The sequence below is a fragment of the Cupressus sempervirens genome, chromosome 11 (genome assembly GCF_028749045.1).
Source record: "Cupressus sempervirens isolate cs-2001-9-10 chromosome 11, ASM2874904v1, whole genome shotgun sequence".
NCBI lineage: Eukaryota > Viridiplantae > Streptophyta > Pinopsida > Cupressales > Cupressaceae > Cupressus > Cupressus sempervirens.
In genome coordinates, this window is record NC_143128.1 from 556,981,379 (window position 1) to 557,053,467 (window position 72,089).

Here is a 72,089-nt window from a genome sequence, read left to right on the forward strand (position 1 = left end):
ATAAAGGTTCCAACTCTCACGGTTCCACTATCAGTGTGCTAGTAAATCCTGAAAAAATAGGAGTATGTAATTGGGCCATCATTTTGGTAAACTAGAAGGTGTGAATTGGTCAGATGAATGTAATCGTGATTTAGAGCATTCCAGAAAAAGAATCAGGTCAAAAGGCCCCACGGTTTGGTTTGAAAGTTATTATAGTTTTTCGAGTTTTGGAGACCTCCTAAGAATGCTTCAAAGTCAGGTTAGGGGCATCAAATGACCTCAAAAAGGGCCAAAAAATGGGGGACGAGTGAAGCTGGTCTATAGGGCTATAGAGCACTTTGAGAGCTTTTTGGAAATGTAAACAGTTCATCAATCGGAGCTACGGTTCAAAAGTTATGCCTCCCTGAAGTTCAGTTACCATTTCTAGATTCTTCTAGATTTGCGTTGACTTCTAACGCAACTTCTGGAGCCTTCTATTTGGTCGGTGGATACCTACTAGCACTTTCTAGAATGTATTCCTAGTCCTTAACCATCTGGGGTCTATTTAAGGAGATTCCTGGCATTGTAGAAGGCAGTTTGGAGTGGATTTTGAGAGGAGGTACTGAAAGGAGAAATTATCTCCACATTTATGCTATTGTAAGCCCTTAGGGCATGTTTTGAAGTTTATTTTCTCTGTACTGAATGTACTAGCTTATTTTCAGTTAATACAATTTCCCTTTTTCTGTTGTGTCCATTCTGTTCTTGGGTTGTGTCCCCATCACCGATGATGCCTAGTGATATTGTGGCTAGGGGCAGTCTGTTGGTGATTAATTCCAACTGGCAGTTTAGTTTAGTTTCAGAGGTTATTCCCTTCATGCATAACTAAGGCATTCAATTGGTATAAACAGATCAATATCCTTCAGTTAGCCGATAACCCCAATCTTTCATCATAAATTACTCTTATTCAGTGGGGTTAACTATGTATAAATTGTGCATTTTATATATTGATTATATAGATAAATGAATAACAAATTTATTATTATTTGGTTTCTCTATTTTTTCTTTGTTTTACTTCTACAAAACTTTCTTCTTTCTTTTAGCAAAGATCTTTAATATATTTCAAAATATCTATGAAATTCTACATGGTATCAGAGCCTACGAGAGCTGAAAGAAGAGACATTGATTTTATTTGCAAGTATTGCAGATCAGAACTTGTTCAGAGTGGATATTTTTCATTAGTTTGGGGGTTGTTAGTGTGTTTCATGTTGTAATCACAAACTGAAATAAATTTCTATTTTTGGGAAAGATTAATGATGTCTAGCATTTATTTTCATCCTTCTATTGTCAAGATAACCTCAATTTTTTTTAGTCTTTGAAAAAGGGGATAGAGAATCACTACATTGAGTAAGATCTATTGCCCTATCTCCTTGGACACATTTATTAGCCAAGTGACTATGAAAAAAAAATCACATGGTTGAATAGTAATGCCATTGTCTATGGACTAACATGTCTTACTATTTCTTAGGATATTTAATATCATATAAAGCACAAAGACTGCCCTTTCTTTGCTTGGACAAGCATTCAACATTTATACGGAGAAATTGATTCTTCATCTGAAAGTGATGATTCCTTGGATAACCAAGCTTCTATGGGTGATGCTAAGATTTAAATCATTTGCCTCATCTTGTGCGAATACATCCTTTGTGGATGATAAGTTCATTGATAACCTTGGTGCTCTTGTTGTTTCTTCAGGGATTAGAGTTGCTTCATTGAAAGTTTCCAATGATAGTTTGCAGTAGGATCAATTGTGTCTTTTGGATTCAATTCATTCATATCAATTTCTATTAGGGGTTTCTTTTTTGTTTGTAGAATCTCTCATTTTGGATCTAGATGACAATATTGATTTCGTACATCTTGCCTTTGATGAAAGTGATTCTTCTTTAGTTGTTGTGTGGGAACCTTCTGACCCTCTTCTTCCTTCTCTACATGTTCATTCTTTAGATATTGATACGACTTTGGATACATTTGCATAATCATTTGAGGAGATCCATTTTCCTTCTAAGATGATAAATATGTCTTTTGATTATGTTCTTCATTAGTTTTTAGAAAATTCTAGCTATTTCAAGATCTATACGGAGACCACGAAGTAGTTTCCAGAGGCATCATACATCTTGAGATTTATTCCTACATATTTGTTTTAGGATTGGGGATACTTCATTCATACATCTTCAATTTTATTTCTTCCTAATGGGAACAACGTTGTTCAAAGATAATGGCCCACTTTTTGCACATAGTTTTGAACATCTACCATTGACTACAGATTGTGGAGGGTTCTATCTTCTATTCCATTTCACTTTCTCAGAGATCTTCTTGGGGAGAAGAAAATTACATTATGCTAATTCTATAGCTTTATTAACATTTATTTTGAGGGGGGGTTTTATTCCCACTGGGTTTTCCCTCTTTCCTCTTTCCTTTTTCCCCTCCTTAGATTTCTCTTTTCTCCTTGTCAGAATTAATGGGTTGGGGGGGGGGAGGGGGGGTGTGGGGGTGTTGGTGATTAATTCCAACTAGCAGTTTTGTTTAGTTTCGACGGCGATTCCCTTTATGCATAATTGAGGAATTCAATTGTTATAAACAAATCAATATCCTTTAATTAATCGATAACCCCAATCTTTCACTATAAATTACTCTTATTCGGTGGAGTCAATTGTGTATAAATTATACATTTATATATTGATTATACAAATCAATAAATAATAGTTTTGTATTCTTTGGTAGATCTATTTTTATCTATTTTATTTTTGCGAAGTATTCTTCTTTCTTTTAGCAAAGATCTTTAATATATTTCACAATATCTGTGAAATTCTACCTGGTCGGGTCTCTAAGAGTATTTTAAATGGTGCTACCTCATATTTCTAAGGATTTTGCAACCTCTTCTCATGTGGGTTCTCGAGGTGCCTTTGCTAATGGACCTCAAGTCGAGGCTAGGGTCTTCCAACCGTCCATTGATGGTGGATTCTTTGAGGTCAATGTGCTTCCTTGGGGATCTTATGTTGCTCACCTGGCCAGTGGAAGGGGATTGGGGCCTAAGAGGAGAGATGTCGAGTCTAATTTGTTCCTATTTATTAATTAATTTCTATTAATGTTGATAAGGAGATGATTGATGAGATTGATCAACGCATGCTTCTCATCCATTTTTGGTCCAATCTTACAAGATCAAGGATTTTTGGTCCAATATTTTTGAGTTTTGTGCTTGGATTTCTAAGAATTAAGAAGTATAATATATTATTTTGGATTTAGTTTAGATTTCTCATATGGAAAGAAATTTCTTCATTACCAAATTGGAAAATGTGGTAGATAGAAAGATCATTTTATGCAAGCATATTTTCACTTTGGAAAATAACATTTCACTTTTATGGTTAAACCTTGGCATAAAGACTGTTAAGATGAATGTTGCTGGTATTCCATTGGGGGAGTATCCTAAGCATTGCCAACATAGGTGAAGATTGTTAACATGATTGACATGTTGCATTCATGACTATGTTTGTCATTGATGTCCTCATAGTAGCAATTCTATGAAGACTGGCAGATTAGTAGATAGAGAACGAGGTCATACAAAAACTGTAGGGAAGATCAAATCAAGCGCATTTAAGGACATGTTCTACACTGTGTCTTGATGATATGGTTAAGTGCAGATACAAAGAGTCAACGATATGCAAAAGATATGCTTGATTTATAGAGAGTAGTATGCAGATAGAGTACCTGATAAACAAATTTTGATGGTTAGATTATATCTCTGAACATAGATAGAATTTGGATGTGCAAAGATGTACAGTGACAATAGACATCCTGATGATGATGGCAACAAGTGTACAAGTTCTGGAGTCACACATGTGAGAAATTGTAAAGATTGTGAGTTGACAATGTTTTGTAATTGTAACAATATTAACTATCTTAATGTGGTCCTATTATAATTAATTGGGAAAGCCTCAAGATTGACTCAAGGAATTGTTTTGAGAGCATGATATAAAGGAAGGTTATTTTTCTTTTGATAAAGTGAGTATTGAGAGTGAAGTGCATGAACAAGAGTAGAGTATTTGGTATATGCAAGTAAGTGACCCAAGGGATTATTGGATGCAAAGTTTTTGATCTGGTATTGAGATTAGAAGGAATAGAAGTGCAGTTGACAAAAAAAAGGAAGAGGAAGTGCAAGTACAATTCATTTATATTATTATGCAAGGAATAATACAGAGATCAGTTCGACATTGAGATCTTGCCCCTGAAGCTGTTTGGATAGTGGGTCCATCTACCTTCTACAACTCCTAACAGGGTTGGTACAACTCCTAATAGGGTTTGAATCTCCTAAAACAGATTTAAAGTATCCTAATACCTAGATTGATATGTACTAAATGTATTTCATTGAATCCTAACAAGGTCCATCCTCTACCAAGGAATATTTATATCAGTACATCATTTTGTGGGTACCCACCCCACCGGGGTTTTCCCTCTAATCAAGGTTTTCCCTAGTTAACATATCTAGTGTTATTGTGTATGTGTATCTTGTTATGGTCACTGATTATATTAATCATATGGTTAAGGATTAATAAGGTTGATAATTATTATAATAGTTGGATAAATGATTCACCCCCCTCTCAGTTATATTGGTGAAATTTACTTTCTAACAATTGGTATTAGAGCATTAGGTCCTTGAAAAGAAAGCTTAACAACTTTGAGAGATCAATTGAAAGTCACTTCAGAAAATAAAGTCCTAAGTCAAATGGAGGTAATTTTGATATTTAGAAGATGGAGCTTGTTGGTGAGATATCATGATTGTGTACAAAATAGAGCATTGAGCTTCCAGATCCATAATTTTTTTGTTGCATAGAAAAGAATAGAAGCACAAGTAAAGAGAAATCTAGATCCGAAGAAACCAAGAAGATCAAAGAAGGTGTTGATCTTCTTATGAAAAGAGAGCCAAAAGGTATGAAAATTTTCATTTGTTGGACATGTAAAGAAATTGGTCATTTTTCATCTAGATGTCCTAAGGGAGTAAGAAAAACTAGAAATAATTCACTTTCTAATGATGATGAAGAATTTAAAGCAAGTATGGAAATATTTTTGAATGATAATGACGATAAAGATAATAAGCTTGAATTGGTTAAGAAAGAGAAAGTAATAGAAGAGATAGCTTTGGTGACCATTGTTGATCCAAAGGCTAACCATGAGAATGTAGAAGCTTTCTTTGAGACTAATAATGACTTACATAATGATGTACAAATTATTGAGCTAAGAGGAGAACAAAGATTTGAACCAAGAGAAGAGATAAGAGTTGAGATAACATCTGCCACACCTAACAAGAACTTGGAAAAGAATCATGTTGCATAATAGATCATTGGAAGAAAAGACAAAGAAGTAATGACAATAAAATGAGTACATGAGGAACTATGTTTGATTTCTCAAGTTGAACCTAAGAGTGCAAATGGTGAATGCAAGGATGATCATTGGATTCAACTAGTGAAAGAAGAATTAGACTAGATTATAAAGAATGAGACATGGAAATTGGTTCCTAGGGCTAAAGAAAAGAATGTTATAGGAACAAAATGGGTATTCAGAAACAAGATGAATGAATAAGGTGAAGTTGTGAGGAATAAGGCCAGATTGGTATGTGAAGGATATTCACAAAAAGAAGGCATAAACTATGAAGAAACTTATGCCGTAGTAGCTAGAATGGAAGCAATAAGAATGTTGTTGGCTTATGCAGCAAAAATAAGAAGTTCAAAGTGCATTAGATGGATGTCAAGTCAACCTTTCTAAATGGATAACTTGAAGAAGAAGTCTACATTGAGAATCCTAAAGGATTTCCTTTGATAGAAGAAAAAGACATGATATGGAGATTGAAGAAAGAACTATATGGTCTAAAGAAAGCACCTAGAAATTGATATGCAAGATTGGAAAAGTATTTGACAAACTTGATTTTTCTACAGGTATGACAAATAGTAATTTGTATTTGAAAGAAATTGAGAACGACTTGTCGATCATTGTGATATTTGTTGATGACATAATATTTGGAGGTAATTATGAAGCAAGTGGTACGTTTTCTAAAGAGATGAAGAGCGAATTTGAAATCAGTATGATTGATGAGATGAAGTTTTTTCTAGGGTTACACATTGTGAAAAAAAAAGATGGTATTTTCATATCACAAGCTAAGTATTTGAAAGACTTGTTAAAAATATTTTTCTTGAAAATTTGTAAGCCTATTGGTACACCTATGGTAACTGGTCACAAGTTATCTAGCAAAGATGAGACACCTACATTAGAGTAGAAGAAGTACATATCAATTATTGGAGGTTTGAAATATCTAACTCACACCAAACTAGATATAGAAAATATAGTTGGGATAACAGCAAGATTTCAAGATGATCCAAAGGAATCTCATTATGCAGTAGTAAAGATGATATTTAGATATTTGAAGGGTACACTTGATTATGGATTATGGTATGATAGATCAAGTGATTTCACTTTATGTGCTTATATTGATGTGGAATGGGAAGGCAGTATGGATGAAAAAAGGAACACTAGTGGTGGAGCATTTTTCCTTGGAGGAAGGTTGGTTTCTTGGCTAAGAAAGTAACAAGATTGTATTTCATAGAGTACAATAGGAGAAAAGCATGTAGAAGCAACAAATAATTGTAATCAGATCATGTGGATGAAGCAAATACTGAAGGATATTGGGAGAGAGTTTTTAGAACCTGTTATCATACATTGTGACAACACAAGTACAATGAGTATGTCTAAGAATCCTGTATTGCATTCCAAGACTAAGCATATATCTATTAAGTATCATATTTTGAGAGAGAAATTCATAGAGAAAGAGATTAGATTGGAGTATGTCAGTACCAAAAATTAGATTGCAGGTATGTTTACAAAGTGTTTGCCTAAAGATACAATTTAGTACTTCCGAGGTATGTTTGGGGTTATACCCCTACCTACTTTTGAGTAGATGATGCAGAGATTGAATTAATCCAGTGGTAGAAAGCACTATTGTTTGAATAGATTGAATCCTGATGCTTCCTTTATAGGGGATTATCCTAGATGAGCAAAGTCATCTAGGACTCTTGCTAGTTGGTATTGAGTAGTGTCTTTGGAGACTTGAGCTGATTGAAGACTTGGAACAGATGATTGACATAATGAAGCCTTTGTCATTGATGTCAATGGGGAAGAGTATGCATGAAAATCATCTCCTTAGCACTATGGGGGAGAGATTTCATAGAGTAGTACCATGTATGGGAGAATATCCCTCAATGGGGGAAAGATTGATTAATAGGGGAGAGATTGAGATCTCATATGTACAAGGTTTCAATAGAGAGATACATTGAATGGGAAAGAAGTTGGGAGTTGTTGAGTGTGTGAACAAATGTTGTTGATCCCAAAGAAAGAGATGCAGAATAGAGCAATGTTCCAGAGGATTTTAGATTTGATTGATGAAGAAGATTGGATAAGATAAGAACAACAACAACAATAGTAGTAGAGTGTTGTTTTTTAATTCTTGGAACATATATATTTTCATCTGTGTTGCCATCAATGCTAAAGGGGGAGATTTTTAGCATGAATTCTGATGGTACTCCTTTGGGGGAGAATCCTAAGCATTGGAAAAGTATGTGAAGATTGTTATCATGATTGACATGTTGCATTCATGATTGTGTTTGTCCTTGATATCAACATAGCAATAATTATGCGAAGACTAGAATATTAGTAGACAAAGAATGAAGTACATAAGATTAGCTCATGGTTAAGGACATTTTTTAAATTGTGTCTTGATGACATGGTTAAGTGCGCATACAGAGAGTCAAAGATATGTAGAAGATATACTTGATTTACAGAGAGTAGTATGCAAACATAGCACCTGACAAAAAATATTTGATTTTTAGATTATATCTCATAACAGAGTTAGAATCTAGATGTACAAAGATGTACAGTGGTAGTAGATAGTCTGATGATGATGCCATCAAGTGTACAAGTTTTGGAGTCACATGTGTGAGGAATTGTAAAGACTATGAGCCAATAGTGTTGTTTAATTGTAATATTATTTATTATCTTAATGTGGTCCAATTATAATTAACTAGGAAAACGTCAAGGCCAACTTAAGGAATTGTTTTGAGGACATCATATAAAGGAAGGTTATTTTCCTTTTGGTAAAGTGTGTTAAGTGTGCGAACAAGAGTAGAGTTTTTGTTAAATGTGATTAAGTGATCCAAGGGATTATTGGTTGCAAAATTCATGATTTGGTATCGAGATTAGAAGGAACAAAAGTCCAGTTGACATGAAAAAGGAAGAGGAAGTGCAAGTACAATTCATTTCTATTATTCTACAAGGAATAATACAAAGATCAGTTGGATAGTGAGTACCATTGCCACCCGGGTTTTCCCTCTGATCAAGGGTTTCCCTAGTTAACATATCTGGTGTTATTGTGTATGAGTATCTTGTTATGGTTGCTGATTATATTGCTTATATGGTTAAGGATTAATAATGTTGATAAGTTTTATAATAGTTGGATAATTTATTTAACCCCCCCTCTCAGTTATATTGGTGGACTTTACTTTCTAACAAAGACTTCTACCCTTTTCTTGAATCTGTTTGTAAGATGCCAATTTGGGCTAGACTCCCTTATCTCTCACTTCATTTATGGGTGGATTCTCTCTTAGAGGAAGTGGGTGAAGTTCTTGATGACTTTCTCATGGTGGATTCTGAGTCTTCATATATTCTTGACTCTACCTATGCCCATATTTTGGTAGATATCGACGATTCTAAGGGATGCTAGATGTGATTAAACTTAGTGAATCATAAGGGTGATTATATCCAAACTCTACACTATACAAGGATCCCCTCTAGATATAGATGATGCTTCAAAAATGGACATGTCACGACTAAATGTGAGCTACAAAAAGAAAAAGTGAAGAATCCTTCTTCATGGTAGCAAGAGGCCTTTTCTCATCATTATATGGTATTAAAGTTCTCTTCCAAGGGGGTTTAGAAGGATCCTCTTGTTAATTTTTGTTAGATGGTGGTGGGGATGAGGATGGACCACTCTTGTGGCTTCTAGGACATATTCTTAGAGAGATATCAATTTTGGTATTGTTGCTGGTGATTCACAATTAGAGGATTTTCTTGCTATTGATTCTGCTCTTGTGGTTTTTGGGAAATGTTTTCAAGTGAATGTGCTTGCTAGAGTTTCTATCAGAGTAATGCATTATTTTGATATGGTTTCTATAAATTTCTTTAGTGTTGATGGAGTTGGGGATTTGTAGGTGATTTTGCTAGTGCTGTCCCTAGAGCTATTCCTATCTCTTTGGATGCAGATGGATCTGGTTTGCTGGTTCTTCGCATAGAGATGAACTCTCTTTGGGTAATGGAACTTATGTGTTGAATTCGTTGGCATGACAGATGTTGATGCTAAGGTGGAAGATGGTTAGATTTCGATTAAGGGGAAACAATCCAATAGGTTTATCCTCTTTTGACATGACTCTTCATTCCCATAAGAAGGGTGCTAACATTAAATATTAAGGCTTGTAGTAGTATCTTCTAGGTTGAGGAAGTTTGGTATTTAAAACCCACAGGGGTAGTGGGGGCTTATTTTGTTTATTTTTCCTTGCTTTCCAATGTTTTGTGGGTTGTGAAGTTGGTTTTGACCTTCTATTTTGTGGAGTGCATGGTTTTGTTTGTGGCTTATTGATGTTATTTAGGGGATTGATAACACTTAATCATTTGTTCTAAGCTTTGTACAAGGTTTCAGGGTCCCTTCAAAATGTTCTTTTTCTTTAATAAAAACTATTAATTAAATATAAAAATTATTTATTAGCTATAATTTATACGATATAATAAATATAATTGTAAAATATAAGATGATAATATAATTATATACATTTTTAAAAAATAATTTAATAATTTATTATTAAAAAGTATTTAATTATTTTTGAAAATTACATGTATCAAAGATTAAACGTATTGCCCCACTAGGCAACCTAAATGGATAAGACAAACTGATATGAAGTTTGGTGAATAAATTTTCAAGTTTTGATTGCTAAGTTCACTTAATCATAGATGCAAAGTCCTAATAGGTTCTCTAATGTCACCGTTAAAAAATATTACTTAGTTTCCTTTCTAACATTTCATCCTTACTACTTAAGTTAATCCATCTATTAGTGTTACATCTACTCATGATTTAATGCATTATCCATCCTAATATCCCTTTCCAAATTAGGAACTAGTGTTCTAGTCCTTACAATCAAATGTATCTACTTAACATGCAATAAAGATACATGGAATATATTTAAACCATCAACCATACATGTAAAACAAATCATATTTTATTCAATAATAACATTATGAAGAGTACATAGTTCTTTATTTCATCATACATTCATCTAAATGCAAAATATACAATGTTATGACATCATCATAACTTCATTCATCTTTTGAAATAATACAATATGTTCACATTTCTCTTTATTTCTCCTTGAGATAACCTTTACCCTTATTACATATCTTTTTATTTCATGCTACATATACAAATGACCTATTCTTTCTTAAAGATTTTATATTACAATATTACATAGGTTTCTTCTAATGCAACAAATAGACTTCAAGAATTAATCTTCAACAACTGCTCAACAAGGATCCATATAAAGCCATCCATGAAAACTCAATTAGTACCTGAAAAATATTTTACCACCCAACCACATGGAGCCATAAATGGTCCACTCCCCGAAGATAAGAGATAAGATCGTGATCTACATAGGTTCTAAGATAATTTAAGGATTATACCCCAAAAAATCAAAGTACAAAGATATCATAAGGCCACACAAAGCATAATGCCCAAAATGAAATCACAAGGCAAATGGACAAGGATAGGCAAAAGTAGAGATAGGGGTTCAACCACATCTAGGTGAGTGTCATTGCATACCCCTCAAATGTTGGGATTAACCCGTTGAATCAATGTTATTTTTTTGCATCCAGACCTTATACAAGAATGACATATAGTCCTAGTACTCCAATAGGGCAAATGCAGTTGATGTAGTACAAGGTAGGATAATCACCAAAGGAGATGTCCTAGCCCCCAACAAATAACCATACAACGAAATAATAATAAAAATATAGAGATTTAGATCCAAAATAGTGCTAATTCTCATAATATCATCATAAGATTTATATCCAACATGCCCAACTATAACATCTTCTGAGTTGTAACCAAATACAAAGAAATTACAATAAAAGTTCTTGAAGACCTTACAAGATCCAAACTCCCACCTAGCCTAGATCCATAATCTGGTAGGGAACTTTAAGAAGAATCTAAACTTGTGCTCGCAAGCCACCAATCAACCTTCTTGTTTCCTAAGCTCACACTTAGTTATTAGCTCTCCTAAACTTTGCTCCTCTTAGCTACTCCATGCTGAACTCCTTGAATGAATGACTCAAGATATCACAAGAAACTCAAATTTTACTAAACCAAGCCACAAGTCAGCCTAGAAAGTGTAACGCCCCGCCAAGGGATCCAAAAGAATTAACCTAAAGTTTCACTAAGTTTGCTAAACATTTTTTTTTTTTTTAAAAGTAAGAAAGTATGACATACACATCAAACACATAGTAGCTGAAGCAATAACATGTAATCATCGACAAACATACATTGCAAGTTACATTTCTTAAAGATCCCAAGACGTTGAGTCACGTTTAAATTTAATTAATTCTAAGTCTAACAACTATCACATACATATAAAAGAATAATTAGAAACTCCAATGTCCATAATATATATTTGTTCCGAATGCTCCTTGGCAAATTAATTTGGAATGCTCAATCATCCACTGTACATGTCACAGGGTATGAAAGGCTTAAAAGAATATACATATGTAAAGATCAAGATACAACATCCTTAAATCCATGATACAAAGTACAGTAAAAATATATGAAACTATTCACCATACATGATACATCCATACATCCATAATGATAAAACATCTATCATAAAATCTAACCATCCATCATAATAATCCAAGAACATAGTGAAGGTAAATGCCAATCACGAAAACTCCAGCCATGGTGACCACGGAACGGATCTCAATGGTAAGAGTAAAAGCACTACCACCCGACCGCGTGGAACCTAAATGGTCCACTCCCACCGCGCTGAGGAGATAGTCTCAAGTCCCAAATAGGATAACAAAACCTATAATCAAAATTACTCTCTAAGTCCAGGAAATCCTATAAGTATGCTAACTCAAGGGTTCCTAAAAAGATCGACATCTAAAACCCAGAGGTACCACAAGACACGTAGGAAACCTAATATGCAAGCGAGAAAGTGTCATCGCAAAAGTCACGTAGAAGTTACCCGAGCAATCCCTTAGGAATCTCGGGTCCCTACTGATCTTGCGACCACTAGTATCCTCTCGTACTGACGAGGCATACTATGGAATGCAAGGTCGTAACCAAGCGTCCTCTCTACCCCATCCTAGTCTGTACTAGCACTCATGGCATGGGAGCGAACATACAATTATCTTTTTAGGTTCATTTTCTCTCATTTAGTGTAAATGTTTTCACTTATTAAAAACGACTTACAATGGGTTTCTCAAGGCAGCCTCTTAGGGCTTCGACCCCCATTGCAAGCCACTTCCCAACTCTACACATAGATAACCTACCCTAGCTCATGAACTTATAAATCAAAGAATCATAATAAAACCACCTCAGTCCTATACAAGCAACTGAAAACATCATAAAAAGATAATCCACAAAATTATATCAGTTCTTCATGAGCAACAGATAATATCAAATAGTAATCATGTAACCACGACAGTTCTCTATCAGCAACTGAAGGCATCAATGATAAGTCACAAAATCCAATGGTTCTCTAATGAGCAACCAGAAAGTAATACAAGTATAACTGATCGAGACTCAGAAATGGTTATCAAATATAACTGATCGAGACTCAAAAATGGTTAAGTTAGGTATTCTCAAATACATACACCTCAGCTTCACACAAGGAAACTGGAAAGCAACAACAAACAGTAACACAAACATGTCATAGAGAACTTCATCACATTACCATGGTCAGGTTAAGAAAGATCGAGACCAAATCATCATGACATCACATTCACAACCCCGAGCCTCTGGTAACAACCTGAACTGGTCAATGCTAAACCAACCCCAAAACATTCAAAGTATAAAGACAACATCAAAGTCTCAGAGATTGGATATGAAAGTATATTGCTTGAGTTAAGGTAAGGTTTATGTTTCAGTTTAATGTCAAATTCAAGTAACTAGATTTTCTCAACTACCCTTTACGATTATCCCTTTCTATAATAACTTTCTTTAAATCAATATCCAAATTTATAATTTAGTCAAATAAAATTCATTATTAATTAACTTAATTAAAGTAATTTTAATTAAATTAATAAATAATCATTTGATCTAATTACTTATTTTAATCTAACCATTAATTGTTAATTTATTAATAATTAAGCAAAATTATTAATAAATTAAAATTTACAAACTATGTCTATGCATTTAATATTTATTTATTAAATATTAATAAAGTTTAAACTATTATTAAATTAAATATATTATAATTTTATTATTTAAAAATTTTAAATAATATAAAATTTGTTTTAATAAATTAAAAAAAAAAAAAAAAAAAAACAAAAGCGAAATCAAAGTTTTTTTATATTTTATTTTTATTCACACAACGTTTATAGCTTGTCGGCTTGGCCGCAGGCCTGCGATCGCAGGGCTTGCGGCGGCAGGTACTCTGTACCTGCCATCGCAGTACCTACGACGTAGGTACTGTCGGCCTCCGACAGTGGGGGGCGAGTACAGGGTGATTCCCTCCCCCCCCACTATATATTATTATATATATATTTTTATATATATATTTTTTTATTTTATTTTATTTTAATATAAATAAAATAAATCAAGTTTTATTTTAAAAATTAATTTTGTTTAATTTTTAATAAAAAAAATTTCTTCCAAAGGATATATATATATATATATATATATATATATATATATATATATATATATATATATATATATATATATATATATATATATATATATATATATATATATATTTATTTATTTTTTTATCTAGAACTTTTCAATTTAAAAAAAATCAAAACCCCTACTAAATTAAATGTTAATTTCTAAATCAAGAAACCAAGGGTGCTAATAATTCATCCAGTCTCCATGGATACAGAAATTATTGAAGAGCAATTAATAAATTCACAATATTGAACAGTTAAAACTTTCATCACAGAGAATTTAGATCTACAAACCCCAGACACGAAGAAGACAGGAAGGGATAATTGCATATTTAATGGATAGTCAAAACACAAGACCCTACTTGATCCTGATGCTATTATGCAATCTCTAGGAACTGTATGCGAATTCACTCCTCTCAATAACCTTCCCCTCGAAGACTTTCTTTGTATCAGCCTTCTGAAATTTGCTTCCAAAAATTGTCTCCCAAAAATTCCCGTCCAAATTCCTCTATCTCAAAAATGAACCCCCAAAGTTGTGATAAGCAATTTCTCCTCAATTCGGGGCACTAATTGTGCGTTTACCTGAGAAGACTCTTTGCACAACTCAGTTAACTCCAATTTAACTTTTATTATCTTTTCTTATTCTTTTGCATTCAACTTTCATGCACATTAAGTTGAATTATTAAATAACTTTATTTAAAATTTCACTTGACTTCAATTCTTAATTAATTTATTACTTTAAATCTTATGTGCACTTTTAAGAAATTAAAATAACATTATAATTTTTATAATTTAATCTTTTAATTTAATTCTTAAATTTAACTCATGTTTAGATCATGCGATCTAGAATTCTTAATAAATTAATATCTTTCAACTTTTAATTTATTTTAGAACTTAATTGATAACATATTTAATTAATTTAAATAACAATAATATTTAGCATTTATTTAAAAATGAACTCCAAATATATTATTATTAAATTAAATAAATATTATCCTGTTCTAAATATATCTTGAACTTTAATCTCCAACTTTAATTCTTTTAATTAATTAATTAATTAATTAAATATAAAGATATCATAATAATTCTTTATTAAATTAAATCATTAATTAGTCTTTTTAATTAGACTTAATTAATAGAAAAATACACCAAGGACTCATAAAGCAACATACGAAAACCCATCATAGGAAAATACATACCAAATCAAACAAAAGGGTTATAATCACAAAATTACATCATTTGATGCATTCGGAGGGTACTTAACTTAGATACTTGTCCTAATTATCAATTAGGACAATTGGCTAAAGGGTTTAGGATTTGGACTTAAAAGTTTATCTCCCCTCTCTTACCATTGAGACAGTGCGATAGGGTACGCTCATCCTGACAATTCAGGGAAGTCGATACCCGGTACCTGCAACCTGCATAAAATCCATGCATGTACAAACACAATATTCTAAGCTAAACAGACAATGACAGGAAGGGGTGCATCGTGTAGATCCCGACTAGCAGGTGACTACGACTCCCTTCCTTAACCATATTAGAAACACCATACATAAATAAAACAACACGCACACCATACACATGCAGTATGGGGTAAGTATCCATAAGAAGCACATGGAATAATAAACCATCTAACTAATCATCATCGATAACTGAAACCATTGAATAATCATCATACATGCATGAAATATAGAGTACCAAGTAATCTCTTCATATAATAAACTGAGTGTAAACATCATCTGATAATATCTAAAATAATAATACTAATCATCAAACATAAATTGGCCTAAAAGAGTTTGGCAATCATATCATAAATGTAGCTCGAAAATGTAAACTAGGGGCAGGCACTACAGAAAGTTACATTAAATAAAACCTTACATTAAATAAACCTTCAAGCCATAAGTCAGCTTGGCAATAGACATTAAATACATGAAATAACCACATACTTAGGATAAGCTCCAAGTTTACAATGCATAACTAATTCATATGACCAAATAAGAATACAAACACTTATACATAGATCCACATGCCATCCAATGATCCAAATCCAAGAGCGCATGTGCCAACTACCCGAGATTGAAGCTTGTGGAAACAATCTCGTTTGTCAGTAAATTGGGAACATGTTACCAACAACCACCAAAAAGGCTTTAACTTCAAGAAAATTACTCCAAAATTCATGCACACTTAGGAAAAGGATCCCCAATGTGCCTCAAACACATTCCCAACCATACAAATCGTAAGTCCAAAAATATAAGCTCAATGCTCTTGCATACATGATTGCTGAGTACCCCAAGATGCTCCTGCATCAGAAACGCTAGGTGTGAAGAAAAGATGTTCTAACAACTAGAAGAACATCTTTCATGGTTCAACACATAAACCATGAACTGGTTCTTCACATACATGTCCTCCAAGTTATTAACTTTTACACTCTTGTTTTTGTTCCACTTTTGCAACTCCTTTCCTACAACAATGAACTTCACATTAGCCTTCAATGTATAGAAAATCTTCTTTCCTCGTTGATATCTAATCCTTTCAAAATTATTTAACTCAACTTGGCTACCAAAACTTAGGTTCCTCCTACCAAGATTTGCATTCTGCAAAAGAATTAGGGAATTCTTCTTCCCACCCTTCTCAATAGTAAACACATTCTTGACAAAATTATGTAGTGTTATGAAATCATACTACCAAAGTATACCAAGTAATATGTGATAACTATTCATGTCCACAATATCATACAACACTTGATCAACATATTGTCCAATTTGAAAAATTAACAAGACATTAGTTCCTTACTTCCAAAGCATGTTCATCTTGCAACCAACTAATCCTATAAGGACAAGGATGCCTCACTCTCTTCAAACCAAGTTTCTGAACCATCTCCCTAGTTACTAGGTTATCAGTTTTACCACCATCCACAATAAAATTCCAAAAATTACTTCTAGATTTGCAATGAGTTCTAAAAAAATTCCTCCTTTGATGAGGTTACAAAGTCTTCTTACCAAATAATACTCTTTGAATCAACAAATTATCTCCCTCTATCTCAGGCTCATTCATCAAATCCACATTCTCATTCACCACAACTCTTTTATCACCAACCTTCTTGGAAAATTCAAAATATCTATGAACTTCTTCACCACATTTGTAGCAAGTACCCTTAAATGCACCTTTGTCTATTCTATTCCTCTGTTCAACATGTTTTGGTTCATTTTTAGTAATCTTTTTATCCTTCACCAAGTGGTTTTCCTTCCCATGAGAACTACCTTGGTTTCTTCTCTTCAAATTCTCTTTTGCCCTCTAAGCATATTGATGATCATCATCAACTGAATAAATATTCAACATACCAATATCATCTAGAATATTGAATATTAGATCATTAATATTGTTGAAAATATAAGGTAGACTCGGTTCTTGAGAGAGAAGGGGTGAATCAGGAACCAATAGAACTTTATCTTATTTCACCAATTAATCCTTCATATATTATTATGATCTAACTGCATGCATAAAAAAATGAAAGCAATAAAACATTCATAACACTTTGACACTAGATATGGCAACCCATAAACCTTCCAATTAGAAAGTAAAATTGGGGTGGGGATGATACCTACAAGCTTTAGTACTGTAGTATTAAGTTAATCTGTTAAAGCTTATAATTGACCACTTTTGGTGAACTGCCATGTTAAAAGAAATAAGGACTATGAGGTCCATCTTGTTAAAGGATTTACAAACATACAATGAAGTATGCACTCAATTAAGAGATTTAGAAAAAGACAGTTAAGTCTACCTGGTTAAAGGATTTGATTGATACACCTATTAGGATGAATCAGTGGTTGATCTCTGATTTGCAACTCTGATTTGCTGAATGATTTCCTTGTATTACAATGATCACTTAGTTGTGATAGATATATATTTGTTGTCCCTTATACTACTTGTAGTCTTCTTTAATTCACACTCATACACTCCTTATACATCTTCACATTCACATTTGGATATGATACAATGCATTACATATATACCAATCCAATTCATTACCTTCTAGAGTCAGCTACAATACCAAATTCATCATAATTCACAAAGTCATCCCAATTACTGTAACTCAAGTTCTGAAGAAAAACTCAGTGATGTTATGATACATGAAAACACTATCAATTCTTGGAAAACTTTGGCACTTAGTTGAAGTTGAAGCTCGGTCCATACTGATCACTCTTCAAGTAACTCAAATTCGATCAACACTATGTGACTCAATGAACACTAAGAAACTTGGTAGCTACTAAATCACTTGGTTGACACTAGATGACTCGGTCAACACTAAATTCATTGAGTTAACATTACAAGCTTTGTAGATATTGTAGAGCTTGGTTAACACTACAGAGGTTGGTTAACATTGGAGTCTTCATCACATCCACTAGATAGCTCAGTAGACACTATTGTGCTCGAGCTATACTATAAACTATCTTTGAAGCTCGATAGATGCTATGTAGCTCAACATGAATTGAAAATTGTCTGTTTAGCTCAGTAGAAACTGAGACACTTGGTTAACACTACTGGATGAAAGATAAGCTCAGTATCAACTATAGAGCTCGGTAGCAATGTAACCATTTGAATAAGTGTTGAGTCATTGATAGAGAAATTGAGCTTAATGTCAAAAATCTCCCCCTTTGGCATTAGTGACAAAAACACTTATCAAACCAAAAATTTGAATACTCAAAATTACAATTCAAAACTTTCTTTACCACCATAATTTGTCTTCAACTCAGTTTTGACTTCCAGCTATAATAGCTTGGTAACATACACTATTTTTATGATTTTTCAAAATTGTTTTTGTAAAAATATTTTTTTCTTATCTATACATATAGTATTTTCATAATACTACACTAGTCCCCCATACATATATCTCTCCTATACACATATAGTATTCTCCTCCTTTATTAGAATATTCACACAGATAATCTTAACATATTTATTTATCCCTTTTTTCATATTAAACATATTTACTTCTCCTCCTTTTTGACATAAATGCTAAAGGTGTATAATATCTACAAGTTAATACCAAAATGTGACAAGAAATCATAATCTACCTTCATAATTAGTACCATAGTCTTGTCCCAATTCTCTTATAATACCTTACTTGCATGCAAGCCTATATGTACTTTTTTTGATAGTTCCATCATGTGGTCAGCTATGGAGAAGTTATTATCATGTATGAGAGCCCTTGCATGAGCAATGTGCTTTTGTAGTGCATCCATGTTTGGAAGAATCATGCCCTAAATTTTTGCAAGTGTGGCCCTAATTCTAATTTCTTCCCTCAATGATTTTGCTAAAGATTTGTCAAATATCAAAATCACTGAGTGATAATATAAGTTCAAGACATTACCAAGCATGGTTAGGTTACATATCATTTCATAATGCAGACATTGAGTTGGTAACTCTACCAATTACCAAGGTCAGACTGAATGGTGGTAATGTTATCAAGTTTTGAATTTCTCTGAGTTGTAGTTCTTACTGAGTTAGGAGGCCTTACTAAGTTGAAGGTGTTTTCTGAGCATTAAAGATAAAATCAAGAGGAGGACTGCTTGTCACCAAGAGAGTATACGTACAAAGCATTAATGGTGATTGAAAGGGGGAAATTTGTTAAAAATGAAGAAATCGGATGCATTATTTCACTGCAAATTTTTAGAGCATAGAGTGAAGAATGAATTTAGAGCTTTCAAGAAATTTGAGAAATTGTTGTTGAATATTTTTGAAACTCTACTGAGCAATGACATCTTTGATCAGAAAAGTGAAGAAAGGATTGGAAATGTTGGTTCGTAGAGTGGATTGTAAGGCTTCCACATTCAAGTTGAGTCTAACAATTGTAAAGACACTAGACCCTACTAGAGTGCAAATTGCACCCAAGGTACTTCTTGTCCATGATATCCATTTTTTCTATCATTTTTCTATCCAAGGACTTGGAACCCTAGAAACAAATGAAGCATTCAATGGGTTATGTGAGGATGGCATTCTCAAACTTGAGCATATTTATTTGGAAAGAAAGGGCTAAGAAATATAAGCTTAGAGAAGACAAGTATCATGAATATTTGAATGGACATGAAAAACTCCTCCAAAGAGCTAAAAGAAAGTTTGAAAATAAAATGTTGGGTCAAGTTGCACTGAAGATTGCAATAGATCAAGTAGAACTATCTAACATGCTTATTGCACTATAAACATCTACCAATAATTTTGTTTCATTTTTTCTATATTCACAAAGGAGATCAAGGATAAATTATCCAAGATAGATGAGGATATGAAGGCAAGTGCACACTAGCTATCACTTGATCCGAGTTATAGTTCTGCACATTTCACAAAGATCAATGCTGATATGAATCTTTCTACTTGATGGCTAGAATTGATGTTACATGACTTCTTTTGAATCATAGTTCCAGTAATCTCCATAGGGAACTAAGTTGAAATGGTTGGGCCACCTAACTCACTGATTTGGGTGTCAACAATTTTAGGACTCTGGCTTGAATTCTCTGGAAATTTTAGTACCCATTGCTGCCTCATTTGTTTTAAGATATTGTCAGCTTTGGCTTTCTTTTCATCTTTAATTCTTCCTATGTTCATATAATTCTTGGCAAGATGTCCAAGTTCTGTACAAAAAAAACATCTTTTTGTAGTATTTCTTTTCTTAATGTGATGTTTCAAACAATTTGCTCCAATGTGTCCAAACTCACCATAGTAGTGACATCTACACCAAGTTTTGTAATCCCATCCAAATATTGCTTTCACAATTTTTTCTATTGGGTTTCATTTCTTGGTTTTGCACTTTGAAGATTTGTGTCCTTGTTTCTTGCAATTATGGCACTTTCCTTCAAACATAGGTTTCTCTGTGCATTCACTTTCTCTATGTCCATGTTTTTTGCAACTGTAACACTTTTCATTGAATTTTGTTTTAACATTGCTCCAACATTTGTTTGATGTATGACCTAACTTACCACAATGATTGCAAGTAGGCCTTTTGTTCTTTTGAGCTCCTTCCGGAGATGATTCACCTTCTTTTGTATATCCTAATCCAATTTTTCCTTTGTGTCTATACTGACTTGGCTCATTCAATTGATTCATTCTTTCTTGAAATTTCATCTCCTTTCATTGGTTTTCTTTTCAATGTTGAGATCATTATGTAGTCTTTCATTCTCTGTCCTTAGATTGAATCATTGAGTTGATCAATAAAGTCTTCTTGCTGAAGGGATTGCTATTGAATTTCATTGTCCTTTTCTTCTATCAGTTCTTTAGCTTTGAATTTTTCTTCCATGACTTCACATAATCTAACTAATTGAATTTCTTGCTCTCTTTTTAGTTTTCTGACTTCTTCTTGAAGATTGGAATTCTTCTCCAATGAGTCTTTGATTACTACATCAAATTCATTTGAATTTCTTTCTTGACATAAGTCTTAAATTGTTCTATCAATGTAGAGATTGTCGTGCATTTGTATTGCAAGATCTTTCCTTCTTTTCAATGACTGAGAGAGTTTCTCCTTTGCTCTCTTGAGTTGTCCAATGGCCAATTCTAAATTTAAATTTTCATTCTCAATAACCTTATCTAGCCTGTATACCTCAATTGCCTCTGATCTTATCTCAAGCTGTCAAACTTCTTCTGTGAGATCTAGTAGCTCTGACACCAATTATTGAAAATATAAGGTAGGCTAGATTACTAAGAGGGGAGGGGTGAATTAGGAACCAATAAAACTTGATCTTATTTCACCAATTAATCCTTCATATATTATTATGATCTAATTGCATTAATGAAAGAATGAAAGCAATAAAACATTCATAACACTTTGACACTAGATATGGTAACCTAGAAACCTTCCAATTAGAAAGTAAAATTGGGGTGGGGATGATACTGAAAAGCTTTAGTACTATAGTATAAAGTTAACCTGTTAAGACTTATAATTGACCACTTTTGGTGATCTACCATGTTAGGAGCAATAAGGACTGTGAGGTCCACATTGTTAAAGGATTTACAAACATACAATGAAGTATGCACTTGGTTAAGAGATTTAGTAAAAGACTGTTAAGTCTACCTTGTTAAAGGATTTGAGTGATGCACTTGTTAGGATGAATCGGTGGCTAATCTATGATCTACAAATCTGATTTGCTAAATGAGATTCCTTGTATTACAATTATCACCTAGCTATGATAGATAAATCTCTGTTGTCCCTTATACTACTTGTAGCCTTCTTCAATTCACATTCATACACTACTTATACATCTTTATATTCACATTTGGATATGATACAATGCATTACATATACCAATCCAATTCATTACCTTTTGGAGTCAGCTACAATACCTTATTCATCATAATTCACAAAGTTGGCCCAACTACTGTAACTTAGGTTCTGAAGATAAATTTGATGATGTTATGATACACAAAAAATACTATCAATGCTTGAAAAAATTTGGCACTTGGTTGAAGTTGAAGCTCGACCCATACTGGTCACTCTTCAAGTAGCTCAAACTTAGTCAACATTGTGTGACTTGGTGAACACTAAGAAACTTGGTAGCTACTGAATCACTCAGTTGACATTGGATGACTCAATCAACACTTTTCAATGAATTAACACTGCAAGCTCGGTAGACACTATAGAGCTTGGTTAACACTAGAGTCCTCATCACATCCACTAGATAGCTCGGTAGACATTGCTACGCTTGAGCTATACTGTAAACTATCTTTGAAGCTCAGTAGATGCTATGTAGATTGACATGAACTGAAAATGATCTTTTTAGCTTGATAAAAATTGATACACTTGGTTAACACTACTAGATGAAAGATAAGATTCGTAGAAATTGTAGAGCTCGGTAGCAATGTAACCACTTGGATAAGTGTTGAGTCATTGATAGAAAAATTAACCTTGATGTCAACAAATACATCTAGCCACCTTTTCCTTAGAAATTTCTCTATGTCCATACTAAATAGTCAACTTGTAGATTTCTTTAGTACAATTCATCATAGACACATCCTTCTGCTTCATATTCTATAACCTTGTAAATAGTTCAAGCTCCCAATTAATAAGAATGAACTTAGCCTTCAATTTTGTGACCATCAATCTCCACCTAGTGATCTTCATTTCACCTTCCTCATCTCTACCTCTTTGAAATTATTTTCACCATAAAACAACATTTTCTTTCAACTTAGTTTGTGCCAACCTCATTGTGAGAAGATCTCCAATATCCTTTAACTCAAACTAGTCTTTCAAATCATCCAATAAATCAAGTCTTTATGATTAAAAGTACCTAAGAAATTAGAAATATCCATCTTATGCTTCAACTTCAACTAAGCTCCAGATCTATCCAACCAACTAGTTTTGTCTTTTACAAGTCTCTCCATATGATCAACTCTACATTCACCACTAGATCTAGTAAATTTAAAGTCTTCAATAGCTTCCTCATAACCATCCTTAGTACCCACATTCCTTGGTACCAACAATAGCTCTCATGATCTCAATGACCATATTATTCTTTATCAACTGCATATCATATCTAAAATCTGATCTAGCATTCTCTAAAATCCTAGTCTCCACATCACAACGATCATCAATCGCCTTTGGCTCCAATCTTCTCAGAGGCATCTTCCAAGATCTTCCCAAAGCAACAAATCCACAAGATCAACAAACACCACAAGATCAACTAGATCAACAACTTGATGTAGTACAAGGCAAGATGTAGTAGAAGTCAAGAGAATCACCATTTGATGTAGTACAAGGTGAGAGAATCACCAAAGGAGATGTCCTAGTCCCCCAAAAATAACCACATTAAGAAAGAATAAAAATAACACAAATATTTAGAACCAAAATACTACCATTTCTCATAATATTATTAGAAGATTTACATCCAACATGCTCAACTGTAAGGCTTTCTAGGTTACGACCAAATACAAAGCAATTACAATTAAATTTATGCAAGACCTCACACAATACAAACTCCCAGCCAACCTAGATCCATAATCTATCAGGGAACTCCAAGAAGAATCTAAAATTGTGATTGCAAACCACCAAGAAACCCTCTTGTTTCTTAAGCCACACTTAACTTCTAGCCCTGCTAAACTTCTCTCCTCTTAGATACTCCATGCTAAACTCCTTGAATGAATGAATCAAGACATCACAATACCCTCAACTTATACTAAGCCAAGAGATAATTTTTCCTTGCAATTTACATTAAATAAATCCTCAAGCCATAAGTCATCTTGGTAGCATACATTAAATACATGAAATAACCAAATACTTAGGACAAGCCACATGTTTACAATGCATAAATAACTCATATGACCAAATAAAAATACACACACTTAGACACAGGTCCACATGTCATCCAATGATCCAAATCTAAAAATGCATGTGTCAACTCCCCCAGATTGAATCTCATAGAAACAATATCTAAAATATGCTAATAAATTAGGAACACATTACCAACAACCACCAAAAAGACTCTAACTTTAAGATGATTACTCCAAAATTTATGTGCACTTAGGTCCAGGTTCCCCAATGTGCTCCAAACACATCCCCAAATATGTAAACCATAAGTCCACAAGTCTAAGCTTGATGCTCCTACATACAGGATTGTTGACTACCCCAGGATGCTCCTGCATCAATGGTCCTATCACACTTTCCTTAATGTTGGGATCAACCTCTTGAACCATTGTCACCTTGTCACACCAAAGCCTTATACATGATGACATACAATCCTAGTACTTCAATAGGAAAAGTGTGGAACAATAGCACTTATATTGAATGATGTGTTAACCCAAACGTCCAATAACCCATTTATTTAATTAATATTTCCACTTTATTACAAACTCACATGTAGACCCAACCTACTCAAGGCTCTAGTCTCTACTACATAGGAATTCCTAGTGACCACTTTTGGGTTCCAACACCTATATGAGCCACTCACCTAGGGTATCTACCCAACTAAAAAATCCAAAACCAAAACCATAGAAAATTTGAGGGCACAACATTCTTAGGGTCTCATAACCCTAGTTTAAACAAAACCTTAACACATTGTATAAGAAAAACAATGCATACAAAATAAAAAAAGGTAAAAAGACTATAAGGTCTTTATAAGCATTTTCAATGCTAAAGATAAATGGTATAATTAGATAAAAAATTGACATGCCTCTGGTGTCTTAAACAATAATTGAGAGCATGAAAACCCAAGTAAAAGGTCAAATTGGTCAAAAGTTGCTAAATCAAGCTTATGTAATTCCAAAACATATAACAGAAACATATGGCATGCATCGGAAACCACAGATAAGAAAAAATGAAAGATATAATATTAAAATATTCTATGACCCAAGTTACAAACAACCCTCTAACAAAAGTAATATATCTCAAAAAACTAGTAGCTAAATACCATATGAAAACACATAACAATTTTCACAAATAGAAACTCAAAATATCTAAATAAATCTAGGAATTAAATATAAAAATATATTACATCATTGAAAACATATAAATAGATCTACATTTATTCAAATAAAAATGCAATTAATAATTTTAACCCATACCTCGAGTCCTACGAAGATTCAACGAAAGTAGGAGCAAGGAGACAAATAGAGTAAAATAAATCTACTTGAGATGCATCATTCAAACCTCTCCACTTTAACAAATATCCATGGAAGAAAAAGAAATCAAATGGTAATAAATTCATCTCTCAACCTTTTAAATTCTCATCTATATATATATATATATATATATATATATATATATATCTTCCAAAATGGAAAGAAACTTATAAATCTTTAAAGAATCATACTCACAAACTCTCCCTCACATATCATTATTTTTTCTCCATAAAATATTCATAATAAGGTACAACCAATATCTCTTCTACCTTTCAACCATCCTACTCTTTCATATTTATATTTTGAACCATATATATATGTTCTTGAATAGCTTTCATACCCCTTTAGGTAAAAAGACACCACCCTTTGAAATAAAAGTAATTCCAAAATTCGAAATTGCCTTAGTTTATATAATTAACTACTATTTTACAAGTTGTTTAGGTATTTTAAGGGTAAATTAAGGCTATTTTAGGGGTATATAATGAATAAATGGTGAAAAAATGATGCAAACACCCTCTATGGTGCTTTATAACCCATTTTTTTATGCCCATCCTTGTATTTATGTTTTCATCTCATATTCTTCCACATGGATACCACCTATTACCTTTTTCTCTTGAATGCATGCTATTACTCCTCTTATAAATATTTTTTCTTCTTTTTATTTTATCCCTTTTAACTTCTTTATTTTCACATTCTAATAAATTTCTCTTTATATTTAAGTGTATAAGTAAATCACTCACAAATAATTTATAACATACACAAATACTTAAGTACATTAACTATGTAACAAAGTATATTTATATAGGTATATATGTGTGCAACCATATATGTTTATATAAATATACCAAAAAATATCATAGACAATATATATGAAAATATAAATATCCAAATCTTGAACACATAATTATAAACACTAGAATCCACCGATAAAACCATAAAAATAAATGATAAAAACATAATCCCTGGACAAGGTGACTAAATTCCTATTAGATTTCTAAGGATATAAGGAGGCCTATATCAATCATGGTTCTATCTCCTTTTAAAAAAAAAGTAGTTTGAGGCACCCTTAGGCATGTGTAATGAGGTGGAGTTGATGCCTAGTACCTCTACACACCTACATCAGCAATCAAAAAGATACTTGATACATATGCATATATAAATACAAATAGTGACAAAAAAGGAAGGATGAGTGCGACATAGAGTAGATCTCCCAAAGAAGTGACTATGGCTATCCCCTCTCATCCAGAAGACACATCAAGTAGAGTAAACACACACACACACACCCACACACACACACACACACACACACACACACACACACACACACACACACACACACACACACACACACACACACACACACACACACACACACACACACACACACACACACACACACACACACACACACACACACACACACACACACAAGACATCATGGGTTAGTTGGGTTAGCTTAAGAACAACTAATAATCAAAATATTTTAATCAAGGTATTGAAAGCATAAATAATAAATTTACAATAACATACAAAGCATGATACAATTCAACCATATACCCAATCTCCTAAAGACATTATATAGAACATGATCAAGTGTCTAATGCAAAGTAATATTTAACATCATAAGGAACAAATGATATGTATGATATGTATAAACATATTATAACATAAGAACCTAGTTGATTAACAATTTTTGAGTAGATAGGTACCATTCTTGTGTTAAGAATGTGAGATGATATTTTATAGTTTTAGCTATGCATGAATTTGTAAAGTTATGAAATTAAGGAGTACAAGAAGATAAGGTTATACTATCTTCAAAACCCTACTAATACTTTCTAAGATAAGAGGGGTGTTACATTAAATATACCTAGCTTAGTTATAAAAAAATCAACAAGAGATATCCTTCTCGATGCACTTGTATCAAACCATATTTTTAAAAATAGGTGCCTCAAGAAAAATATCTCTCGAAGTAGTATTGGTTATAGCTCAACATAGAAGAAAATTAAATTAATTATATCTTGTTTCACTATATTAAGCTTATGGTTAGAGTTTTTATTTTTACTTTGATAAGGTTAGGGTTTATGATGAAGGTTAGGGTTTGTAATTTAGAGACAAAGTTTATAGCATGGTTAGCATTATGATTAGATTTAGAATTTTGAATAAGGTTAAGGTTTAGAGTTGGGGTTAGGATAGGGTAGGGTAAACATTTACATTAGTATTATGATTAACGTTAGGGTGTGTATTAGGATTGGGATTTAGGGTTAGGATTAGTATTAGGGAGTTTGGATTAGGTTTAGGGTAGGGAAGAGGTTTACATTGGTAGTGTAATTAGTGTTAGGTGTAGGGTTTACACCATGATTAATATTATGGCTAGAATTGGAGTTAGAATTAGGGTTTATGATTTAGTGTTAGGACTATGATTGGTGTTAAGGTTTACATCATGGTTAGGATTAAGATTTTGGTTTACATAAAGGTTACTATTATTTTTTTCAATAATAGATTTTTGTTTTCTTAATAGTAAAGCATAAGTGCAAAGTAGTTTTAAAAAAAAGAGAGAAACCCTTTCTCACCCAACATCTCCGAAATTTAGTTCATCGAAACATATGGAAATTTCACCGACCCTACAAAAAAACTAGCCCTTCCTCAAAATTTACATAAAAATCTATAAATTTTCTCAAAAAGAAAAAACTTGACATTCTCTCATGGAAAGAATAGACAATCCCATTAATCACTAGATTATTTACAAAAAAAATGACCACACACATTATAAACATAAGATTTAAATTTTAAAAATATCATTTCTTGGAGATGAACATGATATTTGGAGCCCTTGCAATTTCTGCTTCCTTATCTTGTTAGTGGCACATTATGCTCATTCATTCCATCATTGCACTTACAAAGCTATTATTTTAGTCTCTCCTCATTGAACTTAGGTCATCAAGAAAATTATTCTTACCCTACATTTATCTACACATTTGGAGACACTCATTCATTCTCTCATATTCCTCCTCTATCCAACTAACCATCAATTTCATAACTGCAATGTCTTTATCCAACAAGTGAACCATCACAACCAATTTCAGTGCTAACCATCCATGATGAGCATCCTCAAATATTTGCCTCTAAAGCTTCTTAATAAACAACCACAAAAATGTGGTATATTTGGTCCCTTTAATCTTCTCCAATCCATCTTGTCTATAGGATAGATTTATCTACAATCTTGGAATTGATCACTCAATAATATTATCAATGCCCTTGAGGAATTCTTGTGGAAAAATGGTCTCCATCACCACTCTGATAATTCCCTTTGACTCACCTAACTACAACCCCAAAGACATATTAATAATAGAGAACACATCTATGTTTGTTTTATGATAATTCTCTACCTCATTAAGCATCTTGCCCAGAAGGATCATCACACTATCTATTAATTTTTTCTCTTCAAACACAAACATTTTGTCTAACCTCTTCTTTGTGATTTGATCATGAAATGGGTTCTATTGCATGGGTGAGATGAAAGTGAATATTATCTCCTTACTTTCACACTCAAGCCAGAACCCACATCCCAAATAAATTTAATGCCTACAAGTTTGATTATTGAATGTGAAGTTTTAAAGGCAAAAGTTTTGGTTCCCACACAATAGATGCGATGTCGATTAGAGGGATGCATGTCATTTCATCCCCATCCCAAATAAATCCACCATCCCCATACAATGCCACCAAAATATGCAACCTCTTTTAGTGCTTTTTAAAGGAATATGAAAGATAACAATTATTTAATTTAGACTCCCATCATCCATCAAAATGTCTCTAAAGTCCTCAAATTTGGTCTCTTCCACTTTAAATGATAAGACCCAATTTGATAGAGTGTCTACTTCCTTATTCTATTATCTTCTAACATACACAATTTTATAGTCTTATAAGGGAGCCAAGTTCTTATTGATTCAATTGATGTGATCATGAAGATGCCAAGTTTGCATGTCACCTTTAATTATTGCATTTATTACTATTTATGAATCTCCTACATTGAGTTTTTGAGCTCGTAAACCTTTTCTGCCCGGCTAGTAGTGTTGCTTCAGCCTTAAATAAATTATTTTTTGCATATACTAGTATTTAACCTCAAAAAACAATTAGGTTACCCTCCCAAGCTTGAATGATAAATCTTTCTCTCGAAGGGCTTGGGTTTCCCTTAGGTACACCATCAACATTTCACTTTCACATGCCTTCTGTTGGTTTTACTACATCACCTATCACCTTAGATAATGGATTAACACATAAGAACCCATTTAGTGGCCTAATTTAATTTTAGACCATTTTTTTTGAACTTACTTATCTCATCATTTAAATGCCATTTTTGGGTTACGTAGATCTTGAATTTGTGACCCTTGTTAAAATCCATCAATCTCTTCCTTTTTATCCTAAAAGATTAATCTATTTATTTCCTTCTAATATTTCTAGATTATTAATGATGAAATTAACTCCAGATGATTGAAAGTGTCAATTTATCAATTTTTTGTGGTCAACCCTCAAAAATATTTTGTACTTTGATATGCAGAGGGCCTCATCAACCTAGTTTATTTTGTAACATTCTCCAACATTTTGTTGTCACTTTACATGTTGGAAATAAGAATGATCAACATCCTCTTCCACTTATTCACTCTAGACACATTTAGTTGGTCCTCAAAATCACAATCTTTTCCTTCTTTCACCTCTTGAGATTCTACTCTATTTTCCAACCATGCAAATGATCCAAGCTTCGATAAGCCTTTCTATTCTAGATATGGGAGTTATATTTCCATTCTATTATAACCAATGAAATGTATCCTATGTGAAAGAAATATTTAAATAATATAAATAATAGATAAAATTTATACCCAACGTATTTAAATATCTAACCCATATACTGAAATAAAAGTAACGTGTGAATGACAATCTTAGTCTTTTACTCTAGACCATTCAAGATGGATCCAATTTTTTAAAATTACAATCACCCATCATAACATGAGGCATTCCTACTAACTCTAATCTTTTAAAATTGAAAACAAATTATTAAAAAAAACTATTTTATATAGAAGAATTCTATGCAAAACTGTAAGTAAATCCTTATTATACCTACTAAAAACAAAATAATATTATAGTATTTGTATATGCACAATAGGGTATAAGAAATTGAAATCTACATAGTTTTTTCGTAGATTATTTAAAGAATATCTTGAGGAAGAAGAATCACATGCCATTTACTTTCAATAAACAAGTAAAGATATTTGAAAACTTCTTGTGAATAAAATAGTTTAAATCAAATTTACAAACTATTTTAAATCGAAATATGTTCAAGAAATTGTCAAACGACATATGCAAATTTCTTGATGAAAATTTTGAGACACTATATGTAGTAGATTCATTGTGGGGGATTTTATAAACATGTAATAAAAAAAATAAATTGGAAAAGACACAAGCATGTAAAATAATAATGGGTGGCTAACAAAGAGACTGTAAGAAGAAACATGCCCAACATTTTCTTATTGTCTAAATTTGGCTATCTCATTGTCTCTAGTTTGTAATGAGAATCCATTTGGTCAAATAATGATAGTTAACAATATAAGGCATCCATAGCTATGTTGTTAGATACTAACAATTTTATTCATTTAGGCACCCAAAATACATATGAGGTGGTGTGGGAATTGTTTCACATCCCACAAATACATTGATGTCACTCCCAAACTTATGGAAAATAATAAAAATAGGATCTTGGAAGAATCGAGAAAACCCAAAATTTGGGCCCTTCTTTTAGAAATGAATCAAAGCCAGAAAGGATTTTTACTATGCTATAAAAATTGTGTTCCACACTACAATAATAGGGTGTGGATGGCAAACTATTATACTACCATTCCAAAGATAATACAATATTTAAAAAATCTAAGATTAAGAAAACATAAAGAATTTTTTTTGTAAGGACAATGTAGTTTTGAAGGAATGATGTAGTTTTTTAAGGATGATTTTTTCATGACAAAACAAGGGTATTGCACCAATGTTGACATTATCAACATTGTTTTGGGGTGGCAATTAGAACTTTTTGATGACGAAAAGAATATAATTTTTTGAGGGTTAGGGTTCAAAAATTTATTTTATGCAAACAATGCATTATACATCTTTTTCTAATATTAATAAAATATATAAAAATTAATGACCAAGAAAAAATATTTTGCATGATGGGATTCATATAGCCAAATATCAAATCTTGTCATTTTAAGTATCTAGGACACTTCCAATTCTTAGTGTAATAATTCAAATAATGACCCTTTTATATTCTTTTTTAACATATCCTCAAATTATTTCTCAAGTGCTTACACATGCTTAATCATCTTGCATAATTTTTAGATGATGCAAGCCATATTTTTCCAAACTAAGATTTCTTAGTTCAAATAGGGAACAAAATCAAAATGATTAGAATCAAATTGAAGAAGAACATGATAAATGATGAATAGAAGGTGCCCCTTGCACTTATAAGTAGAGAATAATCCAAGTGAAGAAAAATGAATAGAAGAAAAGAAACCAAGAAAGACTCTTAAAACTTTGACAAATTATGTGAGTGAGTAAGATAAAGAGGCAAAAGGCTTTCAAAAATCAAAGATCCCCTCCTCATTAGAAAAGTGTGTTAGCATTAAAGCTAATAGTATTCCTTTGGAGGAGTTTATTCACATATTTGGATAGATGATTGCGTGATTATGTGTTTCATTCATGACTTGGTTTGTTATTGATGTCAACATATATGCTTCCTAGTTATGACAATCATAGTTGCAGAGAGAGAGTCTTGGTCAACACTGTTAAAGGATGTAAAGTTATGTTCTGCAATGTTATAATCACATTGTTGGATGTCTTTATGATGTATTTATTTTTGTGGAAAGTAATTTAGAGATTTAAATGAATTATTACATATTTTTTGAAGATTGATTGTAGGCCAGTGTGCATGGAACAATTTACTTGTAATTTAGTTGTATCTATTCAGTGAGATCATATTTGGTTTAGCAGACTTTGATTTCCTTTGAAGACATATTCATGTGTTGCCATGATTCTAGTCTCCTATATTTCTTCAAAGCTCATAGGATTAGGGTTGAGTCAATATGATGTCATGTCCAAGTCTAGATTTCCCATAGGATGGCCTCTCTTCTCATCTTTCCTTTGAGCTAGCCTAATGCGAGAAAATTATATGAGCAATACACCAGTCCATGGCAAGGTGATTAGGTTTTGGAGGGTTTGTTATATGTTTCCTAATGAGAAGAAGGTCTATATTTTCTATTGATTCATCATTATTTATTCCTAACCATGTTGAAGATGAGAATTCATGCTATGTTGTAGTTTTCATGGAAGACATTGCAGATGATCAAGACCAAAATGTAAAGAAAGTAATTTGTGTTGCTGAAAGCGGTTAAAATCCTCAAATTCAAAGATTCGTGAATGTGCATTGTCAATTTAGTAAATAGATGGTTTAGATGTGATCATGATAAGCTATGTGGGTTGATGAAAAGTTAAATGGATGAAAGAATGCACGCCATTGGCCAGTTGAAAAGTCAAGTGCTTACCTGATTGATAGGTCCTAGTTAGTTCATTTCAAGTGATGCTTCAAAGTATTGTAAGATCATAAAAGGTCTAAGACTTACAATGTTACACCTTGATTCCATATTCATGAGATCGAAAAAGGTGAAGAAATGACATACGATGCCATGACAATCACATGATCAGAAGCCTTGCAAACTTGAGTTGAGATGCCACGATTAGTCATGAGATCACATTGTCAAAAGATCATAAGTTACATGAGATATAATATGATTAGGAAGCTAATTTTGAAAGGTTAAGATGTTTCACTTGATCGTAAGATCATATCGTTGTTAGATCATGAACAATCAAGTGCATCATATCACCAGAGGGCTAAGGTCAAGGGGTTAAGAAGTTACAAAGCATCATAAGATCTTATCATCATCAAATTGTAGGTTGAGATTCCTGTCAAAGGATTAGAGAGCTTCAAGATCAAGGTTGATATACTACAATGATATGGTCAGATCATATCATTGTCAAATTATAAGTGATGCACATTATCTTAAGATCATGAATGTATATTTTCATGATTCTGACCTTATAATACATTGGCTAGTCTATGATTGTAAGGGGTGGAAAGAAGACCTTTGACTAGATGATGGACATGTTATCATATCATCTCTAGATCATCAAATTGTAAGATCATGATATCATAGGCACAATAATAACAAGGATTATTTAGTTTCCCTAACAACCATTAGACTTAGTTGATCTATGGTTGGCATTTTTACACTTTCCAAAGATGCCTGAAGTTTATTGAATGTGAGAAAGTGAGGAGTGGACACATATCTTAGTGGTCCCTAGTTCATGAAGTCCCTTTTTTTGCATTGTCATAGTTGATCAAAGTTAAATCGAATGGATTTATTTATTGAAGGAAGTAGTAATTTTTCATTTGATAAAGCGATAAAGAGTTTTCAAAGATATTGTAAAATTGTTAGATCATAGGATCATAAGATCACAAGCATAATGACAAAGGATTTTTAGTTTCATATTGACTGTTAGATCAAAGAGGATCTACAGAGGTTGTTATGTCATCATAAAAATATGCTCGTTTGATAATCTATGCAACAAAGTGACAGAAAGACACATGCCTTATGGGTCACCAAAATTTGTGAAGCACAGTTAGTATCTAGCCACAAGGGGCCAAAAAAGCAAGGAAGGTCAAGGTCAAACTCTCTAAGCAATGAATTATTGCCATCTATCTACCACAACGTACCTAGTTGGAAAGTGGACCCACATTGCAAAAAAGAGAGATTTGACATCATTTTATTACAATTATTAGATCAAAAAAGGATCTAAATTAATTGCCATCTTGCTATGTAAAGTTGCAAGCTAAATAATCATGGTGACAAAATGACCACTTAACACGTGTACTCAAAGGGACCGGTGGAGGAAGTTATACAGTAAGGTTATAATATTTTAATCTCGACCTTCAATTTGAGATCAACGATGGGAATCCAAAGTTTTGATGATCGTTGGAATTTGAAATATACAGTTTGGTGCAAAAATAATAGAAGATGAAGAATAAATGATTTTTCTACAAGATTTTTTGAGAGCATGAAGATGAAAAGTCATGGAGTATTTTCAGGAATACTAGGGATTCAAAATCATCAGTAGAAGAGATACCATGTGCTCATATCATTTTCAGATTAGATAATTTTATATTTTATTCTAATTTTTTATATGACTGTTGCTCTACTAGAATAAAGAAAGGACAAAAAACTATAAATGCAACCTCATTTGACAATTCAAAGGTTGGTAAACTTGATGGTGAATTGGTCTATAATTCCATATAACCTATTTTCTTATCATGTTTTTTGGTCCATTCTTAGATTAGTTATGCATTAAGAGTTAAAGGACAATTATATGTGATCCTATGATAATCAGGTGGATTCCATTTCATTTTGATATTTGCAATAGAAGTGATTCCATTTACTTTCTTCATATATGATTCTGGTTCCTCTCTTTTTCATTCATATCATGTTAGATAGTTTCATTGGGAATTGAAGAATAAATGTGTATGAATCTATTGGCAACTTGTTGAATTCCATTTCATTCAAGTCTAGTAGTCAAAGAAATTCCATTTTCCCTCATGTGCATCTCTTTTTCCATCCCTCTTTGTATTTAGATGGTTAGCAATACATTTAAAATAGAAGTAAGAGTCAGGAATCTCAAGATAGTCTATTACAGTAATTCCATTGGGTGTGATAGGTTGTCCAAATCTACTTTGCAAAAATTGTTTGTGCCTACAAACAATTTGGTTATCCTTTATCGCTCTCAAGTTAAGAGCTTATATTGTCAATATTTCTGATCTCATAAAAACATATTCATTGCATATCGTTGTAAATCATAGGGAGCTATACCTAGTCAATTCAGATGGCAGTGATAGAATACATACACTTACCCATTTATTGGTAAATATCCTTTTGTGTCTCTAAGAATTGGGTATCAAAGAGTCAAGATTGTAAAATTTAATAGGAGAACAAATTGTTAACCAACAAACTGTTACTATAGAAGTAAGAGTCAAGAATCTCAAGATAGTCTATTATAGTCATTCTATTGGGCGTGATAGGTTGTCCAAATATATTTTGCCTAAATTTTTAATGCCTACAAACGATTTATTTTTTCTTCACTACTCTTAGGTTAAGAGCTTATGATGTCAAGACTTCTGATCTCATAAAAACATATTCATTGCATATCATTGCAAATCATATGAGTTGTACCTAGTCAATTCATAGGGAAATGATAGAATACATACACTGACCCATTTGTTGGTAAACATCCTTTGGTCTCTCCAAGCATTGGGTATCAAAGAGTCAAGATTAGAAAATCTAATAGGAGAACAAACTATTAAACAACAATTTTTGGTGACTCTACTGGGGATTGGAATCTAAGCCTAGTGTTTGGATTCTTATTCTCAGAAATCTAAAGGTGTCTTCCATAGGATGAAGACTAGTGACTCTGTATGAAGGACCTATTCCCTTTGGTCTAAGAAGGTCTGATGTAACTCAATGGCCATGCAAAATTCAATGATTGAGAGAAGGCCAAGGCCTAAACCCACTCTTCAAGAACTTAATGAGATTATTGATAAGTTGCTACAAGAGCTTTTACTTCTATATAAAGAAAGCATCTCCCATACTATCCAAAAGAATATCACAATAAAGATGATCATGTTTTTGCATCCCTGTGAAAATGTGTATGCTCCATATTCTACAAGCTAAAAGACATGCAAAGAGAGGAATTGGGATTGAAGCAAGCAAGGTTGAAGCTCATTCCTACTCTTGAAGAACTTCACACCACAAATGATAAGGTGCTTTGTGAGATTTTTGATTAGTATAGAGAGAGCATCTCCTATGTAGCCTGAGAAAACATTAGCATAGAATCATATGTCAAAAATTTTTTGGAACCACATCTGTGCCCATTTTAGAACACTCAAGATCCTACAAAAAAGTGAAAGAAGGAAGCTGAAACAAGTACAGATAGTTGAACATAAAAAACCCATGGTAAGGTCACCTGACTCTATTCCTTATGGTTTTTAGATGTTTAAAGAGTAGGTGAATATCCCTAATGTAAGCACCAAGGAAAGTCCAAGACCTGAACCTACTCTTGAAGAACTCCATATGACAAAGGACAAGGTCTTTCAAAAGATCTCGTTAAATCTTGCAGAGAGTCTCAACAAAGGAGATGACCCTAAAGAAAGGAAGATATGGGATGACATTTGCAACTGATTCCACCAATTGAAGGATCAAAAAAAGGACAAGAGAAAGGAGCTAAAGCTAAAGATAACATCTACACCTAATTATGAAGCTCCCATGGTAATGTCACCTGATTCTAGTTCTCATATTATTGCAGTCTTTGGTAGACAAGAGGCTATTCTTGATGTTATAGATCAAGGTGACAATATTCCATTAGAGTCCCTTGAAGAAGAATCTTTTGATGATCATCTACTTATACTAGAGTATTCCACTTGTGATATGCCAATAGCTATAAATATGACTCTAGTTGAAGAAAGAAGCAATGAAGTTCAATATGAAGAATGGTTGTGTTAGTATGAAGAGGAACTTCATGAACCCATTGGTAATACTCTAATCCTTGATAAATATGTGATCGAAGAAAAGAGTCCTGAGATCAACTGTCAGTCTATAGAAAAATTAGTTCCATTGAAAGACACATCTTTCCCTTACAGTGAGGAAGGGGAGATTGTTTGTGGTTTCTTGTCACCCTTCCAAATAGATGAATCTTATCAAGATGACCCAACTATGAAACTAAAACTTGAAGAAGGGTCATTGGCTTGTGAGTCTCTTTCTGTACATTCAAATTGTGAAGGTAGTGATTATAGAATGAAGGAGGGAAGGAATGAAATTGACTTGGTTCTTCAAAGTAATGAGGTTACTGATCATCAACTAGTGGGTTCCATGGTGAAGGTGACATCTTATTCTTAGACTCATGAAGAAAGTACAGATCACTACAAAATGAGCTCACTTTATTAGAAGAGGTGTATGTCTTTGGTACAATAGAAGACCATCAGAAGAATGACATGAAAAATTCAAAGGGAGATAATGAAGTATATGACTAGGCATGGTTGTTTGGATTTGAACATATATAGCCATATAGTGTATGTAATCAAAGAAACATGTGGAGTTTCCATGTTGTTGGTACTACTACAAGTAGGAATCCTTCTTAGACACCAAAATCAATTATGGAGGAGGGGATCCTACTTCAGTCAATCAGTAAGTGGATTCACCCGAGTATGTTTTACTACTAGTTTCATAAGGTGAGATCCATCTCACCTCTGTAAATATGTTAGGCTAGGTGTGTGGTTTCCCACTTTCTAGTATAGTTTGATTTTCTTGTTTTCCTGCTTTCTATGTATTTTATTTTCTTTTGTTTTGGATGCACTATTTCTCCACCACCCAAATGCATAGAATCTCCCTATGCTACTTAAGACTACAACCCAATGGACTAGGCACTAATCTTTGCTATTTGGTGTTTTCTATAATAAAGGAATTAGGTAGCTTGTTGCCATGTTTTTACCAAGCTTTTTGTGAAACTAGAGATTGCTAGGTTCTTGCCTAGACACGAAGATGCCTAGTTCCCCAGACAGAGCTAGCTATTGCCATGATTCTAGTCTCCTATATTTTTTCAAAGCTCCTAGGATTGAGTTGAGTCAATGTGATGTCATGTATGAGTCTAGATTTCCCATAGGATGACCTCTCTTCTCATCTTTCCCTTGAGCTAACCTGATGCAAAAAATCATATGAGTAATGCACCAATCCATGACTAGGTGATTAGCTTTTAGAGGGTTTCTTATGCATTTCTCAATGAGAAGAAGGTTTAGATTTTATACCGATTCATCATTCTTTATTCCTAATAATTTTGAAGATGAGGATTCATGCTATGTTGCAATTTTCATGGAAGATATTATAGATGATCAAGACCAGAATGCAGAGAAAGCAATTCATGTTGCTAAAAGTGGTTAAAACCCTCAAAATCAAAGATTGGTGAATGTGGGTTGTTGATTCAATAAATGGATAGTTCAAATGTGATCATAATAAGATACGTGGGTTGATGAAAATTAAAATGGATGACATAATGCACACCATTGGCTAGTTGAAAATTCAAGTGCTTACTTGTCTGATAGGTCCTAGTTAGTTCATTTCAAGTGATGCTTCAAAGTATCATAAGATCATAAAAGGTCTAAGACTTAAAATGTTACACCTTGATGTCCTAGTCATAAGATCAAAAAAGGTGAAGAAATGACATACGATGCTGCGATAATCACATGATCAAAAGCCTTGAAAAATTGAGTTGAGATGCTACGACTGATCGTGAGATCGCATTGTTGAAAGATCACAAGCTATAGGAGATATCATATGATCAAGAAGCTAATTTTGAAAGGTTAAGATGTTATGCCTAATCATAAGATTGTATCATTGTCAATTATTGAATAGTCAAGTGCATTGTATCATCAGAGGGCTAAGGTCAAAGGGTTAAGAAGTTACGAAGAATTGTAAGATCATATCATCATCACATCATAGGTAGAGATTCCTGTCAAAAGATCAAAGAGTTTCAATATCAAGGTTGAGATACTATGATGATATGGTTAGATCATATCATCATCAAATTGTAAGTGTTGCACATTATCTTAACATTGTGAATGTATATTTTAAAGATTTTGATCTTACGATACATTGGCTAGCATATGATCATAAGGGTTGGAAAGAAGACCTTCGACTAGACAATGGACAAGCTATCATATCATCTCTAGACCGTAAGATCATGAGATCGCATGCACAATAATAATGAGTTTTTCAGTTTCCCTAGTGACCATAAAATTTTAGTTGATCTACAATTGGCATTTTTGTGCTTTCTAAAGATGCCCGAAGTTTACTAAATGTGGGAAAGTGAGGAGTAGACACATGACTTAGTGGTCCCCAATTCATGAAATCCCTTTTGTCACACCATCATAGCTGATCAAAGTCAAATCAAATGAATTTATTTATCAAAGGAAGTAGTACTTGTTCATTCGATAAAGTGATAAAGAGTTTTCAAAGATATCATAAAATCATCAGATCATAGGATTCTGAGATCACAGACATAATGACAAAGGATTTTTAATTTCATATTGACCGTTTGATCAAAGATGATCTACAGAGGTCATTATGTCATCATAAAAAGATTCTTGTTTGATAATCTATGCAATAGAGTGATAGAAAGACACATGTACTATGGGCCAACACATTTTATGAAGTGTAGTCAAAATCTAATTACGAGGTGCCAATGAAGCAAGGAAGGTCAAGGTCAGACTCTCCAAGCAATGAATTACTACCATCTATTTGACATGATGTGCCTAGTTGGAAAGTGGATCCATGAGGTGAAACAAAGAGATTTGACATCAATTTATTACAAATGTCAAATCGAAAAAGGATCTATGTTTGTCACCATCTTGCTATGTAAAGTTGCAAGTTAAATAATCATGGCAAAAAAATGACCGCTTAATACATGTACTTGGAGGGACTTGTGGAGGAAGTTATAAAGGAAGATAACATTTTAATCTTGATCATCAATTTCAGATCAACGATGGGAATTCAAAGTTTCGATGACTGTTGGAATATGAAATAAATAGTTTCACACAAAAATAATAGAAGATGAAGAATAAATGATTTTTCTACAAGATTTTCTGACATTGCATGAAGATGAAAAGTCATGGAATGTTTTCAAGAATACCAAGGATTCATAATCGTTAGTAGAAGAGATGCCACATGCTCATATCATGATACAGATTGGATTATTTTATATTTTATTCTCATTTTATATTATTATATGATTTTTGCTTTGCCAGAATGAAGAAAGGACAAAAAACTATAAATGTGACCTCATTTGATAATACAAAGGTCGACAAACTTGATGGTAAATTGGTCTGTAATTCCATTTACCCTATTTTCTTGTCATGTTTTGTTGCCCATTCTTAGATTAGTTATACATTAATAGTTAAAGGACAATTATATGTGATCCTATGATAATCAGGTAGATTCCATTTCATTTTGATATTTTTAGTAGAAGTGATTCCATTTACTTTCTTCATATATGATTCTACTTCCTCTCTTGCTCATTTCATATCATGTTAGATAGTTTCATTGGGAATTGAAGAATAGATGTGTATGGGTAACTTGTTGAATTCCATTTCATTCAAGTATGGTAGTCAAAGTAATTCCATTTTCCCTCATGTGCATCTCTTTTTCCATCCCTCTTTTCATTTAGATGGTTAATACTACATTTAGAATAGAAGTAAGAGTCAAGAATCTCAAGATAGTTTATTACAATCATTCCATTGGGTGTGATAGGTTGTCCAAATCTATTTTGCCAAAATTGTTTGTGCCTACAAGCCATTTGTTTATTCTTTACTACTCTCATGTCAAGAGCTTATAATGTCAAGACTTTTGATCTTGTAAACACATATTCATTGCATGTCATTGCAAATCATAAGGAGTTGCACCTAGTCAATTCAGAGGGCAATGATATAATACATACACTAACCCATTTGTTGGTAAACATCTTTTTGTCTCTTCAAGCATTGGGTTTCAAAGAGTAAAAATTATAAAATCTAATAAGAGAACAAACTGTTAACCAACATCACGTTGGTATGTTTGAGGTAGAAAATGCTAGTAATGATTTTGTGAATATTTCTAAAAGAAAACATGTGGTTTATTCCCTAGCAGCCAACTTTTGATTATATTCTTTTGGGAAGTCGTAATTGTAATGTAACATGCAATGTAATATCCTAAAGAAGTCCTTTATTATTCATTGTACATTGGGGAAGTGTCAAGGTCAACTCAATGAGTTATGATTTGGTATAAAGGAAAGATGTTTTCCTTGGTTGTAAGTATCACATTATGTTATTGTGAATGTATGCAAACTTTGGAAGAAATTTGATGAGACTAGAGAAGAGGATGATGTGTTGATAAATTCAAAGGAATTGTATTCAAATTTTTTTTGTTTTGTTTTGTTTTATTTTTTGTATCAGTCAACTCACTCTTGGATATGTTATCCCGAGAATTGTTTTGTGAAGATATTTTTGTAGCAATTTGGACAACGGGTTCAATTGATTTCCTATTAGCTCCTAACAGGAAAAATCCATAGAACTACAAAATATCCCCAAATAAATTATCTTTCTAGACACCATTTTGGGGCTTCTATTGATCCCCAAGTTTTAATCCTCAACTCCTCCAATGTTTTAGGCTCCACAACTTTGCCAACTATTCAGGGGCTTCAAGAGACATACAAAAACACCAAATCTACCAATTTTTTGGTTAAATACACTCCTCTTTTTGTTCTATACTCAGATTTGTAATTTGTTTTCATCTAAGCACATTGGGATGTTGGGTTAGGGCTTTGTGTTTTCCTCAATTCCTAAGGTCTTCCTCTCTAAAACTATAAAATTCTTATAGTATCATCTTGTCTTGAATTACTTCCAAGGCCGCAAAATTTCAAGGGTTAGAATTTAAACTAGAGTTATTTTATTATGAAACCTAACATAAACCTTGATTTTTAGGCTAGTCATAGAGATGTGGCTCTAAAATACTTCAACCTTCACAAAAACACTTCAAACTGATTTGAAATGAAATCTAACAAATCCATTCATACTCGTTAAGATTTATGGCCAATCCATTTCTTTATGGAAAATCCATAGAAATAATGTAAACATACAATTTTTATTAGTATTTTATTTCTTCTTCAACACCAATTCTTCCAACCACATGTATACATGAAGACATTAGAGGGCTTATATAGCCATTTTCCAACCATCCCAATTGATCCTAACCACCATTTGAATTGGTTAGCCATTGGGGATCAATTTTCACAAAAGTTGCATTGACAACTTTTTGTCAAATTTGCAACTTCTTGCTTATTGACTCAAAGAATTGACCTACTCTATGAGAACCCTTCAAAAGACCATATTAGGTCATTTTAAATCAATTTTGATTCAAATGGATCATTACATGGTATTTTAAGCCTTTTAACCAATATTAGACCTATTTAATCAATATGGTTAGCGAACATTTAGGCCTAAAACTTGACTCTACTTTAAAACTCCCTATTACATCAATTACATCAAATGATTTATGGGGCTTTATAGACTATTCAAGAAAAAAAATAGACCACCTATTAAATAGGGCCTCAATGTTTTTCCATGTTTCTCTTATACCACATACACTCACATCACTCCTTATGTGCACGCTCACATACATACCCCCACACACACATGTACACACACCAACAATGAATACACACATATAGACATACATTGACACACTTGCACACACCTACACCTAGAGTCTAGACATGCCTATACATTAACCTAGAATTTTGTATGCACACAATCTAGTCCCTAACATACACACCCACACATAAATGATCATGCACACACCAATGGATACACCCATATGTGCATACCCACAACAATCCCATTGCACACACCTACACCTAGACATGGATATATACTAACCTAAAATTTTGTATGCACATAATCCAGTCCCTAACATACACATCCACACACAAATGATCATGCACACACCCATACCTATACCCATAAGTGTACACCTACAACAATACCATTCACACACTCACATACAAACACACACACAAATATACACCCAAATACATGTACACACACATAATACATGAATATACACATATAGACATACATTGACCCACTTGTGCACACATACACATAGACATGTATATACACTAACCTAGACTTCCACACATACACACACACAATCCACTCCCTAACATACAAACCCACACATAACGGATCCTGTGCACACCCATGCCTACATTGACATCAATCCTTATGTTCACTCTCACATACATACAACCAATCACACATGTACACACACCAACATGTAATACACATATATAGACATAAACTGACACACTTGCACACACATACACCTAGACATGCATATACAAAAACCTAGACTTCCACACACTCACAACCCACTCCCTAACATACACAACCATACATAATCAATCATGCACACACACAATCCACTCCCTAACATACAAACCCACACATAACGAATCATGTACACACCCATGCCTACATTGACATCACTTCTTATGTTCACTCTCACATACATACAAGCACTCACACATGTACACACACCAACACTAATACACATATATAGACATACACTGACACACTTGCACACACATACACCTAGACATGTATATGCACTAACCTAAATTTTTGTATGCACACAATCTAATCCCTAACATACACACCCACACATAAATGATCATGCACACACCCATACCTACACCCATACGTGCACACCTACAACAATCCCATTCACACACTCACATACAAATAGACACAAATATACACCCATGTACATGAATACACACATATAGACATACACTGACCCACTTGTGCGCACATACACATAGACATGTATATGCACTAACCTAGACTTCCACACACACATACACACAATCCACTCCCTAACATACAAATCCACACATAACGGATCATGCGCACACCCATGCCTACATTGACATCACTCCTCATCTTCACTCTCACATACATACAACCACTCACACATGTACACACACCAACACATAATACACACATATAGACATACACTGACATACTTGCACACACATACACCTAGACATGCATATACACTAACCTAGACTTCCACACACTCACACTTCAATCCCTAACATACACAAACATACATAACCAATCATACACACACCCATGCCATACCCACATCAACCCCATGCAAACACTCACATACATATGAACAAACACACACACACACACACAAATATACACCCACATACATGTGTACACACAGAGATAAACATAAACTCACACATATGCACATACCTACATCAACTCCTTGCACACAATCACATACAAATACACACATATAAATATACATACACCCATACACACATGTAAACACATCAACACATAATACACACATATGTACATGCACCAACACACTTGCACCCACGTACCTTGACTTCTACACACTCACAATCCACTCCCTAACATATACAACCACATAACCAATCATGCACACACCCATGCCTACACCCATATGTGCACGCCCACATCAACCCCATGCACACACTCACATACAAAAATATACACACACATAAATATACACCCACATACACGTGTACCTACATCAACACATAATACACATATATAGACATACACTAATACACTTGCACACACATACACCTAGACAAGCATATAAACTAACCTAGACTTCCACACACTCACAACCCACTCCCTAACATACACAACCATACATAACCAATCATGCACACACCCATGCCACACCCACATTAACCCCATGTAGACACTCACATACAAACACACACACACACACAAATATACACCTACATACATGTGCACACATGCAAATAAACATACACTCACACATATGCACATACCTGCATCAACACCATGCACACATTCACATACAAACACACACAATAAATATACATAGACCCATACACACATGTACACACACCAACACATAATACACATGTATGGACATACACTAACACACTTGTACACACATAGCTTGACTTCTACATACTCACAATCCACTCCCTAACATATACAACCACATAACCAGTCATGCACATACCCATGCCTACACCCATATGTGCACACCCATATCAACCCCATGCACACACTCACATGCAAAAATACACACACACACACACACAAATATACACCCACATACACGTGTACACACACATATAAACATACACTCACACATATGCACATTCCTACATCAACTTCATGCATAGACTCACATACAAACACAAACATATAAATATACATACACCCACACACACGTGCACACACCCCAACACATAATATGTCACACATATAGACATAATAGTCTTAGTTCTAAGATTATAGCATCTATAAGCCTTGATTTTTAATGAATAACCAAGAAACATACCTTCATCACTTCTAGCATCAAACTTACCAATATCATCATCTCTTTTGATTTAGCACTTACTACCAAAAATTCTGAAATACTTAACTGTAGGTGAGTGACCAAATCATTCTCAACTAACATAGCTCTTTCTTCTTCTGTAACTGACCTATTCCTTCTCTCTACTATACCATTCCATTCAAGAGTATTCAACTCAACTCTTTCTTCCACTCTAGGATTGAATCTTTTCTCTTCAACCTGATTCCCATTCTACAAATCATTGCTAATTATAACTTCCAAATTTTCATGTTTAGCCTTTGGATCAACAATAGTTACCAAAGCTACCTCTTCTACTACTTTATTTTCCCTAACCAATTCAGGTTCATTATCTTTATCATCACAATCATTCGAGAATCTTTCTATACTTTCCTTAAATTCTTCATCTTCTTTAGAAGAACTCTTTCTAGTTTTTCTTACTCTCTTAGGGCATGTAGATGAAAAATGACCAAACTCATTACATGTCCAACAAGAAAAAAAATTCATACCTTCTTTCTTTCTTTTCATAAGAACTTTCCTTGATCATCATGTCTTCTTCCGATCTCTATCTACCTTTATTTATGCCTCTATCCAGAAGCTCAATGCCCAAGTCTATACACAATTCTGATCTTTGACCAAGAAGCTCCATCTTTTGGGTGTCAAAATTTCCTCCATTAGACTTAGGACCATCTTTTTTGAAATAACTCACCACTGATCTTCCAAATTTTTTAAACTTTATCTTCAAGGACCTGATGCTATGATACCAATTGTTAGAAACAATAATACACCAAGATAACTGGGGGGGTGGGGGTTGAATCAATTATCCAACAATTAAAACATTTATCTTCTTTAAACAAACTTAACTATTCAACCAAAGTAAACAACAACCATAATAAGATGCACATAGACAATTACACTAGATATGTTACCTAGGGAAACCTTTGATCAGAGGGAAAACCCTGGTGGGACTGATGCCCATGAGATGATGTACTAATATAAATATTCTTTGTTAGAGGATGGACCCAGTTAGGAGTCTATTATAACATTTAATACATAGAGTCCTTGTTAGGAGACTTTGAATCCCTGTTAGGAAATTCTAACCCTATTAGGAGTTGTGCCAACCCTGTTAAGAGTTGTAGTACAATGTATGTAAGAAGAGCTCACTGCCCAAACATGCAATTTCAACTACAAGAAGAGCCTACTGCTCAAACATGCAATTTACTATTATGTTCTTCTTTCCTTTATTCTGTTAACCAAACCAAACATTTTCAGACCTTGTAGACTAGGTCACAAACCTCAGATCCAAATATCAAACTTTGGATTACTCAACAAAACCTCGGCAATGAAGTTTCCTTCACTTCTGCTCTCTTTGCTACTTACAAACACTTCTTTATCTCATACACACATATGTCATGATAAAGGAAAATGTCCTTCCTTTATATCAAGTCCATAAAACAATTCCTTGAGTTAGCTATTAGACCTTCTCAATTAATCATTATAGGACCACAATAAGAACGTGTTACACTTAACAATAACATTAATCTTCCACCTTGCAACTTGAATAACTTTTTGTACATGCAATATTATGATGAGAAAACTTAGCCACGCCATCACCAAAATGTCTTCTACACATCCTCAACCTCAATTCTTAGAATAAAAAATATGCTAAGAGATATAACAAGTTTACTAGAACACGCCTCTATAAACTCTATCTCAGAACAAACATCACCAAAACTTACATAATTTCTTCCAGAATTATCATTTCTTCATCTGATGTTAACTTCATATACTAGATACTTCAATGTATCTCTCATAACCTTAGATAGTGATAATACTCAACTAGCCATTCATACCAACTTGATCTTTCTATTGTTCTTCTGTTAGATATCACAAAAAACTACTATGTTGACATCAATGACAAACTCAGTCATGAATGTAGCATATCATCATAGTAACATATCTACAATACTCCCCCATAGGAATATCATTAGCATTCATGCTTCAGCAATCTCTCAAAATAAAGAGGTTATAGGTTTGATTATTAAGGAAAGGGGGATGCATTATACTACTGGGCATAGAAAAATCCATCCAAATGACCCCTCTAAATAGAGAGTATATAGATTATCACTAAGGAAAGAGGGTGCATTCCACTCTTGGAATTAGACAAATCATACCAAAGGACCCCACTATAAAAGAGGGTGTAACTTGGTTGATTGTAAGACAAGAGGGTACATTCCACTCTTGGGAAATAAGTCAAAGGACACCACTACAAAGCAGGTTATAGGGATCATCATTAAAGAAAGAGGGATACATTTTACTCTTGGTCTTAGAAATATCAAGCCAAAGGAATCCAATATAAGAGAGGGCTAATAAGTAAAGAGAGATACATTCTACTCTTTGTCTTAGAAAAAACAAGTCAAAGAACCTCATTACAAAAGAGGGTATAGAATTGATCACTAAGGTAATAGGAATACATTCCACTCTTAGGCTTAGACAAATCAAACTAGAGGAGCCTACCACAAAAGAGGGTCTAGGATTTATTACTAAGGAAAGAGGGATGCATTCCACTCTAGGAATTAGACAAATTAAGCTATTGCAAGAACATCTTGGGTGTAAGGGAAATCTTGCATCACCCAAAAAAAATATTTATGTTTTTGTCTTTTTAGTAAGGATTGTTTCAATGCAGAATTTTTATTTAGGAACCTACTATTTTTAGTAAGTTGGTCATACAAGCTTAGAATTTTTTGCTTTGACAAGTGGAGGTTCATCTTTGATATATCAGCTTGCTAGTTAAGTTTCATTGCCATATCATATGTATTGGTGAAGTTATTGACGATGTTTGGTATACAAACTTTGAGCTTAATTTTGAAGAATTTGGAGAGTCTGAAATGAGATCAAACCCTAATTGATAGATGCTTGCATTGTTACAATGCTATAGATCAGAGGTTTTCCTTTCCAAAAAGTGGTTATAATAGCCAATCAAAGCTACAGTTAAAAATTTATGGCCTCCAGAAGTTGGGCTACCTAAAATTATTATTTGCAATTATTTTGAGCCAACTCTAATATAATAAAATGTGAAAAATAATATAATTTTGGGTTGGTCAGTCTCAATGGTTAGGGATAAATTACTATAACCTTCTTAGATGGTGGAAAAATTACTTATGTAAGGAAGGCCCATAGGGTTGTTTAGGAAAGCTCTAAGTTGTTCGCAGCTCTATCTTGTAGAATGCTGTATGGAAAACACCCAAGTGGCTTCACATATTGTATTTTAAAAACATATAATTCCATGTTTTTAGAAACAATAAGAAGCCCCCTTTTTTCTTTTCTTTCAAATTAATTTTGTTTCTCTATTTCTTTTATGTCTTTATGTATTAAGGGGGACACCCTTCATTAGTGGTATCAGAGAAGGATTTCTTGAGTGTATAGATAGATTATTGACTATGAGGTAGTTTGCACTAGGGCCGTGGTTTAGGGTTTCATCGATGAGTGCAAAAATGCATCCAAAAAGGGAAGGTGGTGAAGAGCTAGAGGTGTAACATCAAAGGTTAGATCCCTCTAGAGACAAGTGTGAGCATTGCAATAAGATATTCATAGAGGGACGAGTCTTGTAGTAAGAGATGAAAGTGAGGATTAATTCAAGGAAGAAGGAAATGTTAATAAGGAAGGATAAGGTGACATTATGAACTAAGAGGAAGAAAGGCTTTTCAAGACTATTTCCAAAATTAGAAAAATACTTAAGATTGACGACCCCATACTTTTAGGAAATATTAACCCAAATGAATTGATCAACTAGATCAATGAATTAAAATAATATTTTGAGTATGAAGATATCAAGGATCCTGATAGGGTCAAGTTTATGAAATCCACACTAAAGGATCAAGTAAAAATCTTGTGGCAAGAGATTCAATTAGAAATAAATAGAAGAGGAAAGAAGAAGATAAAAAGATGAGGTCAGATTGTGAATAAATTAAAGAGAACATTCATTCTTGTTTATTATGAACTTAATTTTCTAAAGAAAATACAAGGGTTGAAGAAAGAAGGAAGATTTTTTCATGAGTATACAACAAAGTTCTAGTGAGTACTCATTAGAACAGGCCATGTGAAAAATGACAAGGAGAAAATTGCCCATTACCTTAATGGGTTGAGGCCAAATATTGACAAGGAGTTGAGTGTAGTTATAATGCCAATATTGAAGGGGCATACTATTTTCCCTAAGGGTTGGTGTGGTTTGTGGAATTATAGAAATCAAGATTTCTACAAAGCTCAATTTAGCCAAATCAAGGATTTGCAAATATTCATTCCAAATTTGGGAATTTACTTATTCATTTGTTTCACTCATAAGATAAGTAGGAAGACACATTTTAACATTTGTGTAAGCTTGGAGTTGTAGGCATACTCCAAAAGGTAATCCAATCTATTATTTTTACACTCCTCAAAAAGCATATCCAGGTTTTGATTTTCAATTCCTACTTGCTAGTAGAAAGTCTGAAAACTTGGTTTTGAGACAAACTTAGAAGTTTGGTATTCAATTCTATTTTTCCAATTTTCAAACAAACAATTTTTTTTTCAAATATGAATTTTGAAAAAGCCAATTCCTATCATCTTCCATGAACCAAATAGACCCTAAGAGTAGATGAAAAGTTGAGCAATAATTTTTAGAGTAGGCAAAGTAGAAGAGGTTGTGGTGGAAGATCTAATGGGTGGTCTTATGGAGGCCAAAATGAAGATTAGCAAAAGAAGGATGAGACCAATATGTTGAAGTTGATGAAAGATCAACCCCATAGCTCTCAAGAATCACTTGCATGCAAACACTTTTCATAGAAAGATAGAAGAAAAAGCTATGGAGGCTGGAATCCCTAGATCCATATATGAGAAATTTTTGATGAGAAAAAAGAGAAATTTCTATAATCAAAAGTGAATTAATGTTTACAATGAGAGATCATCCTATAAAGGAGATCAAAACCCTAAAAGCTCTAACCTAGGTTGCATCATAATAATTAATAAAATAATTAATTATTAGATGCCTAAAGTTTAGCTTAAGAAAATTAGAGTTAATTAGAAAATATATAATTACTCTAACACCCCCCCTTAAGATAAAATTAGGGAGCACCTAAAAACCTAGAAACTACAACTGAAACTAAATTTGGGTCCCAATAACAAGGCCTGATGAGGTACCCAAGCACAATCAGATTTTTGAAAAGAGGAGAAATAAAGAAAAATACATGGGAAAAACCTTACTCCAAAAAGAGATGGAAATAATGTTGAAAAAAAACTAGTGAAGGACTAAAGAAGTCTCCAAACTAGGGAATGTCCCAGAAGATAGGAATAGAAGATGATCATGAAAAACATGACAGAAACATGTAGAAGCTACAAAGATTTATCAAATGTAACTACTAATCTGAAGAACCTCCACTAAAATAAAACCTAACCAGGTAGAGAAGACTATAATCTACATCGAATCAAGAGGTACACAAAGACAAATAACTAAATTCAAAGATACATATCATGGCATGAAACACATAAACTTCAAGAGTTGACCAATCAAACATGTAAGGATGCAACCAAAGTAGGAATAAAAAGAAAAATATCTATATGGTAAATGATCCATCTCATCAAAATGCATAGGTAGACAACCACTACATCCACCTAGTACATAGGAATAAATAATGAATACATAGCTCACTCCATCAAACCAAGGAAGCATGAGAAACAATAGAAGAAATTCCCCTAATGTAGATAAGGGTGAGGTGATATAGAATTAGAAAAGTCTATATGCTCAAGATATGAGAAAAAATGCAAAGGTAGGTCTAAACAAAGTCTATATGCCCGAGATATGAGAAAAATTGCAAAGGTAGGTCCAAACAAAGCTTGATAGGTTAATGATGTAGTGTTGACATGGTGCTAAAACTAGCAAGGGATGAGCCCAAATTTGATAGTCAAATCACTATCGAGAAAAAAAAATTCATGAAAAATGACCCCTATCAGGAAAAAATATCTAATCGCCAGAAACACTATCCTAGATCAAAAGGCCAGTGCCAAAGAAACAAATGTAGTGGCCAAAAAACCACATGTAGGTCAAAAAAGAGCTGGAAGGGCAAAATATAAAACTTACTACCTCAAGATCCTTGCCAAAATGCTTGGTTTTTGTGCCAAAGTGACTCAAATTGCATGCCAAAAAGGTTGAATTGCATACAAAAATCTAAATTTATGCACCAAAAACTCTTGATTTGCATGCCAAAAAATCTTGATTTGTGTACCAAATATCTTGATGTTTGTGTCCAGAAATATCAATTTGCGTACCCAAAATTTTTGATTTTTGTACCAAAAATCTCCATTTCTCTACCAAAAATCTAGATTTTCATGCCAAAAATATCAAAATTGCCGCCTCAGGAAACATGCCCAATCTAGGAGCAATATTTTTTTTGCCTTGGATTTCAATTGTGTTATATTAAAAAATGGGTTTTTGGGTGCTCTTAGCTCAATGATAAGGTCTGTTTGGGTTCAAAGTGCACCAAAAATCAATGACCCCCAGATCCAATACGAAAATCCTCTAGAAAATGAAACCCTTTGAAAAAAAAGACACTGATATGAAAGCCAAGAAAAACCTCTCATAAAAAGAATAAAGGTATGAAGATCTAGAGCTTTGATACCATCTTGAATTTGATGAAAGATCAACCATAGAGCTCTCAAGAATCACCTACTATAGAAAGAGAGAAGCAAAAGATATGGAGGCTAGAATTCCTAGATCCATAGATGAGACATTCTTGATGAGAAAAATGTTAGGATTAACCACAGACATAAATAATAATTACATGCAAAAATAACTATTATTAGAAAATAATAATTCACATAGAAGAGAACACAAGACACCAAGATTTAATGTGGTTCACCTAGTTCCTGGGCTATGTCCACCAAATAGTGAGTCCAATATTATCACCATCCAGTGATTACAACTTGATTACAATATGTAATCCCTTATAGCTCAATACTGTCACAAGAAGCAATTATCACATCACACCTTATGAAAAATCCCTAATCTTAAGCCCATTTTATACAATTATTTTTGCCTCTTTAGGGTTAAAATTAGTTAGAACATGTTGGCAATAATATACTGATAAAATAGCCCCAAATTTGTTTTTTCTCAGGGGCTATGCCCTCAAACCCCCACTCAAGGTCTAGCCCAACCTTGAACCCCATTGATGAATTATGGTTTATGTACAATACTTCCCTGATTAGTCACCACAAACTAACAATCTCCCACTTGGGGACTGATCAACCACAATACTAGACAACAATCTCCCACTTGGAGACTGATCCCATAGCTATACCGCTACTCCATGAGGTTCTCATTGGAAAAAAACCACCCTAGACTCTATTATTATTATTTTTTGTTTAGTCTAGAAGACCAATCAAAGATGAAGAGGATTTTAGCTTCTCCCTTGTCACTACCTTTGTAAACATATCTTCTAGATTGTCATTAGTATGTATCTTGTCCAACTTTAATTGTCCATCATCCAAAACTAACCAAATGAAATAGTACTGCAACTGTATGTGTTTTGTTTTTGAATATAGAGCATAATTCTTCACAAGATAAATGCCACTCTAACTATCTATAAAAAAATAATTATCCTTTTGTGGGTGTCCCAATTATTCCAAGAAGAACTAAAGCCATATCATCTCCTTGGCTACCTCTGTAGCAGCAATACACTCTACCTCTATAGTGGATAAAATGCTCACCTTTTGTAACCTAGAGACCTAACTAATTGCCACCCCACCAATAGTAAATATGCAGTGTGTAGTACTTTGCCTGGTATTAATATCCCCTACCAAATTTGAGTCAACATAGCCCTGTAAAACAGATGTATTAGAGCCCCCAAAATGGAAACACTTATTGGATGGTCCTCTCAAATATCTGAGAATCTATTTAACCATATTCTAATGCTCAAGCCCTGGATGAATCATATACCTACTAATGAATCCCATTGTATGTGCAATATTTAGCCTCGTACATACCATAACATACATCGTGCTTCCTACATCTAAAGCATAAGGTACATTGGACATCTTATCTTCCTCTTCTTGTTTCTTTGGACACAACTCCTTAGTCAACTTCAAATGACCAGGTAAAGGTATACCAACAAATTTGGTATTCTCTATAGAGAGATATTGCAACATCTTTGCAATATAATCAGCCTGAGATAATGCCAATTGTTGGGTCTTCCTATCTCTATAAATCTTCATACCAAGGATTTGTTTTGCTGCCCTCAAATCCTTCATAGAAAATGAATGTGCTAACTGACATTTCAACCCCTTAATGTGATCCATGTTAGATCCAGCTACAAGCATATCATCAACATATAAACATAAAATAATGTAGCTCTCATCAATTAACTACTTAAAATAAACACAATGATCCAAATGAAATCTATTGTATCCATTCTCATGCATAAAATTGCCAAATTTTAGATACCATTGCCGAGGTGCTTTCTTCAAGCCATATAAATTTTTTTGCAATCTGCACACTAAGTTCTCCTTACCTTTAACCTCAAATCCATATGGTTGTGCCATATATATCTCTTTATCCAAATCACCATGAAGAAAGGTTGTTTTAACATCAAGCTACTCCAAATGAAAATCTTCAGTAGCCACAATACTTAAAACAATGTGAATAGAAGTCATTTTAACAATAGGAGAGAATATCTCATCAAAATAAATGCCCTTTTTTATGCAAATCCTTTTACAACTAACCTATTTAATATTTTCTTAGCTCCATCCTCTTCTTTCAACCTGTAAACCCATTTATTTTGTAAAGCCCTTTTATCTACATGCAACTTACATAAATCCCAAGTCTTATTTTTTAGCAAAGAGTCCATTTCTTCTTTCATTGTAGACTCCCACTCAATATTAGTATCCACCTACATAGCTTCATCATAAAATTTAGGTTCACAAACATATGTTACTAAAATAAAGTACAAAGAGGGAGAAAATCTTTCTAGAGGTCTACTTATCCTTGTTGACTATCTAACATTCATTGGGGTGTGTGGTATTTTTTGTTGTGTTTGTTGTAGATCATGAGGAATTTTTAGAATGCCATCTTTTGGAGTATCATCCAACACTACATAACCATCTTCTTTCTTCTCATGTTGTTGCAATAGATCTCTGTACAACACTTTCTGATTGAATATGACATCCCTACTTCTTACAATTTTACAATTTTCAAAATCCCAAATCATATAACCAAATTCATCGATTCCATATCCAAAAAATATATATTTCTTTGACTTAGCTTCTAGCTTGGTTCTATTTTTAAAATCTATATGTGCAAATACTTCACAACCAAAGGTTTTGAGAAAAGAATAACTTACCTTCTTACTAGTCTATGCTTCCTTTGTGATGCAGGAGCATCCATAGGTATAAGGGCAATCTTGTGTCACCAAAAAAAAATGTACTTAGACTTAGTTTCTATTTCATGTCTTTACATTTTTGGATACCCATTTGGGTCAAATAAAGGTTCCAACTCTCACAGTTCAACTATCAGTGTGCTAGAAAATCCTGAAAAAATAAGAGCATGCAATTTGGCCATCATTTTGGTGACCTAGAAGGTGTGAATGGGCCAAATGAATGTAATTATGATTTAGAGCATTCCAAAAAAAGAATCAGGTCAAAAGGCCCCACGGTTTGAAAGTTATTGCAATTTTTTGAGTTTTGGAGACCTCCTAAGAATGCTTCAAAGTCAGGTTAGGGGCATTAAATGACCTCAAAAAGGGCTAAAAAAAGGGGGATGAGTGAAGCTTGTCCATAGGGCTATAGAGTTCTTCGAGAGCTTTCCAAAAATGTAAACGATTCGTCAATTAGAGCTACGGTTCATAAGTTATGCCTCCTGAAAGTTCGGTTACCATTTTTAGATTCTTCTGGATTTGCGCCGACTTCTACCGCAGCTTACGAAACCTTCTATTTGGTCGGTGGATGCCTACTAGCACTTTTTAGAATGTACTCCTAGTCCTTAACCCTCCAGGGTCTATTTAAGGATATTTCTGGCATTGTAAAAGGCAGTTCGGAGTGGAGTTTGAGAGGAGGTACTAAAAGGAGAAATTATCTCTAGATTTATGCTATTGTAAGCCCTTAGGGCATGTTTGAAGTTGATTTTATTTTTACTATTTGTACTAGATTATTTTATCAGTTAATATAATTTCCCCTTTTCTGTTGTGTCCATTTTGTTGTTGGGTTGTGTCCCCATCAAGTGGTATTAGAGTGGGTTTTCCTGAGTGTGTAGACAGAGCGCCGACTATGAGGCAGTTTGCACTAGGACTCTGTGGTTGTGGGTTCAAGTTGGAAGATGCCTCCATGAAGAGAGTCTGGCAGAAGGGCTAGAGCTATTAATCCTAAGGAGGTTAGAGCCCTCCAAAGGTAGGTGCAGGCATTGCAAGAGGAGCTTCGTAGAGGAGCAAATGTTTTCGCAGGTGACGACAGTGAGGAAGACAATGAAGGAGAAGTAATGGAACCAGAAGGGGAATTTGACAGGGAATTTTTGAATCATGCAGAGGAAAGGCTTTTTAGGGCCATTACTAAGTTTTGGAAAAGACCTACAGTTGAAGTGGGTATATTTTCAGGAAATCTGAAACTAGATGAGTTGATCGATTGGATCAATGAACTGGAAGAATACTTTGAGTATGAGGATATCAGAGACGCAAATAGGGTTAAGTTTGCAAAGGCCAAACTGAAAGGCCATGCCAAAATTTGGTGGCAAGAGGTCCAATTGGAAAGAAATAGAAGAGGAAAGGAGAAGATCACAAGGTGGGATCGCATGGTGGACAAATTGAAGAAGCAGTTCATTCCTGTGGACTACAAGCTTGATTTGTTTAAGAAGATGCATGCGTTAAAGCAAGCAAGAAGATCAGTCCAAGAATATACGGAGGAATTTTATTGACTCTTGATTAGAGCGAGACATGCAGAAGCAAATAAGGAGAAGGTTGCTCATTATATCAGTGGGTTGAGACCTAGCATCCAGGAGGAATTAAGTCTAGTAAGAATGACCAGCATTGAAGAGGCATACCAGTTTGCCCTATGAGTTGAAGAGAAGCTGAATAAAAGGTTTGAAGGAAGACAAAGAGGGTGCGATCAAGGAGGAAGGGGAAGTGGTAGGTCATCTGGAGGCCGCAATGAAACCCAAAAGAAAAATGAAGATGAGGGTACTAGCAGGAACCAGAGGAATGAGGGTTTCAATCGCTCCCATGACCAAGACTTTGGAAATCAAAGAGGAAGAGGTAGAGGATGTGGACAAGGAAGAGGAGGCTTCCGTGGTACCTATTTCCATTGCAATGAAGAAGGTCATCATGCCTTTGAATGCCCTCAACAACAAGGAAGGAAAAATAGGAGAGCTGAGGGCCAAGCTAGGGTTTCTCATGTGGATGAAGATGCACAATCATCACATTCAGAGGATGCAGAAAGAGGAGAGACCTTGGTAAATGAAAGAGTCCTACTAAGTGGTGAGATTGAACCAGGACAACAAAGGAGTTTGTTCCATACTAGATGCAAGTGTGAGGATAAATGTTGTGACATGATCATTGATGGTGGTGGCACTAATAACTTGGTATCAGAAGAGATGGTCTCTAAGCTGAAGCTCAAGAGGGAGAAACATCCCCAACCCTATTAGATTGCTTGGGTAAAAGATGATCATAAGGTCCTGGTAAGTGAACAATGTTTAGTAAAATTAAAAATAGGGAGTTACCATGATGAAGTTCTCTGTGATGTTATTTTGATGGATGTTTGCCATCTATTATTGGGTAGCTAGACATGCAGTGCATGATGGACATGCAAACACATACTCTCTCACAAAGGATGGAGTTTGCCACAAATTGAAGCCCATGAAAAAGGAAGGTGAAAAGGTATGTAGCAGTGCTAGGATTTGTCTTGTTGATGGAAGGAAGTTTTTAGATGGCATGAAACATCAACATATGTGCTATGCTTTGATTCCTAGGAAAGATAAAGAAGGTAGCAGTGAAATGCCACTTGAAGTTTCAGATTTACTAGGGGAGTTTGGAGATATTATCTCTAATAATGTTCCAGATGGATTCCCACCAGTAAGGCAAATTAGTCATCAGATAGATCTGATTCCAAGAGCTAGTTTGCCTAACAAGGCTGCTTATAGGATGACTCCTACTGAAATAGAAGAGCTAAATAGACAGGTTCAGGAGCTGTTGAGAAAGGGCTTGATTCGAGAGAGCCTGAGTCCATGTGTAGTACCTGCAGTACTCGCACCAAAAAAGGATGGAGAGTGGAGGATGTGTACAAATTCTCAAGCTATAAATAGGATCACCATCAAGTATCGATTTCCTTTGCCAAGGATGGATGATATTATGGACTGCTTGAGTGGAGCTCAGTACTTCACAAAGATAGATCTAAAGAGTGGTTATCACCAAATATGGATTCAAGAAGGAGATGAATGGAAAACAACCTTCAAGACCAAGGAGGGTCTTTATGAGTTGTTAGTCATGCCCTTTGGATTGACGAAGGCCCCAAGCACCTTCATGCGGCTCATGAATGAGGTACTCATGAAGTTCTTGGGAAAATTTGTTATTGTTTATTTGGATGATATTTTAATTTTCAGCAAGATTTTGGAAGAACATTTACTGCATATTCATAGTGTCCTTGAAAGGCTAAGGGAAGAGAAACTATTAATTAATCTGAAGAAGTGTAACTTTGCAAAAAGGGAGTTAGTCTATTTGGGGTTTGTTATATCACCTGAAGGTCTCAAAATGGATCCGGAGAAGGTAAAAGCCATCTTAGAATGGCCTATTCCAAAGTCTGCTACTGAGGTAAGATCATTTCATGGTCTGGTTAGTTTTTATAGGAAGTTTATTAATAATTTCAGTGGCATATGTGCACCCCTAACTGATACAATAAGAGGGGATAGAAAAGAGTTCAAATGGACTACAGCAGCTATGAGAAGTTTTGAATTGCTAAAGAAGAAGGTGACAAAACAACCTGTGTTGGCACTTCAAGATTTTAGAAAGGTTTTCCAGGTGGATTGTGATGCCAGTGGCAGTGCTATTGGGGCTGTATTAAGCCAAGAAGTAATGCAGGTTGAAGTAGTTGGGTTTGATGAACTCAAGAATTTGTACCCCGAGGATCCTGATTTTGCTGAAGCATGGAAAGCTTGTAAAGAACCTATTGCTATAGATAGAACCAAGTCATTAGACTATTTGATTCAGGATGGCATGTTGTTCAAAGGTAGTCAATTGTGCATTCCAAGGAGTTCCATGAGGGAAAATCCGATTAAGGAGAAACACAGTGGAGGGATGGCAAGACATTTTGGTCGAGATAAGACCATTTCCATTCTTAGAGAACATTATTTTTGGCCTCAAATTTTACAGGATGTGAAGAAGTTTGTACAGAGTTGTCAGGTTTGTCAAGTTGCCAAGGGGTTTAGTCACAATACTAGCCTATATCAGCCATTGCCTATTCCATCAAGGCCATGGGAGGACATAAGTATGGATTTTGTTCTTGGATTGCCAAGGACACAAAGGGGTAATGACTCAGTATTCATGGTGGTAGGTTCTCCAAAATGGCACATTTCATTGCATGCCACAAAACTCATGATGCTGTCCATATTGCAGACTTGTTTTTCAAAGAGGTGGTGAGACTACATGGTCTTCCAAGGAGTATAGTTTCTAACAGAGATAATAAATTTGTGGGGTATTTCTGGAGGACATTATGGAAAAAGTTGAGAACAGACTTGAAATTCAGTTTCATTCGTCACCCACAAACTGACGGCCAAACAGAAGTGGTAAACATAAGTCTGGGCAATTTTCTGAGATGTTTAGTTGGGGATAAGCCCAAGGGATGGGATTTGATTCTACCACAAGTAGAGTTTTCTTACAATAACTCTATAAATAGGAGTACTGGAAAAACACCATTCCAAATTGTATATGGGAATAGCCGAAGGACTGCACCAAAATTGAGGAAGATAGAGCAAGGGGAGAGGACAAGTGCTGAAGTTGAAGAATTTGTTGAACATATCAAGCATCTACATGAGGAGGTTCAGGCACACATTACCAAGATGAATCAAGAGTATAAAGCTAGGGCTGATCAAAGAAGAAGACGTAAGGAATTCCAAGTAGGAGATTTAGTCATGGTGCACTTATGAAAAGAAAGATTTCCAGTCGGTACTTACAACAAGCTGAAAATGAAGAAATTTGGCCCCTGCAAAATTTTGAAGAAACATAACTCAGGAAATGCATATGAAGTGGAGCTTCCAGATGGTATTCACATTTCTCCCAATTTCAACATTGCAGATTTAATAGAGTATCATGATGATGGTGCAGATGAGGAGCTGGTGTTAGAGCCATGTCCAATTCCTACTTCTAAGAAGGAGGAGATAGAAGACATTCTAGATCATTGTGTGGGTAGGAGTACCAGAAACAGGCAGTATGAAGAGTATTTGGTCAAATGGAAAGGACAGCCGATTGAGGACTCAACTTGGATTTCAGCAGCTGAGGTTTCCCATTTGGGATTTCCTCTACCATCCATAAAGTGACAGGGTCACTTTTCAATCTACCCTGGGTGTCTGATGTAGGAGCATCCAGAGGTATAAGGGCAATCCTGTGTCACCAAAAAAAAATGTACTTAGACTTAGTTTCTGTTTCATGTCTTTACATTTTTGGATACCCATTTGGGTCAAATAAAGGTTCCAACTCTCACAGTTCAACTATCAGTGTGCTAGAAAATCTTGAAAAAATAGGAGCATGCAATTTGGCCATCATTTTGGTGACCTAGAAGGTGTGAATTGGCCAGATGAATGTAATTATGATTTAGAGCATTCTAGAAAAAGAATCAGGTCAAAAGGCCCCACGGTTTGAAAGTTATTGCAATTTTTCAAGTTTTGGAGACCTCCTAAGAATGCTTCAAAGTCAGGTTAGGGGCATTAAATGACCTCAAAAAGGGCTGAAAAATGGGGAACAAGCTAAGCTTGTCCATAGGGATATAGAGCGCTTTGAGAGCTTTCCAAAAATGTAAACGGTTCGTCAATCGAAGCTATGGTTCAAAAGTTATGCCTCCGAGAAGTTCGATTACCGTTTCTGGATTCTTCTGGATTTGTGCCGACTTCTATCGTAGCTTTCAAAACCTTCTATTTGGTCAGTGGATGCCTACTAGCACTTTCTAGAATGTACTCCTAGTCCTTAACCCTCCAGGGTCTATTTAAGGAGATTTTTGGCATTGTAAAAGGTAGTTCGGAGTGGAGTTTGAGAGGAGGTACTGAAAGGAGAAATTATCTCCAGATTTATGCTATTGTAAGCCCTTAGGGCATGTTTGAAGTTGATTTTCTCTGTACTGTTTGTACTAGGTTATTTTCTTAATTAATATAATTTCCCCTTTTCTGTTGTGTCCATTTTGTTGTTGGGTTGTGTATCCATCACTTTGGAATACCGTGGCCCAAACGAGTAGAGGGACCTCTATTTATTAAATATACAATAGTATTGGAAACCTCCATCCACATGTTTAAGGGTAACCCAACCTGCAATGTCATGCTCCTTGCACACTCCATTATTGTCATGTTCATGCGTTCAACCACTCCATTTTCTTGTGGAGTCCTTGGAATCATTTTTTGTCTATGAATACCATTAGTGGAGCAATAACCTTCAAATTCATGATTGTAATACTCACCATCATTATCAGATCTGAGACATTTTAATTTCTTACTAGTCTCATTTTCAAACAAGCATTTCCATTTCTTAAAATTTTGAAATACATCAAATTCATGTCTAAGGAAATAAACCCATACTTTGTAGTGGAATCATTAATAAATTTAACATAATAATGAAATCCACCAAGGGAAGATATCTGAGCTGATCCCCATACATCTATATGCACAAGCTCTAATTTCTTATTTTTCTTTTCCTTCCCACTCTTCACAAAACTCACTCTCCTTTATTTTTCATACACACGACTTTCACATAAATCTATATTGAAACATTTCAAACCTAGTAAAACTTGCTTTTAATGAAGTAATTTCATGCCTTTCTCACTCATGTACCCAAGTTTGTAGTGCTACAATGTTGTATCAGAATCTACAACTATTTGTTCTCCTTGTTCAATTGCAGCAATTGTTCTTAAACATACATTTTTGTCTGAAATAATTAAAGTAGAAGGAACAATATGACCTATACAAAGATATAAGGTTCCTACTTTCACACCTTTTGCTACTATAAGGGAACCTTTTGAAACTTTCCAATTTTTTCACTAAAAGTAACTATACAACCCTCATCACTGAGTTTCCTTGTTGAAATTAAATTCTTACTTAGCCTTGGAACATGTCTTACCTCATGTAGTAGCCAATGATTCCAATTATGCAACTTCATTTTAACTTTTCCCTTTCCAATAATCTGACAGGGTTTATTATCCCCTAAACAAACAAGCCCAAAATCCCCTTGGACATAATCAATAAAATAACCTCTATGAGGTGTAGCATGAAATGGAGCACTAGAAGCAAAGCGTCCTCTTTAGATTTATTACTTATCACATTTGCCTCCTTGTTTCCTTCTATTTTATCTCCTTCTTATGAGTCCATTAATCTTTCTTCTTATGCCTTGGCTTCCCATAGTACCATCAATCTCTCGGTCCTCTAGATTGAGACCTCTTTCCATTTTACTTTCCTCTTGATTTCCCATGATTTCTAGAATTACTTCCTCTCTCTTTCATTTTGCCTTTACTTTGTGTGTTCAAAGCACTTCCTAATTAGATCCACTTGAGGTTTTCCTATGAGTTTTATTACTCAAAATAAGACCAATCACATCATAAAATTTTAGGATATTAGATCTAGAAACAAAACTACTCACAACCATTACTAAGCCATTCCAATTTTCTGGCAAAGAACACAAAATCAAGAGAGTCCTAATTTTTTCATAAAAATTGGTATTCATAGAAGATAACTAACTAGTAATAGTATTAAACTCATTTAAATGATTTGCAATAGATCCACCTTCTACCATCTTCATATTAAATTAGTGCTTCATGAGAAATACCTTATTTGAAGTAGAGGGCTTTTCATACAATTTCGCTAGGGTTTGAATAAACTCTTCTATCTTATTCACGTTTGTAATGTTAAATTTCATTGATGGTGCCAAGCATAATCAAATTCTTCCAAGTGCATTTCTATCTAAAATCTCCTAGTCTTCATTTGTCATAGTTCCTTGTTTCTTTTTTTTCCCTTCCAACAGCTTCCATAAATCCTTTTGATAAAGATAGTCCTCCATTTGCATTTTTCATAACTAAAATTTCTACCCATTAAATTTCTCCACCTTCAACTTACCCTCATTTTCCATCACTCCCACTCAACCATGGGACTCACACTCAATCGTGAGACTTTCCTATAGAGGATAACTGAAAAAACAACCTGGCTCTAATACCACTTGTTAGGATTAGCCATAGATAGAAATAAAAATTACATGAAAAAATAACCAATATCATAAAATAATAATAAATCACACAAAAGAGAACATAAGACACCAATATTTAATGTGGTTCACCCAATCCCTAGGCTACATCCACCAAACAATGAGTCTAATATTATTACTATCTATTGTTTATAACCTGATTACAATATGTAATCTCTTAAAACTCAATACCACCACAAGAAGCAATTATCACATCACGTCTTATGAAAAATCCCTCATCCTAAGCCCATTTTATAAAAATATTTTTTTTGCTTTAGGATTAAAATTAGTTACAACATGTCGGACATAAAATGCTGATAAAATAGCCCCAATTTTTTTGTATAGTACTTCCCTGATCAGTCACCACAAACTAACACAAAAAGAGAAATTACTATAATCAAAAGTAAATTAATGTTTACAATGAGAGATTATCCTTATAAAGGAGGTCAAAACCCTAAAATGGTCTAACCTATGTTGCATCATAATAATTAATAAAATAATTAATCATTAGATGCCTAAAGTTTAGCTTAAGCAAACTAGAGTTGATTAGGAAATATCTAATTACTCCAACACAATATCAGTCAGAATCAAAGGGGAAATAATTTTAATCATTTCCATGATCATAATAATAGAGATCTCAGAGGAAGATGAAGAGAACAAGGACTTAGAAGAGGAGGATTTTGTGGAACATGTTTTCACTGTGGAAAAGAAGATTATAGAACATATGAATGTTCTCAATGCTAAGGAAGGACATATAGAGAATTGAAGGTGAGACAAGATTTTCACATGTAGATGAAGATGTTAAATCGTCACATTATTAAGATGTTGAAAAATGAGAACTCCTAATTTACAAAGGAGTCCTACTAAATAGTGAGAACAAACCTGAGAAAAGAAAGAGTTTTTTGCACTAGGTGCAAGTGTGAGGATAAGTGCATGATATCCCCATCAAAATATGAATTAATAATAAATATATAAGAATAATTTAATTAAAGTATATTAAATTATATGATTATACTAAAACATGTTAATCATATGATGATGATGATAATAATAATAATAAAAATATAAAGATGCATAAGATAGTCAATTACAAATAAGTAAATAGAGGAATAATAATATAATGTATGTTATTCAATATTTAACTAACATTATAAAATTAATTAATGTTACATAATTAATATATTATACTAACATAATAGAAGAATAAATGAAATAATATTATCTATAATTAATCACGAGGAGGTGTAATTAAAGAAGAGATGTGTCCATTTGAAAGCAACCATTCCCATGGATTGTAGATAAAATGAAACTCAAATTCATTTTAGGTACATAGAACAAAAATATCATTCTAGACTCAAATTTATCTGATCAAATATGGATGAAGAAAAGGGTCATTACAATTGGTATTAGAGCATAATCCTGCAATCCTATGAATAATAATGCAAATCAATCGTTGCTAAAAATCATAACTATAAAAGACTAAAGAGGAATATGTATTTGATTCTATTGAAATATTAAAAGATATAAAAAGCATAAGTGATGTATAGATTTCAATATAAACAATTAGACTAAGACAATGCTTTAGATAGAAATTACAATTCAAAGAGGTAACCAGCCAAGAATAGTTACAGAAGGAAAATGTAATATTAAAAATCAAAATGGATTGAATGGGTAATATAAAGATGTATGTTTTTGGGACCCGAACCCAGTCATTACATTGGGCTCACAACATTTATCTGTTGTATGTCATTGTCATGGCTTAGTATGGCATTGTATGTCACTGTCACCTTTAGCAGGTGACAATGCTTTACATTCTAGTCTTGGCATTAGGCCTATCATGAGTTCTTTGTGATTTTTCAACAAGACATTTGGTAAAGCATCTTTTAGCCTTGGACTCCTAATGGATATCAATTTTCTTACCATAATAATCGAAAAAGAAAATAAGAGAACAAGAATAAGAATTTGAAAGAATGGATTCTACTAATCTGAACCTTGCCCACATGTAAAAGGATATGAAAAATAAAATAAGGGAAGATGACATATTAGTACCCTTACCTCTCCCATGTTAAGAAAAGGTATTACTAGACCAATCTTGGCAATGCTAAAACTATTTCTGCCACTTAATACATAATAAGAAGCATTATCCAATCGACAGAATTAATATAGAAGTTCATGAGTTTATTGCAATGATAGTATAAATAAACATATCATATATACTTTCTTTAGAACCATGATTTGTGAGTAGTTTCTTGCAAAAATCACATCAGATTGGTCAAACTCATATGTTTGCAACTCAATAATAATAAGAACCATTGCACTTATACATTAAATATAAGAGGTGGGCCTAATCCCAAACCAAAGGTAAGTATAATTTATTTAATTTGAATGAGTCTTAATTCAAATAATATGTTTATAAAGATATGTCAATGTTCATGATAATATAAAAAAAATCGTATTATTTTACTATTATTAAAAAATATCATTTTGAGATTAAAATCAAATATTGTATAGAAGTAGAATAAAATTATTATGTTGTTTTGTAAATAGAAACAACATCATTATCATTATGAATAATAACTAGTTGATTATCATTATCAAATATTTATGAGGGGTGTTTAATCATGAGTAATATTATTATTAATTTTTGGACAAGTCTATAAAATCTCTTGTATTAGTACATAGTGGATAGGGAATGTGCATAGGTGGAGGAGTAAAACGGTCACTTTGGGGCAAGAAAATCCCCAATATGGATAAAGATCTAAGGAAGCCATAAGCTGAGCATGTCCAACCTTGAGAAGCAGTAAATCTACTATCCACATCAAAATTAAACATGTTCCTAGTGGGTAGGGAGTGTGCACAAGGGGAGGAGTAAATCGGTGGCATTAGGGAAAGAGAATCCCAATATGGATAAAGATCTGAGGGAGTCCCAAGTTGAGTGTGTCCAAACTTGAGAAGTAGTAAATCTACCATCCATGTCAAAATTAAATATGTTCCTAGTGGGTAGGGAGTGTGCACAAGGGGAGGAGTAAATCGGTCCTGTTGGGGAAACAAAATCTCAATATGGATTAAAATTTGAGGGAACCCCAAGCTGAGTGTGTCCAAACTTGAGTAGCAGTAAATCTACCATCCACTATAGAATTATACACCCTATTTTAGTACTAGCTATAGAAAAGTTGTTAAAAATATGCACCTTCAAGAACTTTTAATTTTGAGATAGGAGAAAGGAGCACGAAATTCACGATCAAAGTGGTAAAAAATTTCCTTACCTTTTTGTATTTCAAATTGTAAGAAAATTTCTAACATGTATACTATGTGTCTAAATTGTGTCTTCATGCATTAATATGTTTGCTTCATGTCTTCATGCATTCATGTATCTACCTCATGTTTGTATTACATCTTCATGCATTAATGTGTCTACATTGTGTCTTCATTCATATGTTCTTGTACATGCTATTATATACTAACATGTTTACCTTGCAAGTGTCTAACACATATGCAGGAAAGAGAATAAATCTAGACTATGAATTAATGAGGATCAAATCAATTGCTTGAGGACAAGCAAATTCAAGAGGGGGGGACTATGATATCCCCGTCAAACTATGAATTAATAATAAATAAATAAGAATAATTTAATTAAAGTATATTAAATAATATAATTATACTAAAACATGTTAATCATATGATAATAATAATAATAATAAAATATAAAGATGAACTAGATAGTCAATTATAAATAAGTAAATAGAGGAATAATAATATAATGTATGTTATTTGATATTTAACTAACATTATAAAATTAATTAATGTTACATAATTTATATATTATACTAACATAATAGAAGAATGAATGAAATAATATTATCTATAATTAATCATGAGGAGGTGTAATTAAAGAAGAGATGTGTCTATTTGGAAGAAACCATTCCCATGGACTGTATATAAAATGAAACTCAAATTCATTTTAGGGACATAGAACAAATATATCATTCTTGACTTAAATTTATCTTATCAAATATGGATGAAGAAAAAGGTCATTACAAAGTGTTTTGATGTGATTATGGATAGTGGAAGCACTAAAAATTTGGTGCTAGACAAGATGGTCACAAAGTTAAATCTCAAGAGGAATACCCATGTCCATAATAGATTGCTTGGGTGTAGGATGATCACAAGGTCATGGTTAATGAGAATCACCTAGTAAAGTTCAAGATTGGGCTCTAGCATGATGAGATATTATGTGATGTCATACCCATGGATGTATGTCATATATTTTTGGGTAGGTTGTAGTAGTTTGACATGTGTGTTGTACATGATGGTTGTACAAATACTTATTCCCTGATAAAGGATGGAGTGAGACATAAGATAAAGTCATCGAAGGACATAGAAGGGAAGTTATCTAGTAATTTTAGAATATATTTTTTTGATGGAAGGAAGTTCCTAGAAGGTATAAGACATGAGTACATATATTTTTCTATAATTCTAAAAGTTATTAAAGATGGAGTAGAATATGTACCTAAAAACATTTTTAATTTGTTGGATGATTTTTAGGATATTGTATATGATAATGTATCTGATGGATTACCATTAGTAAGGAAGCCCAGTCATTAGATAGGTTTTATTCTAGGGTCTAGTTTTCTAAATCAGGGAACACAAAAAATGACACCAACACAAAGTGAAGAGTTGAATAGGAAAGTATAGGAATTATTGCAAAAGGGGTTGATTTGAGAGACTCTAAGCCCATTTTTTGTACTAGCAATATTAGCACCAAAGAAGAATGGATAATAAAGAATGTGTATAGATTCTAGGGCTATCAATAAGATTACAATCAAGTATAGATTTCCCTTGCTAAGGATGGATGATATTATAGATTGTTTGAGTGCAGTTATGTATTTTACAAAGATAGATCTAAATTGTAGATATCATTAGATTTGGATTAGAGAAGGAAATTAACAGAAGACTTCTTTCAAGGGAAAAAATGATAGCATGAGTGGTTACTCATGCCTTTTGGGCTAACCAATGAACTCAACACTTTCATACAACTCATGAATGAGGTACTGAAAGAATGTCTAGATAAGTTTTTTTTATTTTCTACCTAGATGATATTTTGACCTTTAGTAAGATATTAGAGGACCATATAATGCATAAATTCATGGGTGTTTGAGAAGTTAAGGAAAGAGAAATTTCTTATTAACCTGAAGAAGTGTAGTTTTGTGAAGAAAGAGTTCATATACCTCTGATTTGTAGTTTTTGTAGGTCTAAAAGTGGACCCAAAGAAAGTGAAGACTATCCTCAAATGACCTAGTCCAAGGAGTGCTACTAAAGTAAGATATTTTTCATGGTTTGGATAGATTTTTATAGGAAGTTTATTAGGAGTTTAAGCAATGTTTGTGGAGCTTTAATTGAAATAATGTGAGGGGATAGGAAATAGTTTAAGTGGTCTAGAAGAGTAGATAAAAGTTTTAATTTGTTGAAATAAAAAGTTATAAAATAGCCTATTTTAGCACTTCTAGATTTCAATAAGTGTTTCAAGTAGATTGTGATACTAGTGGTTCTATAATAGGAGTTTTTTTGAGCCAACCTGGTAGAACTTTTTCTTATTTTAGTGAGAAGTTAAATGATGCCAATAGAAAATATTATGTTTATGATCATGAATTTTATGCTATAGTTTATGCATTGAAGAAGTGAAGACACTATCATCTTCCTAAGGAGTTTGTTTTGTATACTGATCATCAAGCTTTGCAATATATGAATAGCCAAGGAAAGTTAAATTAGAGGCATATGAAATGGGTTGATTTTTTGTAGAGTTACACATTTTTTTTGAAACATGGGAGCAAGAAGTCTAACAAGGTTGTAGATGCTCTTAGTAAGAGCCAACTTCTAGTGACAAAGATGTAGATTGAGGTGGTTGGGTTTAAGGAATCAAGACTTTGTATCTAGAGGATCCTAATTTTGATGAAGCTTGGAAAGCTTATACAAGACCTGTTACACTTGAACTAACAAATTAGTTGGATATAATCATCCAAAATGGAATGTTATTCATAAGAGATTAATTATTCATTCCAAACATTTATATGAGGGAGAATATCATTAAGGAGAAGCATAGTGGATGGTTACCATGACATTTTAGTCAAGCTAAAATCATTACTCTTTTTTAGTGAGAATAATTACTGGCCATAGTTGCAGCAATATATCAAGAAGTTTATAAAGAGTTGTAAAGTATGTCAGATGGAAAAAGGTGCAGAATAAAATATAGGATTATATCAAACATTAAATGTATTAGAGAATTTGTGGGATGATGCTAGCATATACTTTGCTCTTGGTTTACCAAGGACTCAACAAGGACATCATTCAATTTTTGTAGTGGTTGACAAGTTTTCAAAGATGACACTCTTCATTTCCTACAAGAAGACTAGTGATGTTGTTCAAATGGTAGAATTATTTTCAAAGAAGTGGTGAGACTATATAGTCTACCAAAGAGCATATTTTTAGATAAAGCCATTAAGTTTGTTGGGTATTTTTTGCATACATTGTGGAAGAAGTTAAAGACATATTTTAAGCTTTGCTCATCACATCATTCATTGATTGATAGATAGGAAAAGGTGGTGAATAGGAGTTTTATGAATTCACTGAGATGTTTGGTTGGAGATAATCCAATAGGATGAGATTTAATTTTATCATAGGTAGAATTTGCATATAATAATTCTACTAATAGGAGTACTGGTAAATCACTATTCTAGATAGTGTATAGAAGTAGTCCTAGAAATGCTTTTGAATTGAGAAAGTTAGACAAGGGGGAGATAAGTAGTGCTAAAGTTGAGGATTTTGTAAATAACTTGAATAACATCCATAAGGAGGTGAGGAATCACATCATAAAGATGAATACATAGTAAAAGGCTAAGGCATATGAGAAAAAGGGGACATAAGGGATTTCAAGTTGAACATGAAGTTATGGTTCATTTTAGGAAGGAAAGATTTCTAGTAGGAACATATAATAAGTTGAAAATGAAGAATTTTAGACCATGTAAGATATTGAAGAGGAATAATTTAGGAAATGTCTATTAACTATAGTTGGTCATTAAACTGAATATTTTACTAGTATTTAACTTTTCACATCTGACAAAGTATCATGAAGGAGGTGTTGAAGATGAGGTCATAGAAGTATAGTAAACTATTTTGATAGCCACTTCAGCTACAAAGGATATTACGGATATACTAGGAGATTACGGATATACTAGGAGATTACGGATATACTAGACAATCATATTTGTAGAAGCACTAGGAACATGATATATGAAGAATATATGGTCAAATGGAAAGGATATTCTATAGACGATTCATCATGGCTGACAAGGAAGGATGTTAACCATCTCAGTTTTCATCTGAACACCTAAGATGTGAAAGGGTCACTTCTCAAATTATCATGAGTGTTTGATGTAGGAGCATCCTTGGTGTAAGGGAAATCTTGTATTACCCCAAACAAATTATGCTTTTGTCTTTTTAATAAGGCTTGTTTTAGTGTAGAGTTGTTATTTGTGGAAACTTACTATTTTTAGTAAGTTGGTCATACAAGCTCAAAATATTTTGATTTCACAAATGGAGGTTCATCTTAGATATGTCAACTTTCTAGTTTAGCTTCATTTTCATATCATATGTATTAGTGAAGTTATTGATATTTTTTCAGCATAAATTTTTGGTATAAAAAATTTGAGCTCAATTTTGAAGGCTTTAGAGGCTCTAGATCTAGGTCAAACCATGGTCAATGGATGCTTGTGTAGTTAGAGCACTATAGATTAGGAGTTTTCATTTATGAAAAGTGGATATAATATCCAATTGGAGCCATGGTTAAAAAGTTATGACCTTTGAAAGTTGGGATACCTAAAATTATAAGTTGTAATTACTTTGAGCTAACTCTAATATAATGAAATATGAAAAATAATATAATTTTGGGTTGGTTGGCCTCAAGAGTTAGGGGTAAATTTCTATAACCCTCTCGAGCTATGGAAAAACTACCTATACAAGAAAGACACACAAGGTTGTTTAGGGTGGTTGTTTATAACTCTATCTTGTAGAATATTGTAAGAGAAACACCTATGTGGTTTCACATATTATACTTCTAAAATTTGTAATTCTATACTTTGGAGATAATAATAAGCCCACTTTCTATTTTTTCAAATTTTGCATTGTTTCTTCATTTCTCTTATGTGTTTGTGGTATTAAGGGGAGCACCCTTCATCAAAAGTCAAAGGACCCAACTACATAAGATTTTGTATGGTGGATCAATAAGTCAAGATGGATGCTTCCACTCTTGGGGTTCAAAAAATCAAGGTAAATGACCCCACCACAAAAGAGAGTGTATGACAAAGTGCTAAGAAAAGAGGGCACATTGCACTCTTGGTCTTAGAAAAATCAAGCCAAAACATCTTTTTAATAAAGGGTTGCATAAGGGAATCTTCACAAATGCAATGGATCTACCAAAATCACATCATGGATCCATGAATGTAAATTTGCATCAATAATGAAGATGATGAATGCCTAATATATTTTTTCTCCCTTTATAGTTAATAAAACACTAGATCTTGAAGAGGAAATATTCATGGAGGATCCTTGGATCTTTGAATGCTTTGTATGCTTGATGAAAATATTCTTTCTTGAATGCTTGAAAGTACGCCTTGTAATTTCTTTGATGTTTCTTGATGTAAAAATGAGGTATCTAGACAAGTCGATAGGGTCACCTGATTTTACAATTTACAACCCTGAGAAAAAACTAGGCCCAGTATTTGTAGTTCATGGGGAACATGTTGACCTGGGTTGACCTATTCTAGAATAGACTATCTTGGGTTGACCTATTCTATGTATGGCCCATAAGGAGCTAGCCCTAAGGTCTAAAAAATTATATTGGGGAAAGTGAAAGATATAGAGAAGAACTAGAGAAAGAGATGATTGAGCAAAAATCCATCCATGGTCCATATGGTCACTG